Source organism: Phaseolus vulgaris, chromosome 11, assembly GCF_000499845.2.
Source record: "Phaseolus vulgaris cultivar G19833 chromosome 11, P. vulgaris v2.0, whole genome shotgun sequence".
NCBI lineage: Eukaryota > Viridiplantae > Streptophyta > Magnoliopsida > Fabales > Fabaceae > Phaseolus > Phaseolus vulgaris.
This window is the reverse complement of record NC_023749.2, coordinates 45,005,203-45,077,291: the sequence shown is the minus strand read 5'-3', so window position 1 is coordinate 45,077,291 and position 72,089 is coordinate 45,005,203. Positions and strand designations below refer to the sequence as shown.

At 33.2% G+C, this 72,089-nt stretch overlaps 2 protein-coding genes across 4 annotated transcripts; one reads left to right on the top strand and one right to left on the bottom strand.

Moving 5' to 3' along the window:
- Nucleotides 1–33,659: 33,659 nt before the first annotated feature.
- On the top strand, nt 33,660–55,495 carry LOC137820394 (protein SAWADEE HOMEODOMAIN HOMOLOG 2). Of its 3 annotated transcripts, none has more exons than XM_068624488.1 (10): nt 33,683–33,944; nt 35,101–35,186; nt 35,299–35,344; nt 35,422–35,587; nt 39,702–39,777; nt 42,307–42,358; nt 46,395–46,538; nt 46,665–46,784; nt 52,520–52,657; nt 54,855–55,495. In XM_068624488.1, the coding sequence occupies exons 1-9, from the start codon at nt 33,684–33,686 to the stop codon at nt 52,625–52,627; spliced, it is 1,059 nt and encodes a 352-aa protein (XP_068480589.1). In that variant the 5' UTR covers nt 33,683; the 3' UTR covers nt 52,628–52,657; nt 54,855–55,495. The 3 variants fall into 3 exon arrangements, with proteins under 3 accessions (XP_068480571.1, XP_068480589.1, XP_068480580.1); XM_068624479.1 differs by having other exon boundaries at nt 52,520–52,673; XM_068624470.1 differs by lacking the exon at nt 52,520–52,657 and having other exon boundaries at nt 33,660–33,944.
- Nucleotides 55,496–59,956: 4,461 nt separating this feature from the next.
- On the bottom strand, nt 59,957–61,031 carry LOC137808476 (RING-H2 finger protein ATL74-like). Its single transcript, XM_068609609.1, has 2 exons — nt 60,650–61,031; nt 59,957–60,162 (listed from the first exon to the last, which is right to left on the bottom strand). Exons 1-2 carry the CDS (start codon nt 61,029–61,031, stop codon nt 59,957–59,959), a joined length of 588 nt encoding a protein of 195 aa, XP_068465710.1.
- Between the last annotated feature and the right edge of the window lie 11,058 nt (nt 61,032–72,089).

Here is a 72,089-nt window from a genome sequence, read left to right as displayed (position 1 = left end):
CGATTAAACTAAATACAAACACATTTAAACGGTGGAAACACATTTAAAACAGATTCAAGACATTTTAAGAAGTGAGGAACAACACGGAAATGGAAGAACAAAAGTTAGAACAACTTATCTCTTAAATACCTAAGCTCTTGATACTAAATGATGCAAAACTAGCTTGTTTTGGCTTCTTCTTTGTTGTAGTTTTTATGTTGCGGAAGAATGGACTTGAAAATGACAACAATGGTTGAATGGAAGTGTGGAGAAGATGAAATGAAGAGGGGAAGTAAAGGCTTAGATTCTAAGAAGATTCAAGCAAAACACTAATAGAAATGCAAACTTGAGAGTGAGATTTTGAAGACAAATGATCTAACTACTTGGGCAACATTTCATTATCAATTCAAATCTAATTTACTAGGGGGCTAGCACTTGTATTTATAGTGCTATGGGAAGCCAAGGTGAAAGCTTTAATCCTGAAAACTATTCACTCATAGAAGGATAAGTGACTCTCTCTAATTGAAGCAAATCTTCTCAAATTAGAGGTTGACAAGTGTCCTCCTCTAATTGGAGAGAATCCTCTCCATTCTCATGAAGACAAATGTCCTTTTGGCATTGGTGGGAATCCTCTCCGTTAAGGAGATGACATGTGGACCTTCATGTCTTCCTTGCCACTCCATTCTTTCCATTTGTACTCTAGTAATTTATTTGTGCACCTCAGATTGTCTAGAGTTTCATTGGTTCCAAGGAGGCCCAATTGTAACTCTAGCTAGACTCTTTCTTTTTGTTACACCCTACTCTAATTGGCCCATAACATGGTCCAAGAAAATGACCCAAATACAAGCCCAAAATAAACCCTACACTACTTTGTACAATATTTATAAAAATAAATAAAATAATCGAGGAGCAGAGAACAATTAATTCTCCCTAAGATGAGAGTCTTTTGAGCTCCTTTTTTTTTCTTCCAATATTCTAAGTCAAATGTTTTGAGTTTGGATGGTTTTCATCACTTATTATCTCTTAGCTTAGACTACAACACATACTTGATGTTTTATTAATTTATTTTTTAAATAAATATTTTTAGTTGTGTGATGTCTCCTTATTTCCTTGTATTTACTTATCTTGTTACACCATTTATTACACAATATGGAAATTGTGTTTGAGGGACTACTCTAATTTTTAAAAATTTGTAAACTAAGGCAGAGATTTCTTCTATATATTTCAGAGGCTGAACTTCAGCTCTTAGCTAAGTGTATGGTGGCTTGGAAGTGAAGATGGTCCTCATTAGGGTCCCTCCCTTCAAAAGTGTCCTAAGATCCGCTTCAACTATCCACCTTATGTTGTGCTTTGTAATTATCCTCCTCCAGGATAAAAAAAAAAAGTTAACCTGTAGAAATAATGAAATAGTGTAACACATGATATTTGTTCAAAAAGAATAATAACAAGAGTAGAAGAAAGGATCATGCTTCCACGGTCATTGTATCCCTTACATGTTAGATAAACAAGATTGACCCAGGAGTATGATTACTCTTGTGTTTTTCAACCTTATGAAGTTGCTTAATCTTTTGGTTGGTTGTTTTATTTCAAGCAATCTTTCACATGGTTTTTCAGAGGAATTTATATTCTTGTTTGGTTAAGCTCCAAAAAAAGATTTTTCAAAATTCAATTGTGTTTGTAGTTGGTTTCCACTACTTGTGAAGGTATTGAAAAACTAACCACAAACTTATTTCCTCTTTAAGTGAAAATAATATTATTAAAAGAACCCGTGTAAACAAGGGTGCAATCATATTGCCCGTGTCATTTTAATAAAACATCACAAACTTCTAAAGGCACAAATTTGGCTCAACATTTTTAGCATAATGTTCTACAGAGTCCTTGTCTTTCACTTGTTGACTCACAACTAGATCCCTATCTTTTTGAATCCGAGAAAGTTTATTAGATGGAAAATGGGCATCTATGTTGTGTTTCAACATTTTAATAAACAAAGTGTTAAAGTTACAACTATCCATAAGAAAACCTTTTAAAAGTTTGATTTGTTTGAAAAATATTTTCTTTGCGGATAGTATCAGATTGATTAACATTCTTCAAAATATATCCTTAGTAATGAAAAAGTCAATGTAAACAACATGGAAAAAACTAGGACTAGACTTTTTTTTTTCTCTTTATCAATCAACCCTTTAAAAGAATTTCTATAGAGGAGGAATTTGACAAAGGTTTTTCTTCAATCCAGTCCTCACAAGGGTTTCTAGATAGGAGTTCTTGTTATTGTTTGGTTCAACTCTAGACAATAATTTTGTTTTCTTTTCTTTCTTTTCTATCTCTTCTCTTTCTATTATCTCCCTGTCTTTCTCTTATAGTTTTTTTTTTCTCTAATTTCTCCATCTCCCTCTTTTCCTCTTCAATAATTTTTTGTAAAGAAATTTGATCCTTTCTAATTTGTGCAGGTGTTAAAGGACAAATAATGATATTTTTTTCCTAAATATCAAAAAAAGATTTTATTGGATTGACCTCCATGAATAACATTATGATCAAATTGTCATGGGTAGCTAAGTAGAATATGTCCAACATCTATTGGAATAATATCACACAAAATGGTTTCTTTATAAGATGCAATGGTTATTGGAATATTTTCTTGGCTACTCACAACATACCACCATCCTCATTGATCCATTGTAACTTATAAGGTTTGGGATGGGGTGTGGTAGGAAGATTTAACTTAAGGACCATTTTTTTCACTGTAATAGTTAGGACTTGATCCATTATCCATAATTAAACAACACGTCTTATCCAAAACTTTACATCTTATATGGAATAGACTCTCATGCAGTGATTGTTCCAGATTACTAGAATGGTTACTAAGTAGTCTTTGAGCATCAAACATTTCTCTTGGCAAGAAATTTTTTTATCTATTATAGTGGAAGTAATAGAAGGAGTGTTAGGGCTTTTGTCTGGAGGTGGAGAAACAATATGATCAACAAAATAAATTTTCTTTTGAGGTTTATCTTTAGATTTTAAAATGTCATGACTTGTGTTATGTAGTATGCTATGATCCCCCATTTCTAAATTGAACATAAATTATTTTCAAAAAAAACATTTGAATTCAACTTGAGTGATAAAGATTTTCAAATATTTTTAATTTTTGTGAAGTAAATCAAGGAATCTAAAATGATTTTTCTCTAAGTTCACTCCTAGGAAAGTGAGGTGAGTCAAGTACCAAAACTTTCAATGATAGATCTTACCCCAGATAGTCCTCAGAAAAATACCCCCAAAGCACTTCAAAACATTTTTTTAAAAAAACCTAAAAGGTGATTATGTTATGCAATAAAATGAACCTAAGACCAAAAGAAGATCTACTAATAGCAAGCAAGATAAAATCCTATGTATCATAGAGAACTAAAAACAAAAAGACAAAGAAAGGAAAGTAATACAGAAAATAAAGCAAGAAATAGAATGCAAGTGAAAATAAAACTAGACGAGTCTGAAAGTGAGAGTGCTCTTGACACTAAGAGCCCACTGACTCATTTCCACACTAATGCACATTTTATTACTATTACAATGTTTATTGGGATTTTCTTTGGAGCATATTCCCAAACAACTCAAAAGTAAAAAAAAGTAAAAATTACACGAAAATCTGTTATACAAAAAATCAAGAAAAAATGGGGTAAATTTTTTGATGAATTGCTTTGGTGGAAAACTTTCTTTGTGTTGATTATCAATAAAGTACTTGCTGAATTCTCTTTGTCCTTTCCTCTTCTTTGATAGATTTTCTCTAAGAAAAGTGTTCTCACTCAAAGAAGTAACTCAAAAGTCCTTTTCCACAACACCACAAGTGATACACCAACACCTTTCACAAATATAGAGTCCAAGAAATAAATATAATAAAAGCTAAAATTTGAAAAGTTAAACCAAAAGAAATATGATGAGGAAAGAACAATGGAAAGCTAAAAAAATGACAAACAACAATTAAGGCTAAGAAGAAACAAATGGAAACTAAAAATGGCTCTAAAATAGAAGAACCTAGAATTTTGTCTAACAAGAACTCTAAAGAGAACTTTGAGAAGTAGAAGTGTATCAAAATTTGGACAACATTTCATTACTCAATTCAAAGTTAAATAATACAAGACAAAACACTCTTATTTATAGGAGGCTTGGTCATCAAAATAAGGAAGAGTATGAGGGAAGCTCCTAGTTGAAACTTGGAGCCCAAGCTTGAGTAAAACTTGGAAGACAAGCTTCTAAGCCTAGCTTGGAGCCCAAGCTTGAGTGAAACTCGGAAAACAAGCTTCTAACCATAGCTTGGTGTGCACACTTCCCATGCATGACCATCCTAAGGTCTCTCTTGGGCCATTAAAAGCCCAATTGAAACTCTAGTTAGGTTTAGAAAACCCTAATATAAATTTGACCCAATTACAAGGCCCAAAATGAAATCCTATGCCACTTGGCCTAAGATAAAATGCCCAAGATAAATTCTTAAACTACTCTCTACAATTTTTACAAAGCTAAGAAGAAGAAAAAGACAATTCAAGTGTGGGTGCTCCCCTCCAATAAGGCTCCATCTTTTTCTATCCTCTTAGCCAATTGTTTTGAAGCTGAATGGTTTTCATCAAGCCTCCAAGAAGAGAAATGAAGAAGATCAGGATCAGAAGTCTTAAAAAATGAGCAAGACGCACAAGTTGAGCAGGAGCAACCCATAAGCGTCGACTATTGATTGAGTATTGAAATAATATCGTTGTAGATGTTCATTAACAGAAATAAAAGACCAATAAGACCAATACTTCTTAACATGATCTGTTTATATGATGTTGTAATTTGCTCATTTTCATATGTATTGTTTTAAGCACCATAAAAAAGGAAGGAGATTATTATAGAAAAAGTACAATATCTTGAGTGTTTTGATTGTGTGCTTAAACACAACAAGTCAAGAGCTTGAGAGACATGAGGCAGTTGAGTTTGGCAACGCTGATCAAATCACAAATGGATATGCTTTATCTGACAGATGATAAAGTACTATGCCAAGTTCCACTTCATTTGATAAGTTAATTGAAGATCATTTACACGATAAGTATAGACCCAGACTTCAAGTTAACACACATGAGGAATATTCTAAAGCTTGAGTATGAAGATATAGAAAATGTCTTTTATGTTTATCCCAAGAAGATGTTGGGTATGAAGTCAAGACCAATTGGGTTGGGCTGACAAGACACCATGTACACAGTTGAAGCGCAGGTGAACATTGTTCCTGACTTCAAGTGGGAGATTGTTGGGTATGAAGCCAAGACCAATTGGGTTGGGCTGAGTAGACACCATGTTTTATTGAGTGGGCTTAATCATTGTGTCCCTTTATTATCTCTATTTATATCTATTTAAAGAGATCATTGTACTTGTAATTGGTGTGCAACAAGATATAATGAAAACCTAATAGTTGCCTGTGTGGATGTAGGTTGCAGTTGGCGACCAAACCACGTTAAATCATGTGTTGTTTATTTTCTGCAATTGATTTGTGATTATGTGTGTTGTTTTCGCGTGCGTTTTTCCCATCAAGTGGTATCAAGAGCCTTGGTTCTTTTACACACTAGAGATCCGATCAGCAGAAATTAATCGACGAGATGTGAAAATTGCGACTGCAGTAGCGTCCCAAAGTTAGGGTTTCGCATAGGCGGCAACAGTGTCCCAAAAGTTAGGGTTTTGCAGAGGCGACAACAACATCCCAAAGCTAGGGTTTTGCAGGGGCTGCAGCAACGTCCTAAGGCTTAGGGTTTCCCAAATCTGCTTCACAACAGCAGTGACCAGCGACGGTGGTGGTGCGGAGCGCCAGTGCAGTGGGGACTGCGACCAGGTCTGTTGGTGAGTGATTTTGGGTGGTGCAATTTTTTGTGATCTTGATTTAAAAAAAAGGATTGCTAAGATCTGAAATTAGTTGTACAGAGTATCTCGACTAGTCATTTGAGATGGCAGAAGACGGGAAGTTCCGAATTAAAAATTCGATGGTACAAATTTCAGTTGGTAGAAAATCCAAATTGAGGATTTGCGAGTTCAGTTACTAAGCACATCAATATGATTTTAGCCAGACTTATGTCAGTGGGCATTAAGTTCGATGATGAAGTTCAAACTTTACTATTGCTATTGTTTTTGCCTGAAAGTTGGTCAAGAACGGGTACAGCAGTTACCAGTTTAGCGGGATCCGGTGGATTCATTTTTTAGAAGATTCGTGATCTCATTCTTGGCGAGGATGTCCGAAGAAGGAATTCTGGGGAATTATCTAGTGAATCGCTATATGTCATCAGAGGTAAGAGAAATATCAGAGATAGTGGGAGCAAGAACCAAAGAAGGAGTCAGTCGAAGACTCGGGATTGCTCAAGTGTAACATGTTGGAACTGCAAGGAGGTGGGGCATTTCAGGAATCAATGCCCTAATGATAAATAAGTCAACATTGCAGAAGACTTCACGGACGAGGACTTTTTAGTCTGTTGCGTGGATAGTAGTGTGGATTCCTGGGTCATGGATTCTGAAGCATTGCAGAATCTAGTTATTGGGGACTTTGGAAAGGTAAGACTAGCAGACAACAAAACTCTTGATGTTATGGGCATGGGTGACATAGTGTTGAAGACACCAGTTGATTTCTGAACTTTGAAGGATGTCAGAGTTGTTCCAAGCTTGAGGAAAAGTTTGATTTCTGTTAGGCAGTTGGACGAACAAGGACATGAAGTGAAGTTCGGAAATCAACCGCGGAAGGTCTTCAAGGGAAATCTTGTCATGGCTTGCAGAAGAAAGAGAGGTTCGTTGTGTGAGGGAGTGACCATCCCAGTTCAGAAGATAAACAAAGTCCGGTTCACAGAATCTCGTGGGCAGAAGAGGGTTATCTTTACAAGAGAGAAACCCAGAGCCACAGGTCAGATTCAGGATGAACGAGCATGGAAAGGTTCAGGTAGACTAGTCAGAGGTACTTGTGGCAGTGGGAGCACAGGTTGTGCTTCAGCTAAGGTTCCTAGACGACAGTGGGTTGGGAGAACTAGTATTCCAGCGGTTGAAACTTCTCTAGAAAAATTCTTGTTGAATATGGAAAGTGTTTATTCTCAGGTTGTTCCAAGATCCGGCAGTTCCTGTAAGTGGGAGTCGGTAGGAACAGAGAACGGGTCAGTGACTGACGTGTTGAAACTCAGGGGAGTTTTAACGAAGTCTTCAAAATGATTAAGAAGACTGGTGGCAACTAGAGGTGGAACATTGAGTTCCGTCGACAGATTACAGAAGTACATGTACACAATTGAAGTGCATGTGAACATTGTTCCGTGACTTCAAGTGGGAGATTGTTGGGTATGAAGTCAAGACCAATTGGGTTGGGCTGACAAGACACCACGTACACAGTTGAAGTGCAGGTGAACATTGTTCCGTGACTTCAAGTGGGAGATTGTTGGGTATGAAGCCAGGACCAATTGGATTGGGTTGAGTAGACACCATGTTTTAGTGAGTGGGCTTAATCATTGTGTCCCTTTATTATCTCTATTTATCTCTATTTAAAGAGATCATTGTACTTGTAATTGGTGTGCAACAAGATATAATGAAAACCTAATAGTTGCCCGTGTGGATGTAGGTTGCAGTTGGCGACCGAACCACGTTAAATCATGTGTTGTTTATTTTCTGCAATTGATTTGTGATTATGTGTGTTGTTTCCACGTGCGTTTTTCCCATCAGAAGATTCGTGCCAAATAACAACGTTCAAATATCATTTGGGATGTGAGCTAAAGTTGTAATAACCGCTAACTATTCTAACACAACTATTTTGTCAATTCTAGCTCAGTTGTCTATTCTTTAGAGTGTGCACTTTTAACCACTGTTTAGTGTAAAAGGATCTAATACTATGAAAGACAAGTACTATCAGCTACTAGAGAGTTTGTGTGAAGAAAAAAAAATTTACATAACCATGAATTTAATGTTTCTCAACATAAAAGGCCATTATATGATAATTGAAGAAGAATCAATACAATGAAAAGAGTTCAAATCTAATCAAGAGCTATAAAAGGAAATGTAACAACTACTTTTTTTTCCAAAGCCAATAAGATGACATGTTTCGGAAAGAAGAATAACTAACTGAGCCATAATTTCACAAATTCCACCAAAATATTCAACAACCTAAAAGCTTTATTATGACTACATTTTATAATTATTGTTTTTTAGCGCTATTTTGATTCCTATTTATTCGAGCACTGTTTTCAATTCCTGTTCGTTTCTTTTCTAATTACTATTTTTCAATTTTAGTATTCAATTATTGTTGCTATATTCGATTTCCACTTTAGGTTTTAATTTCAATTTTGTTAGTTAATTAGGTTTTACAGTTTTTACTGTTAAGTTAGCTGAATCTAGTTTTCACCGTTTCTATTATTGATTTAAGTTGATGTTTCTGATTCTTAGTTTCTGAAATTTCTAATCCAACTTTAATTTCAATTTCATTTTCAATTTTGTTTCCACTTTTCACTTTATGGATTTTCTAGGTAAAATCGTTTAACATCTTCATGATTCTCACTGTTTTCTATTTTCATTCACTGTTCCAATATTAATTCCCACTGTTTTCAATTTCTACTTGTTAATTACTTTTTTTTTACAATTACTCTTGGTTCAATCACGTTACACTCAATTGCAATTTTTAATTCTCAATTTCTATTTTCAGTTTAGTTAGGTATTTTTGTTTATACAATGTTAGATTTTCTTAAATTTTGGTTTCCCTTGACTTTATTAAGTTCTACATAGTTCTGTCAATTTCAATTCCACATTATACTTTCATTTTTATTTGGTACTATTTTACAATTTCCATTTTATAGTTTATTTTTTTAATTCAGTTTGTAATTTCTTTGTCTGCCATTTTTACATTTAAATTGGTTACATTAGTTGATTTCATCCACTATTTAGATTTTGTTAGTTTTTGTTCAGTTATTACATGTTTCTATCTATTTTCATTCTACTCGATTGTTCTTAGTTCAGTTTCTTATCTATTTCAATTCCTAGACTTAGATTTCAATCATAGTTCTTGTTCTTTTATTGTTTTCATTTTTAAGTTCTGCTTTACAATTACTATTTCTATGATTCATTTACTATTTTCATTTTAGCATATCAGTCATATTCTTAGTTTCAATTACTACTTTCATTTCATAATTCTAAAACCCCAAAATCAATTTTGTTAAAGAAAGAATATTACAAAATGAACTCAATTAGCAAGTGTTCCTTGGACTAACCTAAGTCTGACCCTATATTGCACTTATATGGAAAACTTGATGAGACTAAAAAATTTGTCAAACCATCTTCATGATTCTAAGAGTTTTTTAAGTGTAAGAAACTGAACTCATTCCACTAGACAAAAAAATCTTGTCCAATTGATACCTAGCATGTTTAAGATTGTTGAAGTTGATGAACTATGTATTTAGAAACAACAACATTGCTTTAGTTGAGGAGGAAACGATAGAGTAGGTTGCGTAGCTTTCTTGGCATTGATCTTCATATAATGAAAGAAATAATTATTCTCAAATATTTGAGCTTTTCTTCAAAGGACAAAGTGTGAAGGAGAAAACTTGAGGAATACGAAAAAGGTTGTTTTGATGGGTAGAAGATGAAAATCTCAAATGTTGATTAGGTTTTTTCTTTTTGACAATGTGGACGCATTCATTGCAACATGCATCACTTAATATGTTATCAGATACTCCGATCTAAGATGTTTAGGCCTTTGTGCATTAAAAAACTTGTCGTTTACTCATTAATGCTCTTTAAAACATGTGAGAGGAACTAATTACTGTTCTTGGCGGTTGACCTAGGTTGGATTGAATGGGTGAGCTCCGCTTTTGATCTGCCTCCAATTAGCACTCTGAGATGTTGCTCCACTAGGATAAAGGAGACTCTACCTGTTAATCACATTCTGACGATCAAGTCAATGAGAGCATTCAAACTATAAGTACATTAGTGTAGGACTTCAAGAAAAGCATACCTTTACCCGGGGTCTTAAACCCCTTTTATAGACATCCTTTCAACAACTTTCATTAGTGAGAATATAATCTCAACATTCAAAATATAATCTTCAACACAATTCATCAGTAACAATATTCAATTAATGTGTACCTATTATTTTTTGGGTACAAACATTCCTAACCACTTTGATCTATATTTATTAATATGCTTCAACTAATTCAGATATTCCTCTTGTTGTTTTTAATTGTCTTTTCCACATATACTGAACAAAATATTTGGGCTACCCCTCCAATGAGTAATAGGGCCCATACCTAGTCCAGACCAAGCTAAGCGTGATTTATACCATCGAGTTGACCATACCTAAGTGCGTGGGTCGAGGTCCTGAACACTCCTTGCCAGTACAATTACTAAAAGAGATTTTCTGCACAAACTCATTAATCAGATTAGTACTATAAAGACAAAGCTATTATCTTAACTTGTGTTTAGTCTTGTTGTGTTGGGTATTTTCCTCTAGACACTATTAGGGGCTCAACCCTTTAGAGGCTGATTTTAATACCAACTGCGAAAAACAAGGACATCAAAAAAAGGAAGGGCTAAATTGACATTTAAATTAAATTTAAAAACTTTTCGCAAGTATCGTCTGAATTACAGTATTCAAACAATGGTTTAGATTATCAAGTAGTTAGAATGTCTAAAATGTCATGTCAGATGCATCTCACTAACTCCACTAAATTACTTATTTGTAATATTTACTAACTATTTATCATATCGTAATGCTAACATATGATAATTTAAAAGGATAAATATTTTCATAAATATTTTTCAACAAGTTTAATTTGATAAAAGACAATAGGTGTATCCTTTAACAATTATGGTTAGACATATTTGAAAGGTTGTTGTATCCTTAACTATTTTAGTCTAACTAGTCATATCAGACGTGGATTTTGTAACTCATTTGAATCACCTTATTTGATGTAATCTAATTAGCCAAGAAGATGACCAAGGACACAAGAGACACTTCCAACTTTGATCAGTCATCTTAGCGTACAAGACACGGCCCCACCAAATATCGGAAAGACCTCAGTAGAAGAGGAACTAGGCATAGACTAGAACATCAAATGTTCTTTCTTCTGGTCTTGTTTGTAAATAAATTTGGCTCACTTTAAGGGGTCCAAATAGAAGAATAAGCTAGAGTAGGTTTACATAGTATAAATAGGAGTGTACTTAGCAAAATGAGCTTGTTCCAAACCCATTTTTCATGACACATGCACCTAGAACTAAGGTTTTTAACCTAACTTATAGAAGTTACGCCTAAGGTGTGGTTTTGCCATGGTCAACACCCTAGGCAACCTCTCTCCCCTTCCTTTTCTACCTCTCTCTCATCTTGCTCTCCAAGTCAATCCTTCCTATATAAAGGGTGCCTCCCTCCATGTATTTACACATTGAATTTTGAATAGAAAATAAACTCTATCAGAGTGTTGAGTGAGTCTTGAGTGCTCTCTTTTTGTGGGTCTTATCTTGGGTGTTTGTGCACTTCAAGTGGCGGCTCTTCACCACTCATCTTGGAGTCTCCCATCACTCCAAGTGGCGTGACCACCACCATCATCCATAAGCATCCTCTATCTCTTCATCTCTTCCTTCCTTGCACCATTTCCATTCTTCTTTTCCTTTTTGATTTTTCCATTTTATTGCTTTCCATTATATGCTTTAATTATGCACATCTTCATCATCATCACCATATAATTGTGTTTTATTTTTGCCCTCTAGAAGTGAACCTTCACACTTACTTAACCACTTGGTTAAGTTCGTGTTCAGTGGGAATCTTCTTTGGGTTTCTCACCATATTTTGCTTAAACAAAAAATCATAAACAAAGTGAAACCCCTAACAATGTGCAATCCTAAAATCAACTCACATCATTATTATGATATTTGCATGTATGCACTTAAATGGGGACTTAGTTTTATTTGGAAAACTTTATGAGTACAAAATTTGTCAAACCCATCTTTAACTTCTTCTGCCTTAGATAAGCTTCATGACTCCAAGAGTTTCTTACATGTGTAAGAAACTGAACCCATCCCACTATACAAAAAGTCTTCTCTAATGGATACCTAGTATTTTTAAGATTGTTGAAGTTGATGAACTTTTCAGGTATTAACTATGTATTTGGAAACAACAATATTGCATTAGTCGAGGTGGAAACAAATATAGTAGCTTGTGTAGCTTTCTTGGCATTGATCTTCATATAATGAAAGAAACAATTATTCTCAAAGATTTGAGTTTTTCTTCAAAAGACAAAGTGCAAAGGAGAAAGCTTAAGGAATACGAAAAAGGTTGTTTTGATGGGTAGAAAATGAAAATCTCAAACGTTGATTAGGTTTTCTCATTTTAACAATGTGGAAGCATTTGTGGCAATATGCACCACTTAATATGTTTTCAGATACTTTGATATGAGATGTTGGGGTTTCGTCCATTAAGGAACTTGTTGTTTCCTCATTAATGCTCTTTAAAGCATGTGAGAGGAACTACTTACTAAAAGAGATTTTATGCACAAACTCATTAATCAGATTAGTACTACAAAGACGAAGCTATTATCTTAACTTGTTTTTAGTCTTGTTGTGTTGGGTATTTTCCTCTAGACACTATTAGGGGCTCAACCCTTTAGAGGTTGATTTTGATACCAACTGCGAAAAACAAGGACATCACAAAAAGGGAGGGCTGAATTGAGATTTAATTTAAATTTATTTTTTTTCACAAGTATCATTTGAATAACAGTATTCAAATAATGGTTTAGATTATCAAGCAGTTAGATTGCCTAAAATGTCATGTTAGATGCATCTTACTAACTCACTGAATTACTTATTTGTAATATTTACTTACTAATCATCAGATCGTAATGCTAGTGTATGATAATTTAAAAGCATAATATTTTCATAAATATTTTTCAACAAGTTTTATATGATAAAAGACTATAGGTGTATCCCTAACATCTCATAACAATTATGGTCAGACGTATTTGAAAGGTTGTTGTATCCTCAACTATTTTAGTCTAGCTAGTCACATCAGATGTGGATTTTGTAACTCATTTGAATCACCTTATTAGCATATTTGCATGTATGCTTTACCAAGTGATCAGATCATAGTTCTTGCGTTAGACAAATGCATATCAAATACTTAGTTTAAAACACACTTTGATAAAAAAAAAAAAAAGCACTTAAATTTGGGTTCTTACAATAACTCTCGTTGTTGGGTTAGTGCAAATAATAACATGCAAAATAAAGAAGATAAGTGATAGTAGCTAAAATATAGTAAAAATCATAGATAAATTAGCATGCATTTTGTATAGGAATTGTATAAAAAGGAATTAGAAAACATATTAATTCCCTCCAAAGATAGTTGCACACAAGGAAGAAGGAGAAAATAAGAAATATGTATAAATATTGTAGAAAAGGGAAGAAAAACAACAAACTTGGGTCATAGCAAAAATAGTCAATCCTCTCAACACATGAAGAAAGGCTCAATAGATTGTGTGCAAATAACAACCTTCAAGAAAACACTCAAAATGTTGAGTGCTTATACAATATGCTAAGCGGATTAAGGCCAAAACAAATGAAGAAGTCAAGAGCTTAAAGGGTTGAGCAAAACCAAAAGGGCTAAGTGGAGTGAGTCACTCACCATGAAGAAAACCCAATTTCATTCAAGAAAGGCTTAAAGCCCTCATGCACTAAAAGAAAAAGGAGGGAGATTTTGCTTGAAGCCAAAGCCAAGCCAAATTTACTTCATGGCCAATAAAAGCAAAGCGTTACGCTCATTTTGGAGCGAATATCTACCAAATTCCAAGTTTGAGAATCTTAAGTAGCCCAAGAAATGGGCTTCAAGCCCAAAGATTGATTTAACATGAAGAAAGTCAATTCGTTGAGCGGATTGGCCTACGCTGAGTGAACACGAAATCTCATGAATCCCTTGGAGCTCCATTATAAAGTTCTATAAATAGAAATCTTAGGGAAACATTCCAAACCATCATGAGGTCTTAAGAAATCGAGAGTTGGATCCATTAAAGAGAAAGAGAGGCACTAAGAGGCATGAAAGACCATAAGAAAGCCTCAAGACTGAAGTCTAGCCAAGACTCTACAGAAAAGGATCCATAGCCTTATCTGACCAACAAAATTCAGGGATCCATGTTTATTATTCTTTAGCTTCTCATACTTGATTACTCACTATAAGATTTTATTATGAGTTTCTAAATCTACCCTGCTGCGATTGAGAAGTCATGTGATATTCCTTAAGTTATTATTTATTATGAATGCTTGTTTTTATATAGAGATTTGAATTCTTTGGGCTTGGTGGTATGCTTAATGCTCAATGGTGAGGAACCACCATTGATTGTCCATGGAGCATGAATGAGTCCGAAAGATGATTTCATGTATTTGAACCCTATCCAACCAACCATAGGACTCAATGGTTGCAGAGCATGGAGCTGAACTATGGTGAACTATTTCATCCTAATGCATAAATAAGCTATAACAATGCAAGGAATCAATCATCATGTTAAATTTTCATGTATCATAATTTCAACTACATTTGAATAGGGATTCAATCATATTTTATTTTCTAACCTGTGTCTAATTCATCTCACTATCTAATATTTAAACACAAACTCTTTTTTCCACAATTCAAAATCAATATTCTAGTTCTTTTTTATTTGATAAAAATAAAACAAGAAAACAAATTAAATTAAAATTGAAATTTATTCAAGACATAAAACTAACTAAACCAAATTTATTCAAATTACCAAATAAACAACTAAGCAAATAAGCAAATAAACAGAAAACAAAATAACCGAAAAACTAAACAGAAAAATAAGACAAAATTCAAATAACTGAAAAAGAAAAGAGAATTAAAAAGATAAAACATATTTTTGTTTAATCCTCTCTTCTTAAGAAGTCATCCAACTTTTTGTTAAAATCTTTATCTATAGTTTTGCTTCATTTGTTGGATCTGCCCCCTAAATAATAGAACCTGTTCCCAGGTCAAAATACATAACCTGCAAAATGATTAAGAGGCATATAGGATTTTATTTTTGAAAAATAAAATCAACAAAGGTAACAAAACAACATAAAACTAAAATGTGGACTGGGTTGCCTCTCAGTAAGGGCTTGTTTAACGTCATCTAGCTTGACGCATGTTTATTTCAAGGTGGAAAATTCTCTTTGTTGCATCCTTTTGTACGCATTTCCCCTTGCATTAAAATTTTTTAGACCATAAAAAAAATTAAAAGTTACCTCTTCATATTGAGCTCTAAGTTGAAGTTCTCCTTTGTCAACATCAACTATGATTCTAGCCATCTTCATAAAGGGTCTGCCTAGTATCAAAGGAACCTCCTCATCTTCTTTCGTGTCCACTATAGCAAAATCCACAGGGAATATGAACTTATCCACCTTCACCAGAACGTCTTCAACCACACCATATGGATATTTGATGGATCCGTCTGCCAATTGTAACTGCATCTTGGTGGGTTGAACCTCTAAATTTCCTATCTTCCTTAGCATTGCCAAAGGCATTAAATTGATGTTTGCCCCTAAATCTAGTAAAACATTGTCCACCGATAAAGCAATTATAGACATAGGAAGATTAAAACTCCCTAGGTCCTTGAATTTTTTAGGCAAGCCTTTCTGAGCAATTGCTCTGTATCTAGCCTCCAACTCTATATTTCTTTCTTCAATATAGCTCCTATTCTTCCGAAATCTCTCAAGTGTTGAATCTTGCTTTAGATTCCTGCAAAATAATTTTTAGGGAGTAATTTGTCAAAGAATTTTCTTTCCTTCTCTTCTTTTGAATGAGGATGAGGATATGATAAATCTTTTTCAAGAACACCTCTCTCCTTATTTTTAATTTTTTCTTCCTCACTTCTTTTCTTTTCTCTCTCTGTCTCATCTCTCTTCCCCTTAGTCTCATCTTCTTTTTCAGTCACTACATTATTATAATGCTCTTTTGGATTGGGTTGGCTATTGACTGAAAATAGGCCACTTTTTATCTATGCAATGTGTTGGTCCACTTGTCTCATCTGGATCTCTATATTCTTAATTGTTGTCATGTTATTTTCTTCCATTATCACAAGCTTTGTCAGGGCGTCTTCAACTTTACTCATTCTTTCAAGCATGGATGGATCCTCAACTTCAGGTGAATTGTTCAGATAAGAACAATGACCATTAGGATGATCACCTCCACAAAAATCACACCTGATTGATTGACTCTAGCTTTGAGATGAATGCACAACATATAACTGATGGGGCAATTTAGCCATTTGTGCGGTTAATTGCTCAATTTGTTGTGTCAGAATTTTATTTTGAGCCAATAGTGCTTCTTCTAACAACCCTTCCTTCTGAATACCTTGTTTATCATGTTGAGCTTTATAATCAGTTGATGTCAATGCATCAATAATTCTTGTCGCTTGTTCTACATCAAGAGTCATCATTGTGCCGCCAGCTGCAACATCTAATAGCATCTTTGTGTCAGATTTAAGACCAGTGAGAAATATGCTCAGTTGAGCAATATCTTCAAATCCATGATTTGGCATTTTCTCAATATCATCTTAATTTTTTCCCATGTCTCACAGAAGACTTCATCTACTCATTGTCTGAACATAGAAATTTCAGACTTTGCTTTGATGTAGCGAGAAATTGGAAAAAATCTTTGCATAAATTTTTTCTCTACATTCTTCCAGCTAGTGAGACTCTGATTTGGAAGTAACTTAGTCATTCTTTAACCTTTTCTGCTAATGACAAAGAAAACAAGCGTATATAAACATTTTCAAGATCACCTGATTGAAAGCCCATTGTTCCTGAAAAATATTCTTAGTGGCAAAAGAAACAGAGTATTTATATCTAATATTTTATTTATATTATTTTATATTTTATAGAAGAAAAATAAATAAGCAAAATAAATAAATAAAAAATAAAAATTTATGTAAAATAAAAAAATTAAAGACAAAATAAAAGAAAACAATAAAAACAAAACCTAACCTACTTAAAAATAACAAATAAATACTAGGAATAAAATAAAAACAAAATAAAATAAAGCTAAAACAAAATAAAACTGAAAACCATAAATAAACAACTAACTAACTAGCTTACGTAAAAACAAGAATTAAAACTAGTAATGAAAAATAGTTAATTAAAACAAATAAATAACAACTACGTAAACCTAAATAAAACTACGTAAACTAAACCTAAAAACAAAAACAAAAATAAAATAAAAATAAAAACAAACTAACTTTTATAATTTTTGAAATAATTTTTATTTATTTTGTAGGTTGTTTTTTTTATATAGGTAGTTATTGTAGTTGAAAAAAAGGGTTATCTAAAGAGTGAAAATGGTAAGAAATTGTGTACATAAAAAAGAAGAATTCATTTTATTAATGTTATAGATTATTATTAGTATTAACATTACTATTATTATTAATACTAGTGGGCACACAGGTCTATCCGCATTTTTTTTATATAATTAAATATAAAATTTAATCAAATTAAATAATATATTATTATTTGTGTTCATTTTTTATTATTTATATTTATTTTTAATTAAATATGTTTAAAATAAGATAAATAAAAGAGATGAAATATAAAGAAAATTAGCAATACACAATTTCAGAATCTCAACATTAGGGTTTTTGAAACATTGAGGATGGTGAAGTGGCGGTGATGAAATATTGAGGAGACGGAAGAACAACAATACAGTTTCAGAATGTCAAAATTAGGATTTTGGAGACATTAACATGTTTTTATATTATTTCTCTCTCACAGTTCTTTTATATATCACTCCTTTAGAATCTCAAAATTAAGATTTTGGAGACATGTGTTTAGGGATGGCAAAGCGGGACGGGTCATGCGAGCTGGCCCGCGACCCACAGGTAAAAAACGCGGGGCGGTCTAACCTTTTCAACCCGCTAACCCGCATTAGCTCGCGGCCCGCGCGGGCCAGCAGCAGGGCGGGGCGGGCTGGCCCGCTAACCCGCAAGAAAAAAAAATGTCATTGTTTTAATGTGTGCAGATGACGGAGAAGATTATAATTATGAAAAAATGAATGAAAGTTCTTCTAAGGCAACATCAATGTTATTAAAATGGAAGAATGTCAATAATGTTTATGTTTAATGTTTTTTAATTAATGTTTATGTTTATGTTTAATGTTTTGGAATTAAGTATGTTTAATGTTTTGGAATTAAGTATGTTTAATGTTTTGGAAGTGGAAGAATAGTATATTTGATATTTATCTTAATGTTTAATTTTTGATGTTTGACTATGTTTGAAAAGGAAGAAAAAAAATTGGATTTGATAGTAACAAATATATAGGTTTAATTTGATAATTTTTTAAGAACAAAATGTAAAAAAAAAATATTTAATTTAAAAAAAAAACGCGGGCCAGCTCTTATGCGGGGCGGGTCGAGAATTCTAACCCGCAATAACTTTGTGGGGCGGGCCAAGTGCGAGGCGGGCCTATGCGGGGTGGGCTGGCCCGCTTTGCCACCCCTACATATGTTTTTATATTATTTCTCTTTCACATATTTTTTATATATCACTCGTTTGCCTAAAAAAGAGTAATCGTCCATAAATCCACATTTCACCCCTCTCTCTCCACTCTTTCCTAATAAAAGGCACCAATCTCTCCACTTTCCTGCCAGTTAAGTGAGAACAAATAAAATAAAATTTTAAAATTAAAAATATGCTTATTTAATAAAGAAGAATATCAGTTTAAAACATAAAAGTAACAAATCTCTCCACTCTCCTGTCAGTTAGGTGATAACAAAAAATAAAATTAATGTACCAATCTCTACATTAAGTGAGAACAAATAAAATATTTTACTTCCAAATGATACTTACAAAAAAAAGGATCTTTAACCGTAAAAGCTCATTTATGACATCAAAATATATTAATTTTTCAAAATAATATTAATTATTTATTTTAAAACATTAATAATCAACACCCTATTTAACACTACCTTAATAATCAACACCCTTTTTCTATAAAATCCCAAACTAACCGCTAATAAAAAAAATTAAAAAAACAAATAATAAACTTGTATCTATTGATTTTATTTTATTTACTAACCATTTATGTTATTACACAACAATTAAATATACACATTTTTATATTACAGAAATATTGAAAAAAACAATTTAAAAAATTAATGATTCCATTAGAACTCAAATCAACTCAAAGATAATGGTATTTTTAAAAAAGGTTGGTACAGTTACGGAAAAGGAGAGAGACATAAATAATAAATTATTATAAAGGAACCAACAAAAAAAGATAAAAAGGGAAGATGAGAGGGAGACTAAATAATAAATTATTATAGAAGAACCAATAGAAAGAAAAAAAAAGATAGAAAAGGAAAAGAAGGGAGAGACGCAAATAATAAATTATTATAGAAGAACGAAACGAAAAAAAAAAGATAGAAAGGGAAGAGGAGACAAAGATGTAAATAATAAATTATTATAAAAGAACGAACCGAAACAAAAAAAAAATAGAAAGGGGAGTTGTTTTGGCATTAGTAAGCGGCAGTAGCGTCCACCAATGATCGAGTCACGGAGTTGTGCCGGTCACCCTTTCAATTAGGTGTCTGAATCAGTGATGGTACCTCTGAATTGCATATGTTAAGCCTTCTTTCCAATAACTCCATCAGAACCATTCTTCGTCTTCGTCACTCTCCCTTAAGAGAAAACATATAGAAGAACACTTCTCTTTCTTTCGCCTTCTTCTTATTCTCCAAAAGTAAAAGTAATAATTTCTTCTGAGAAGGTTGAGTGTTAGTGACTTAAAATAAGGAGTTAAAAGGGGAACACTATTAAAGGACTTAAAATAAGGAGTTAACAGGTAAAGGGGGAATCGTGGAGGTTAACCCAAGAAGTGGGGAGTTAAAATATTTATGAAAGAAGTTAAAAAGAAGATGTTACATTTCAAAATTGTTGCCACTACTTTGGCCACTACTCACGTTTCCTAATATTTGTTTCTCTCTCATAATTTTAAAATAAATCATATCTTTCAATTCAAAACCAATAATCTATTTCAAATATTTTTAAAAAGTAGAAAATGACGCAATAACCAAAATAATGAAATAAAACCAAATATTAATCTAAGGATAAAATAGGAAAAAATTTGAGAGCAGTTAAAGAGAGAATAGATTAGTGGAAACACATACACTGTGCATCATTTTTTATTTTTATCATTTATATATAATTATGTTTAATATTAAGATTGAATAAATAATATTATTATTCACACACTTATATTATTAGTATAAATTTAAGTTTATTTTAATAAATACGAATATATGTAAGAAGACACATAAATTTTATCAAAACATAGCTAACATAGTAGTAATACATGATAAATTTACCGATTATTCAATTTAGTTTTATTTTGATTAAATATAAATTTTAATCAAATTAAATAATTTTTTACAATGCAGAGTATCACTGATAAAAATAAAATCATAATATGGAGCACTAATAACATTTTTGTTAACTACATTTTTTTTATTGAACCAAATGTCAAATAGATGTCAATCTCATTTCTGAAACAATATTTGTCATATGAATAGTGTTGTTTCTCCTTTCTCTATAAGTTCTTTTTCTTGTATTCATTTCTTCTTTCTATTTCCAACATTTAGTCTTTAAATTTGTGTTTATTATGTAATCTATTAAAATCTAGAAAAATAATAAATATTTTAAAAATATAAAAAATAAATATTTATATTTACTTTTAATTAGACAATTTTACAATTCTAAATAATTAATTTAAATAAGATTATATAATTTTTTAATACTATTTTTTTGATAAAACTAATTAATGTAAAGAAAACTAAGTTAATAAACAATAAGATAAACATAAAAGGGTATTGAAATATTAATTTTAAGTAAATTTCATATTTGTTAACAATATTAATTTATGTAAAGGAACTTATGTGATATTTCTTTATTATAAAATTTAAGAAAACAAAGAGAAAAAATTCAAAATATGAAATTGATCAATTTTATATGTAAATGATAACATTATAAAATACTTACTTTAACTGATTTCATAAGACTGTTTTTGATTGAAGAGGCCCCAACACCCAAAAGAGTGTTTAGGACCAACCTTGCATGAAAGGCAACCAAGAGAGCGTCTAGGACAAACCTTACATAGAGGGCACCCACAAGGAGCGTCTAGGCCACACGAGAAGCGTCTAAGAGACACAAGAAGTGTCTAGGCCACACAAGGAGCGTCTAAGAGAGTTGACATCCAAGAAGGGTGACGTTTAAGAAAGCCCAACAAAGTGTAGCTTAGTCTTAATTGTGGTGTAAATAGCATAGCCTTGTGAACCTTTGTTTAAATTTTGCAAATTAGGATTAAGGAGGAGTTAACCTAGATTAGCTACGGTTTCTAGAAGCTCTCCACTAATCTAGGACGTCCATGTGCAAGTTAGGAGGCCATGTGCACCCATGTGCCATGTGTTCCATGTGCCTCCATGTGCTACTCTTTTGCATTTCATTTGGCTTGCATTTGCTCATCATTTAGGTCATCATTTCAGGTCCTCCTTAGCCTATAAAAGGAGGAGCCAACCTCATGTATTTGAAGATTAAATTGAGTATTGTTATGCTGTCAAACTTGAGTCATACTTTACTCCCTTGCCTAAGATTTAGGTCTTAATCTTCAATCCTTCACCTACCAAAGGGGGCTGGCCGAACCTCCCTCAATTTCCCTACTCTCATGCACCTTCAAGGCACCCATACTTCCTAGGAAGGCCTTGCTTCATCTCCTCCACAAGCTTCCGCAAGTTCATCACCAAAACGCAAAGAAGAGCTCAAAGGAATGCCATCATTTGGTATCTAGAGCTATGGTTCTTCAAAGATGAGTATCTCTTTGCATTTTTCTTTTTGAGTTCTTCTTTCTCCAAGTTGTTCATCTTTATTCCAAGTTGTCTTGCTGTTTTTGTGTTTTAATATGATTTGAATGCTTGTTTATTCATTTCAATCGGTGGTTTTTGTTCAAAATTGTGCTTGAACATCTATTTTCAATTTTGTGTAGGATTCTTGATATCTTTGTGTTGCTGTTTTTTATTTTTAGGTATTTGAGTCTTGCTTGAAATTTCATTTGGGTCATATGATGTTCTTGAGTCTTTTCATTTTATGAATCCATATGTTTTGTCTAAGTCATGTGTTTCCATATTTGTCAACAAATCCTAATAGTACTCTTCTTGATTTATTTGTTTCTTGTTTTTTTTTTGTTTGAATGCTTGATCTGAAATCTGCTTTGTTTTGATCCTTTGGTGCTTTTTTAATTTTAGTTTGAGTTCTTATTTGTGTGCTAGATCCACACAAATTCCATCACATTATTTCCATTGTGTTTTTGTTGGTATATCATTATGTTTTTTATTCCAGATTTCAGAATCCCCTGTTTTCACAAATCTGTTTTGGCTGTTTTGCTTTATGAAAATTAAATACATCATAAGAAAATTCTAAGCCTCTGGATTTCATTAGATTGCGGTGTTAGCAAAAGAACAAAAAAAGAATCAGTTGAAAAAAAGAAATAAAAAAAGAAGATAAATCTTACAAAAAAAGTGTGCAATCCTGACGCTACATCTGGCGGTTTTGAGCACTGATTTTAAAAAAATTATTAAAATTAATTGGTGCATGCGTTTGGAGTGAAACCAACGCCAAAAGTTTGTTAAGATCTTGAATTGTTTGTGTCAATTTTCAGAAGCAAATACAAAAGAGCCAGCTCAGCATAAATCTTTAAAAGTCACTCATTCTGGACCACAACATTTTTCAGTGGTGCTGTTTTTGGTTTTTAAATCAAATCTAATGTTATTCCTTAGGTTCCTTTTGTGTGTCATCCATTATTTGAGTGCCTTTTTATTTGCTTGTCTAATTTCATTTGAACTCTTTCTAGTTGTGTCACATTTAATTCCATTTGTGTGGTACTGTGTTTTCAAATTAATTTGTTTCTTGCTTTCTTTCTTTGACCTCTAAGCTTTGTGGTGGATTAAATATCAATTGGTACTTGTTAAGTGGGAATTGACTTGAGGGGAGTCTAGCTTTGCTTAATAGGTGCTGGATTGAAGAATTTAATTACCTAATTCCAAGAGGATCAAAGGCAAGGGGCAGCAACAAACACATACTAAATACACCACACACCTTGGAAGATCCAACAAAGAAGAAACAATAAAGAGAGTGCAATTAGAAAACAACAAAGGGAGTGCCATTTAATTTCTTTGCAATTTATCTTGTTAATTACTTGTTAATCACGCAATTAGACGGTGAGTGTGTCTTCAAGGGCTCCAAGTGTCCAAGAAGCATCACCTAGGGCCGACTAGCTTAAACTTTCAAGCTTAGCATTTGTTAATTGCTTTAATTACGCCATTTGCTTTTGTTTAACTTTGCTTAATTGTTTTTGTTTGGTTTTGTTTAAAGCTTTGATAATTTGCTAGATAGCTTGCATTGTTTTTGTTGCATAAAAATTTGATTTCTACATCCTCATTGTGTTTTAAGTGATTTACCTAAAGAAAGATTTGTGTGAAGATCTTGAGGGATAGTTTTTGGCCAAGGCAAAGACTTGGTATTTAAGTAGTCCATTGTGACTCACCTCTCTTACCTGGAAAACTACCTTCATTAACTTTCCTCATCTTTCTTAAAGTAAAACATTTCTATACACAAAGCTTTAGTCATGTCTTCCCACTCCTCTAAATCTATTGGAAGTGATATGAAGTCCTTAAAATCTCTTTTAAAACAAATTTCCAAGGACGTTTAATTAATTTCAAATAGACAATTGGATAATGAGGCCAAAATTAACGAATTGACTAAAGCAAAGGAAGAGAAATCTCAAAAAAAAAAAAAAAAACATTCTCATGCATCTATCTCTAAAGATCATGATTCTTTTGGGGAGGGAAGCCTTAGGATAAATGATTATTATCAAACACCCCCTAGGAGACATAAAAGAGATAGAAGGGAACAAGAGAGCCCAAGAGAGGTTAGGGTAGACCTACCCCACTTCCATGGAAAAGAAAATATAGAAGCTTGCCTAGATTGGGAAATGAGGGTAGAACAATTGTTTGCTTCCCATAAAGTAAGAAAGGAAAGAAAGATGCAAGAGAAAACATCAAAAGAGGAAGAGAAAGAAAAGAGAGAAAAGGTGATGATAGAAATAGAAAAGCCAAGTGAGGGGTTGTGTGAATCTAGAAAGAATAAGGAATATCTTACAACCTCCCTTACAAGCATAGTCAAAAAAGAATCCTTAAAAGAGGCTTGCATAGATAAAGATGTAGTGGATTATTTCTCATATGTGCTAGGATATCACCAAGTGAATGTCAAGTTATCTATAAGCATCTACAAAGACAAATTTTTATGTGAGGTAGTGCCTAAAGAAACTTGTCATGTCTTATTGAGACAACCATTGCAAAGTGTACAAATTCTCGTAAACAATGGTTGTAACAACGAGACTTTCTTTACACATAAGAGAAAAAATCTTCATGAAGGAGAACTCATGGGCCAAATTAGAGTTGATAAAACTCTAGAGCTTTTAAAATGAAAACTTTTGTCCCCCATGAGAAAAGATGTTCAAAGACATTACCCTAGATACATATCTTGTTTTAAAACTACACCTAAGGCAATGTCTCATGAACTCTATACTCCTTCACCTTTTGCAAACGATCCTTAGGAAGACACAAATTTCATATTAGAGCTTCCTAGGACAACAAAAGGTTTTGATTCCATTTTCATGGATATGGATAAACTCTTCCTTAGAGAAGTGACAAATCTTCATGATTTATCTTCAAACATAGTGTTGGTAGAGCTCCAAAATTTGAAAACCATCATTTGAGTATTCTCTTGGAAAAACTTGAAACTAATTTGTTCTTTTCAAATGCTTATCATCCTCAAAACAATGGTCAACATAAAATTGAAAACCTAGCTCTTTCTACTATGCCTCGAGAAATCATGAGAGACAACCACAATTCTTGGGATGAGTATCCTTTTCCTATTGAGCATGCATACAATGGAGTAGTCCACAAGATTACTCATATTTCTACATTTGAAGTTGTATGTGAACATAGTCCTCTTTCCCTTTTAAAGTTGTTACCACCTCCTAAAGGAATTATGCCTAAGGGAAAAGTAACTACTATTGGAAATTTTACAAAACATAAGAGGATTAGAGGACACATACAACCATCAAAAGGGAAATATTGTGAGAAGTTGCCAAAAACAAAAGAAAAACAAAAATGGCAACTTCATACAATTAAGTTTTCTCCAATTGCTCACACTAACTCCTTTCCTTTGTTTCAAGATTCCCATAGATGGACATTTGATCCGGGAGGACACACCTTGACGAAACAAGAGGCTGCTATTCGAGATCAAGTCTGTAGATTTGAGGATAGATCTTCTCAAGAAGGAGGAGATGATGGAAACCATCCAGCCACATTCATCCCCCTAGTTGAAGAAAAAGCATTGGATTTGAGGACAAATCCTTTTCAAGAGGGAGGGGATGATGGAAGAGGCCCCAACACCCAAAAGAGCGTCTAGGACCAACCTTGCATAGAGGGCACCCACAAGGAGCGTCTAGGCCACACAAGAAGCGTCTAAGAGACACAAGAAGTGTCTAGGCCACACAAGGAGCGTCTAAGAGAGTTGACATCCAAGAAGGGTGACGTCCAAGAAGGCCCAACAAAGTGTAGCTTAGTCTTAATTGTGGTGTAAATAGCATAACCTTGTGAACCTTTGTTTAAATTCTGCAAATTAGGATTAAGGAGGAGTTAACCTAGATTAGCTACGGTTTTTAGAAGCTCTTCACTAATCTAGGACGTCCATGTGCAAGTTAGGAGGCCATGTGCACCCATGTTGATGTGAATGTAACTACAAGAACACATGATTCTTGACATTCTTAGGAACAACTTGAGCTGGATTTAAAAGGCACTCTACTTTAGAATTGGATCAATGTTCTAAATTCAAGAACTCACCAAAACTAAGCACCAACCAAGACTCATATTGAAGTCCATGTATTGTCAAATTGAATCAAAACAAAAGGAAAGAAGAACAAGAATTAAAACTGGACAGAATTTAAATGATAGCTACTGAACCAAAACAGAATTAAGAACACAATGCTGGAAACACAAAATAAACGGTAGAAAAAGAAGTAAACTCTAGGAATCAAAACTACCGAATGGAAAATTGAAGAAAAGGGAAGAAGAACACTTATAGAATAAGATGCTTGCTGGATTTTGAGAATTGGAAGAAGCCATTCACGCCACTTGGAACCTTGAACCAAGATAAGTGATGGAGTGCCACCACTTGAAGCTCACCATAGCTCACAAGATAAGGCAAAGAAGAGGAAGACTCAAAACTCACAAATTCTCTCCCAAATTGAGTATAGTCTCTCTACTATATAATTCCAATCTGCATTGTACAAGCTAAGCACATTTATTTATAGCCTAGAGGTGTTGAAAAATAGGTGGGAATTTTCAAATAAAACTCATTTGAAATTCCCACCAAAAACAAGTCACATGGGAGGTGTGACTTTTTTCTACTATGACACCTCCTAAAAACTACACCTACACCCCCCTACTAAGTCACATGGACAAAGTGACTCTCTCTAATACATTCACACCTATTTATTTAATATCCACACCTCCTACAAGAGTCATTCAAATGATGCTCTTTTATTTAATGCTTGGCCTTGCCCCTCATTGTTTGGACTTGGGCTTCTCCGGCTTGGGCCTTCTTGGGCTTGGGCTTGGGCTTTGGGCTTGGGCCTCATCTTTTGCAAAGACTAATAAGAAGAACTTTAAATGCTTTGGCCCTTGTCCATTTTGTCTATTGATAACATCTTTTTGATTCTCATCATACTCCCCAAGTTGGAGAGAATTCGTCCACGAATTCAGTACTCCTGCAGAAAATAAAGTAAGTTTGCAATTAGATAAGAGAATACAAGAAGAAATAGGCAAACATGACTTAGTACGTTGAAATGTTGGGAGTTCAGAAAAAGATGTCCTATACATAGCCCATGTTGGAAAAGATTGTTTAGAAATGATATTATTTGTAAAACTAGAAGGTATGAAAAAATCATCCTTAACATTCTTCATCCAATATGGTGTATAAGTAGGAACCTTGGGTAATGAACAAGACAAAGAAGAAGGATACCTTGTAGGCGTAGCACGAGTCAACAAAATGAAATTAGTTGAGAAGGTATTATGACTCGGTTTATCATGTACTTCATTTGTTTTTTCATTTTCTCTTTTAGTTTCTTTGGGATTGGTCCTATATGCAGGGCTATTTGGTAAAGAAACCCCGAGCATGAAGTCTATTTGGTGTTCAATCCCTCTTAGAGGTGGTAAGCCTTTAGGAGGATCTTGAAACATATCTTCATATTCTTTTACCAAATTGTCCAAACATGTGGGACTATCCTTAGCCAACTCACATCCAATAGTCCTAGGAATAGCTAAAAAAATAGGCTTTTGAGTAACTATTACCTTTGTAACTTGTTCTGTGGACATGAGAAGGCTTCTCTTGGAATTTTTTATATCATTTTCTTTCTCTCTCTTTTCTCTCATTTTAACTTGGTCCTCATGAACTTCCTTTGGAGAGAGAGACTTAAGAATGACTTTGTGCCCATGGAAGTTAAAAGACATTTTGTTGGTAAAGCCATCATGAAAAACTTTTCTATCAAATTGCCATGGCCTACCTAAAAGAATATGTGTGGCTTCCATTGGGACAACATCACACAAGACCTCATCTTTATATTTACCAATAGAAAATGTAATGAGGACTTGCTTGTTAACAACAATCTCACCTACCTCACTTAACCATTGTAATTTGTAGGGCTTGGCATGAGAGATGGTAGGTAATCCAAGTTTGTCTACCACTCTTGTGCTTGCCACATTCGCACAACTCCCCCCATCCACAATCAAAGAGCATACTCTATCATTAATAAGACACCTTGAATGAAAAATATTTTCTCTTTGAGTTTCATCAAAAGGTTTTAAAACTTGACCAAGCATGCGTCTTATTACTAATAGGTCACCCTCATGTGGATTTTCACTCTCACTCTCACTTGGGGATCTAGAAGGTGAGGAATGTCTAGAAGATTCGGACTCATGCTCACTACTATCTACCCCATCATGCATATACATAGTTCGTTTAGTAGGGCAATTAGAAGCAATATGTCCATAGCTTAAACATTTAAAACACTTCTTACTAGATGATTTAGGTGGTGATTTAGGCCTAGAATTAGAAGTGGAAGGCTTAGATTCTCTAAGTTTGAAAGTAGAGTCCTTAGAAGGGATATTTGAGAAAGAACTATTTTTATTTTTCCAAGAAGAGTGGTAGTAGTTATCCTTAGAAGAATTTTTGAAAGCATTTTTCCTTGCAAGTTGATTTTCAATTTTACTAGCAAGGTGAACCACATTTTCCAAAGAAGAATATTCTTGCAACTCTACCACGTCTTGAAGGTCCCTTCGAAGGCCACTTACAAACCTAGCTATCTTAACTTCCTCACTCTCATCCATATTAACTCGAATTAAAAGCGTGTCTAGTTGTTTAAAGTAATCATCCACACTTAGCGTGCCTTGATGAAACCGTTGGAGTTTCAACAATAGGTCTTTCCTAAAGTGTGGGGGTACGAATCTAGCGCGTAAACAAGCTTTCAAATCGTTCCAAGAGACCACGGGCGGCCTCTTGTGTAGGTCAATGTCCATGAGGTATTGATGCCACCATTGCATGGCATAGTCCAAAAATTCTAAAGAAGCTAACTTAACCCTATGCTCATCCCGAACCCCATTTACATCAAAAATTTGGTCAACCTTAGCCTCCCATCCTAAGTATACATTGGGATCACTTTCACCACTAAAACTAGGAAGTTTTACATTAGGAGAACAAGGGCCAGCCACATGTTGGCGCCTCTCTTCATGGTGATGATGTCTTGGCCTTGGATTATCTTCATAATAACCATGGGAGTGCCTTGAAGAATGCCGACTAGGAGGAGGAGTTTTTTGCTCACGGTTTTGATGCATTTCTTCTCGGTTTAACTCCAAACTTTGGAGCTGTGTTTCCATCTTCCTTATCACCTCAAGATAGTGAGCATTGGATTGCTTGGCATTCTTTAAGTCCTCATAAAGGGCTGCCTTTTGTGGTGAGCATGGTTTGGAGGACTCTCCACTAGAGAAATGAGCCATGAGCAGAAAATACACAAAAACAAAAAACAAAACAGTGAAAGAAACTTGTTAGACAATTAAAAAACAGTGAGATATAGGTTGCTGGAAAATGCCCAAGAAAGCACTCAAACCACTCCAAGAAAATATTCTGTCCTCAACCAAGCCTTTCTTGTGGAATGGAGTAGCTTCAAGTGAAATATGTCACAGCAAACCAACTTACTTAAGAACAAGTCTCCACACAACTTTTAAGAAGAACAAAAAGACAAGCAAGAAAAAGGTGTAAACAATAAAAGCTAAACCAAAAAACAGAGAGTAATGTTTGACAAACTAGAAAGAATATGAATGAAAGACAATCAAGAAAAATAAGGAACTCAATGAATAAAGAAGGCACACAAAAAGAGTCCTAAAGAAAAGTGCTAGAGTAGATTAAAGAAAACAGAAAACAGCTACTGGAATTTTTTTTATTTATTTTTTTTTTAAAGCAAACTGTGCTATGTTTACAGATTTAACTGTACCGATTGAAAGCGAACTGGAATGTGAAAAATTAACCACAGAAACTTCAATGTCTTAACTCAAAAATGGCACTGGAATGAGGTAAAAACAGTAAGCCAATTGAGAGAAATAAATTTTTCAAAATTGCTGCCCAATTACCGTATTCTTTTCGGCAGTATTGTACACTTTTCGTATTTTATTTATCATTTTTTGTGTACTTGGAATTTTTGAGTGATTCTTTTTTCTATGCTTTTGTAACACTTTGAAGTATGTAAATCCAAATTTTCACAATTTTCCTATGAGCCAATTAATTGCAGTAAATTGAAAACAGTAGCACGTTTGTAAGAAAACAGAGGAGCCTATTTAGGAATGAAAAACAGTATGATGAACTAACAAAGACATAATGGAATTTGTGTAAAGGAACTTGTATAGAATGAAGATACAAGCATGAACTCAAAGCTAAAAATGAAAATGCACAAAGGATCAAACAATAAACTCAAAAAACAGAAAGTAATACCAAAGCAAGAAACAATCAAAGCAATAAAAGTACTACAAGAAGTAATGACAATTATGGAATAACATGACTAAGACAAAACTTGACATGATTACAAAATTAAAAGACATATAACAAGATATAACCACAAGTGAAAGGAAGCTTAAGGTCAGCTCTAGGAAGGAGAATGCCATTCCACAAGAGCAGCCATACTCATATGAACAATGAGTGATAGAATCCTTTTCACAAACACATGGTGTTACAAAAGAAAACAGCAAGAAAAACTCAAAATAAATCCTAAAACAGAATGGTAAACAACTTGAATTTAAGAGCTCTTGAAATGTAAAGTGCAATACAACTCAAAATTTAAGCAAAAACAAGCCTAGACTCTAGATACCACATGATGTGAATGTAACTACAAGAACACATGATTCTTGACATTCTTAGGAACAACTTGAGCTGGATTTAAAAGGCACTCTACTTTAGAATTGGATCAATGTTCTAAATTCAAGAACTCACCAAAACTAAGCACCAACCAAGACTCATATTGAAGTCCATGTATTGTCAAATTGAATCAAAACAAAAGGAAAGAAGAACAAGAATTAAAACTGGACAGAATTTAAATGATAGCTACTGAACCAAAACAGAATTAAGAACACAATGCTGGAAACACAAAATAAACGGTAGAAAAAGAAGTAAACTCTAGGAATCAAAACTACCGAATGGAAAATTGAAGAAAAGGGAAGAAGAACACTTATAGAATAAGATGCTTGCTGGATTTTGAGAATTGGAAGAAGCCATTCACGCCACTTGGAACCTTGAACCAAGATAAGTGATGGAGTGCCACCACTTGAAGCTCACCATAGCTCACAAGATAAGGCAAAGAAGAGGAAGACTCAAAACTCACAAATTCTCTCCCAAATTGAGTATAGTCTCTCTACTATATAATTCCAATCTGCATTGTACAAGCTAAGCACATTTATTTATAGCCTAGAGGTGTTGAAAAATAGGTGGGAATTTTCAAATAAAACTCATTTGAAATTCCCACCAAAAACAAGTCACATGGGAGGTGTGACTTTTTTCTACTATGACACCTCCTAAAAACTACACCTACACCCCCCTACTAAGTCACATGGACAAAGTGACTCTCTCTAATACATTCACACCTATTTATTTAATATCCACACCTCCTACAAGAGTCATTCAAATGATGCTCTTTTATTTAATGCTTGGCCTTGCCCCTCATTGTTTGGACTTGGGCTTCTCCGGCTTGGGCCTTCTTGGGCTTGGGCTTGGGCTTTGGGCTTGGGCCTCATCTTTTGCAAAGACTAATAAGAAGAACTTTAAATGCTTTGGCCCTTGTCCATTTTGTCTATTGATAACATCTTTTTGATTCTCATCACATGTGCCATGTGTTCCATGTGCCTCCATGTGCTACTCTTTTGCATTTCATTTGGCTTGCATTTGCTCATCATTTAGGTCATCATTTCAGGTCCTCCTTAGCCTATAAAAGGAAAAGCCAACCTCATTTATTTGAAAATTAAATTGAGTATTGTTATGCTGCCAAACTTGAGCCATACTTTACTCCCTTGCCTAAGATTTAAGTCTTAATCTTCAATCCTTCACCTACCAAAGGGGGTTGGTCGAACCTCCCTCAATTTCCCTACTCTCATGCACCTTCAAGACACCCATACTTCCTAGGAAGGCCTTGCTTCATCTCCTCCACAAGCTTCCGCGAGTTCATCACCAAAACGCAAAGAAGAGCTCAAAGGAATGACATCAGTTTTTGTCTTTAAAAACTCATATTACAACACAATAAAAACTGAAAATTTATAACTATTAATAAAACATGAAAAAACATACTATCAATTTATTCCTCTCTCCAATTTTCTATTTTTTTCTTATTAATTTTATTATATATTTTTTATAATATATCAGTTTTTCACAAAATGTGGGAAGTATGTTAAAAAAATAATATGAAGAGTAGGTACGTGGGAAGGAAAGAGAGAGAAAGTGGGAAGTAGGGTAAGTGGTTTATGTGTAGTGGAGAATTATAAAAACTATTTTTTAAATAAATTTTAAAACTGCTACAATAGTGAAGAGTAATTATGAATAATAAATGTAGTGCATCTCTGGGACAGTTCTTTCAAATTTAATATTAACTATTTTTTTTAGTTTTAAATTTAAGTAATTATAAAATGACGAAATAACCAAAATGAAATATTGATATAAAGATAAAATAGGAAACAAATTATATACAATGAAAACCAGTTATAATATATATAGGTATAGAGGTATAGATAAATTAATAAAATAAAATATGAAGTAAGAATAAAATAGGAAAAGAATTTAGAGAAAATCTTGAATTTTGTATTTAATAGAAAATGAGATCACTTTAAAACATAAAAATATATCAATCTCTCATCTCTCCAGTTAAATGACAACTACTAAAATAAAATTTTAAAATTAAAAAACTATTTTATTAAGTTATAAAATTATAAAATGTCGAAATAATCAAAATAAATTAATAAAATAAAATATGAAGTAAGGATAAAATAGGAAAAGAATTTAGAGAATATCTTGAATTTTGTATTTAATAGAAAATGAGTTAACTTTTTAAAAAAAAAATAAACTAATCTCTCCACCCTTCTCCTAAATGACAACAAATGAAATAAAATTTTAAAATTGTTTTATTAACTTCTGAAATAATAAAATGTCCAAATAATCAAAATAAATTAATAAAATAAAATAAAATATGAAATAAGGATAAAATAAGAAAAGAATTTAGAGAATATCTTGAAATTTTTATTTAATAAAAAAGAAAATCACTTTAAAACATAAAACTAACATACCAATTTCTCAACTTTTTTGTCTTTGAGAACAAATAAAATAAAATTTTAAAATTAAAAAATTCTTTATTAACTTCTAAAATTATAAAATGTCAAAATAACCAAAATAAATTAATAAAATAAAATATTAAGTAAGAATAAAATAAAAAATAATTTAAAGGAGTTAAAGTAGAAAATTACATTTATATATAACTATATATTATTTTAATTGTATATAATAATATATAACATATATTCTCTTATTTATAATTTATATGATAAAATTTAAAGTTATAAAGAAAAAAAAAGGAAGGAATGAAACTTACTACTAATGGGAAGAGTTTACACAACCAACTTTTCTTTGTAATTCAGAATACAACTTCTTTTATGTGTTAGATTACTTACTGACATGAACATTTTTATAAAATCCTAAAATATAGGAAAGATGTAATTTGATGCTGTGGTTGTCAAATAATCAATACTGCACATAAAAAAAAAGAAGCTACCCATACTCTATATGCATACATGTAAGTTTAGAATATTTGATGGTATAAAATCAAATTTTTGTTATGACATAACTTCAATACAATCTATAATAAATAATATATTAATTACTTTATTTTTATATAAAAAAATAAATTATATTAAAATAAAAAAGTTAAATATATATATTATTTATTAATAAAATATTATAATATGAATTAATATAGAGACAGAGAGTGTGTGCTAGTTATTATTATTATTATAATACAATAAAATGCAGTGAGGATGAGAATCTCGCGGGACAGCTATATATATACATCACCAACATCGTACCTGTCACCTGCGTCTGCTCCTCTATTTCTCTTCTTCCTTCTGTTCGCAAACACAAATAAAGGTTTCAACTTTCAACATCCTCAAAATCCAAGTACCCTTTTTTCTCTTCCCAACACAAACTTTCTTTCTGTGTGCTTCGTTTTTGGGTTTTCTTTGATCATGGGTCGCCCACCCAGTAATGGAGGCCCAGCCTTTCGCTTCACTCCGGCTGAGGTATTCATCAAATTTTCAACTTCACAGAAGTTTTTCGTGTTTTATTCATGATTTTCTACATTGGGTTATCTGGGTGTTTGTTTATGCTCAAATTTTAATCGCGCTGTATTAAATTAACCAACTAGCTCTCCTTCACAACTGCCTCATCTTGGTGCTCTCGATTATGTCACTGGATTTGTCATTCAATATTGCTAAGCATGTGTGTGTGGCATTTGGTTCCTGAATGGTGGATGTTTCCTTTGTGTTGGTTGTGATAAAGCAGCCTGGGTACTGAAAATACATGCATAAAGTTAGGGCTCTGACATTTTGACAATGAATTAGGGTAAATGGTACTTGCGTAAGGTTTTTTGGCCTCCTGTAGGGTATCCACATCTTTTTGTGCAAGTGGTGGGAAATTGATGTTATGTGCATACCTCACTACCCTTGAATAAATTTTGTTCCCTACCTTAGGATTTGGATTAGACCACAAGTGTTGACTTTGTGCTTCCAAAACTTTTATCTTTGGTCTAATGCCATTTGGTTGTCTTGTGAAGTCTTTTCCTCTCAAATGTATGACGTGTCGTGTTCAATGTTATAATTTTAAACTAGAAAGTAGAAATTGACAAAACTGCAAGCTTGATGAAGCAAAATCACAAATCATTACCAAGTTTCTGAAGCCATTGTTCCAAAAGAATAAAAGGAGAGTAGGGGAGTTAAATAGTGTTTAATAGTGCTCCGTTAGTTCTTTCCATTTGACAAGTTGAGCTTATCTGACTCTTCAGTTTCTTTGTGTGAGAATAAGTGGAAGAAAATTAGAGAAGAAAAAAGAATAGCAAATGGTTCAATTGTATGTTTAGTATGAGTTGTACAGAATTTCACTGATGCATCAATGTATTGTGCATGAAAGTCATCTGTGATTTATCGCATGATATGAACCAACCGAGGGCATGCTTGCTTTTTAGTTGAAACAACCCAAACCCAAGTTGAACTCAGCTCACCAAGACATAATCTTTGAGTTCAATTAGAGTTTGAGCTGTTGCAATTGAAAAAAAAGTGCCACAACTAGTCCAATTATGTGGTGAAGTGAATCATGCTATTTGAATCACAAATTTCAAGATTCTATCAACTGAGATTTCCCATGGAGAGTGCTGTCAAAAACTATTGTTTCTTTGTATAGGTAGGAGAAATGGAAGTTATTCTTCAAGAACATGAGAATGCAATGCCAGCACGTGAAATTCTTACAGCTCTTGCAGAGAAGTTCAGGTGTGCCTCTGTGCCTGACTGCCTGTGCTATTATTGAATATTTTAATGAGCATCAAACTGAATAATATTTCGTATGCTCCCAAATAGTGACCAAAGTTATGCTTTCTTTCAGTGAATCACCAGATCGTAAAGGCAGGATTACAGTGCAAATGAAACAAGTATGACAGGACTACTATATTTTCTTTGAAATTGGAAATTTTCACCCTTGTTTTCTTAGTTTTCCACTTCAGTATAGGTTTGGAATTGGTTTCAAAATAAGCGGTATGCAATAAGAGCAAAATCAAGTAAGACTCCTGGAAAGTTAAATATTACACCTATGCCTCGGGATGATACAACCCCGGTAAGGACTGTGCCTCAGCAACCAGCAGCTGCTCCAATTCCTTCTGCTTCTGTTGCAGCAGGTAAAATGTTGCTTCTTTAGAGTGCTTAATTTTCTGTACATCACTTGAATCCATAGTCATGGTTATTTGTTACTCCTGCATAATTTATGTTGTGTTAATTTCTTTCTGAAATTCATATACCAAATAAGTGTTGTTTTCTTGGATCTCTAATTTATTTAAAGTTGTATGCTGATTTTCCTAATTTTTTAGTTTATATGATGTTCACTCAAAGGGCTATATTTATACATCTTTTGTTGCTTATGTTTCCTGTTCGACCTTTCTATCCCAACCCTTATGAAGTCATTGTTATGCACACTATTCTTTGTGTAGAGCATTTTGAGTATTTTATTAGATATTAGTAACCATTGAATATAGATAAGCCCTTAAAAATGTATTATAGTAGACGGGGAAAATATAGGGTTTATTTCAACCTATTCTATCTTATGGTATGTTAGTTAGGAATTTCTGTTTTGTGTTATGGTTTGTTTTAGGGGCTATGGGTGGATGTTAGTTTATCACAGAAGATGGTTCCCCAACCTTTTATAAGCTGGACTTCTGTTTTAGAATAGATGGGGATTTTTTTCTTTGTTAGTTACAAAAGAAACTAGACAGATTCTAGTGTGAAAGGAGGAATATCCTTTGTGTACTTGTTTTTGTTTTCGAAATCAAAGAAGAACAAGGGATGCACTAACTTTTTCTATCTCATTCCTCACAAAAAATCTAACAATTGGTTTGGCTTGCCGGATAATGAAAATATAATGAACATAACCAAACTGATATCATGGGACTAGGAGCTTGATATAATGAATATATCTGATGACGAGTAGAAAATAGATGTTTTCACTAAGGGTTATCATTTGTACCGTTGTTTGAGAAGAATTTGTGGGTTATTATTCTTTTGGTTGACAACAAAAAGTACTAGAGTAGAAGATGATGATACCTTTACTGTTGAGTGCAATTTTTTGGACTTTTCCATTTGTTTAGCAAGAGGACTAAGCACCCCACAAACATGAAACTCAAGGGTAAATAGCACTATCAAGATCTATTGATGTTAATTGATAGTGGGGCTAGCCCTAATTTCATCTCAAACAACTTGGCTGGCTAAGAGGTTAGGCTTTAAAATTTATCAAGGCAACCCATCTTATGTGAGATTAGGTGATGGGAACCACAAGCAAACTCATGGTAGTTCCAACAACGTACAAATCAAATTGGGTGATTACACCATGATAGAAGGATGTAAAACACCAATTTTAATCAATGTATGTGTGTGGTAGTTACACAATATAATTTGACCTATACCACCTACATGGGAAGAAACAACTAACATGCAAGCCTAATTTCTAGATTTTAACCTTGAAGACAAGGTTGTTTCAGAGGGGGGGCGGGGGGTTATTGTTAGATATTAGGAACCATTGAATACTATTAAACCTTTGAAAATGTATTATAGGAGAAAAGGAAAAATAGGATTTAAACCTATTCTATCTTTTGGCATGTTACACTCACAATTGGTTGAACTACAAGTCAAACTTGATACTCTAATAACAAACCTTTATAATTTTGAATGTTCAACACCATATGATTCCCACCATTGTGTTGGATTTTAAGTGTACGTTGAGCAATGTTATCGATTATTTTCCATGGTGGCGCCATTGTGAAAATCGGTGTCAACAACCACCATAGCAAGGCAGTTGCGAATTGTTTTCGTGTGGCGATCATATGGTGGAAATTATGTCTCACTAAGTTCCTAAAAGAAACTTAGTTTCATCCTCTTTCAAGGAAGGCTCCTTGAAGAAGAAAATAGGAGAAGATACTCCTTTAATGACCTTAAGAACAAGAAGAATGCTTTCTTAAGAGCAAATCACTTCTCATTTAATTGAGAAGTGTTACAAGAGACTAGAGGTTCTATGTATAGATGCATAGCTCCCCTTGCACCTAAGCTACAAAAGATGTGGGACTAAAAGTCTAAAAGTGAGACTAAAAGTCCAAAGTTGGGATGTCTGAGCCTAAGAAAGGAGCACCCAAATTTAGCCTATTTTTTGCTTATTCTTCTTGATGTGGGACTTCCTTCCATGCCTCTCTTCAAGGTTTTGGTTTCTTATTTCCATGAGTTGTTGGCTGACTTTCTAATCCCAAATTGAGGGTCGAGGCCCAAAGCTAGTCTATTTATGTCTCTACAAAATCCTACAATTATAAGAAAAAATGTATATCAATACAATTTGTACAAGACAAAGAAGAAAGAAGAAACATTCTTGTGTTCTACTCTCCAATGTAGTAGAGCCTTCTTCTTTGAGGCTTGAGCTTATTCTATTCTCTTAGCCATGAGTCTTGTGGCTAGATGATTTCCATCATACCCTCCCGCTTGAGAAGGATTTGTCCTTAGATCTAAATGATGTTCAGTGACAACATCCTCTGTTGGTTGACTTATTGTATTATATTCATCCATGATCAAATATCAACCTACCGTGAACAACAAACAAAATAAAAATAAATTTCTTTGTTGCAGGAAAACTAAGAAAATTGCTTATGAAAGCAAAGGTAAAGTAACAACGCCCTTTATTGTCCATATAAAATTTATCATATGAAGAATTAAGGGACATTGTATTGAAAACATATTTTTTTGTAAATTTTGTTTTTTCTATTTTGATATTTTTCTCCACTTTGTTTTTGCCATTGCTTTGTGCTATGCAATAACAAAACAAAATGATTTTTAATAGAATTTTCAAAAGAGAAGTTAGAGTCATTACCTAGAATAGAAAAAGAGTTTAAGGTTGTTCAATTCCTCTTAAAAGATTCTTTCTCATTTAGTTTACTAGAGGCTTTTCATAATTAACTCTCCTTTCCTAGCTTTTTCTAATTCTATCTTTTCTTTTTCTCTCTTTTCTTCTTTGAACTTTTTTTTTTCAATTTTGTTTGATCCTCTATTACTTGTTGAGGTGTGAAAGCACACAATTACTTTTCTTCCCTGATGTGTGGAACTTATTTTATTGGTGAAGCCATCATGAATAGATTTATGATCATATTACCATGGCCTACCAAGTAAGACATGCTCTGCCTCCATAGGATGTATGTCATATAAAATCTCATCTTGATATTTTCCTAAGGAGATAAATATACTTGTTGGTTAACTACTATACCACCATAATCTTTTGATCCATTGGAGTTTATAAGGTTTTAGGTGGGGTGGAGTAGTTTGGGCTAACTTTTCCACCAACCTTGAACTACAACAATTACAACAAAAGCCATTATTCACAATGAAGAACAAATATTTTCAAAACATTTGCATCTTGTGTGGAATAGAGTCTCTCTTTGTGATTGTTTTAACTCAGAAGATTGGCTTTCAAGAAGCCTTCTCACCAATAAGTCTCTTTCATGAGGAAGGACTTCCTCCTCAAAATGTAGAATTGCTTCACTGGGTGAAGAATGAGTCTCGTCCTGGATAATAAACTTTTGGTCTTTTAAAAATATTGATCTTCTATTGGAACAATTAGCAACATAGTGTCCTCTACCAAGATTTGAAGTACTGGGCATCTCTAGCTCTATTTAGTTTCTTTAGAGGGCTCTCTATTTTTATATTTATCCCTTTCCTTTTTCTCTATCCTTTTCCCGTGACCTATCATACCTATTTGTAGATTTTGAAGGGTAACCCTCCCTCTTATAATCTTTCTTAGGGGTGTTGTGGTGTAAGGTAAGTGCCTTGCCTTAATTTTGTAAGTTGTATATATGATAAATAAAAAGCACAACAATATAGGTTGAATACACTGTTTTTCCTCCATCTTATTTATTTATGTCTGTTATAGTAGTGTTTTACTTCGAACACTATGTGTGTTTTGCAAGATTCTTTTAGTATGATAGTTGTAGTTTTGCAATTGTTTCATCAGCCACTTTATTAGTTTGTTTGTCCACTTTTATACATATATATTTGGGTGAGTTATCTACTTTGTAAAGTTGATTTTTCCTTTTTTTCAAAAATCAAAGTTTTCATTCTCTATTTCTCTAAGGCTTAACATGTATTAATTATTAAGTAAATATAGTTATGGAATTTTAATGTTATACATTTTAGACTATGGTGTTTTTGTTGTATGCTTTTATGAGTTATTTTGTTTACTTACATTGCCTTCATTTTTGTTCTACTCAGTTTTGCCAGCAGTAAAAGCAACTCCAGATAATCCTGTTATGGAATTCGAAGCTAAATCTGGAAGGGATGGAGCATGGTCAATATTTCCTCTTTAGTAATCTTAAGAATCTTTATATTTTATTTTTCTTAATTACTTTTTGTTTTGAAATAGCATTATTAGGATAAAAAAATTATCCTTATTATCTTTATAAAATCTTCTTACTCAATTCAACGTATTTTTATTTCTTTAGTTTAGGGAGTTTGATTGTTAGAGATAGAGGTAATGAGAATGTAATTAGTGGAATTATTATCAATAAAATAATTCTTTATTTTCCTATGTAGTTCAAGGTGGTATCAGAGTTCCCAATCTTGGGATTGTTGTTTCTGTTGCCATGTAAACAACTAGAACCACTGCACCCTACTACCACTGCCGTTGATGGCAATGGTACGCCAAAAAGGTGTGCACCACACTGATGATCACAATGCTGACAATTGAGTGCTAATGGAGTTTCAACGTGCCTCACACTTATGGAATCCACTCATTGTTGCAATCACAGGCAGGATCATTGTAATCTTCTAAAAGTGAATATTGGACTTGAGCGATGAGAGAGGAAATGAATGTATTAGTGAAAAAACTCAACATGGGAGATTGTTGACAAGCGATGAGACAAAAGGGCTATAAGGTGGAGATGGATGTTTATAGTGAAATATAGGGCATATGGGACAATAGACCAATATAGAGCTTGGTTGGTGATAAAGGGATACATTCGAACTTATAAAATTAACTACAAGGAGATATTTGCTCTAGTGGCAAAGACAATTTGAGTTGTTCTTTCTTTTGCAACACATCTTGGTTGGGACTTACACCAACTAGATGTGATGAATGTCTTTCTTCACAGAGCTTTAGGAGAAGAAGTGTACATGGAGATTCCTCTAGGATTTGAAAGGTATGCCTCCTAAAGATGGCCTTAAATGGTCTTAAGCAAATTCCAAGAACATGGTTTGAGAGATTTACAATAATAATGGTTTAGTTAGGACACAAGCAAATTCCAAGAGATTGCACTTTATTCATATAAAGCACTCCCTTATATTTAGTCTTACTATATTGCTGGTCTATGTGAATGATATGATTATTGTATGCGAAGATGAAATAGAGAAATTGACTCTACCAAAAAAATTAACCGTCCAATTTGAAATGAAAGACTTGAGAAAACTCAAATGTTTCCTTGGAATAAAGGTTGCATATTCCAAAAAAGGATTTTCATTTCCCAATGAAAATATGCACTTGATCTCCTCAAAGAAAAGTGGTAAGTTGAGAGGTAGAACCTTAGGAATTCTTATTGAACAAACTCATAGAACCGGTAGTGAAAGCGTCCAATTATTGATAAGACCCAATATTAGAGATTGGTATGAAAACTTTCTATTACACACAAGGCTAGACATTGCTTATGTAGTTAGTGTGGTGAGCCAATTTATATATAAGAAAGATACATGCAACTAGTTGATAAAATTATTTATTACTTGAAGCCAATTCCATGAAAAGGGTTACTGTTTAGGATAAAATACACCCTTACCCTGAAAATATATAGTGATTCAACTATGCTAGTTCTATTGCCATTAAATGTAGCTCTAGTTACAATATTTTTTTGGAGAAACTCTTGTAACCTAAAGAAGCAAAAGATGGGATAATGTATCTCGTTCTAGTGCAAAAGCTTACTTTGGAGCCCTTGATCAAAGTATGTGTATAGGAGTTTGGTTGAAATCATACTAGATGACCTTAAAATAAAGGTACATATCCCTATGCAAAAACTAAATTTCTAGCCCTTGCACAAGGTGTGTGAAGAAGGACTTTGACAATCATACTCGATGACCTTGAAATTGGTACATATCCCTATACAATTGTGCCATGATAACAAGTCAGTCATGAACTTTGTTCATAATCCAGTACAACATGATAAGACAAAATTATATTGAAATTGACACACTCCATCAAAACCTTAAAATAAAGGTAGGTATCCCTATGCAAATCTGAATTTCTAGCTCTTGCACAAGGTGTGTGAAGGACGTTAGATGAAAATCATACTTGATGACCTTAAAATAGGTAGATATCCCTATACAATTGTGTCATGATAACAAGTCAGTCATGAACTTTGTTCATAATCCAGTACATGATAGGACAACATTATATTGAAATTGACACACTTCATCAAAGATAGTCTAGACATAGGTATTGTGGTTATAACCCATGTCCCTACAAGATTTCAGATAGTGGACATTTTCATTGATGGACTTCTGTAAGGAAGATTTCAGGATGTTGTAGACAAGTTGGGACTGATTGATATCCAATTATCAATTGGAGCAGGAGTGTTGTAAATAACAAATTATTAGGATAAAAATATCTTCAATATATCCATATTCATTAGGAGAAAATATTGTTCAACTCTTCCTAATCATTTCAGCATATTTTTATTTCCTTATTTTTATAGAATTTGATTGTTATAAATAGAGGTTATGAGAATGCAATTGTGTGATTGTTATTAATAAAATAATTCTTTATTTCTCAGCATAGTTAAAGGTTTTTTCATTTATGGGCCTGACTTATGGTCTTCTTGTTTCTTATTGTTAGGTATGATGTTTCTACCTTTCTATCACACAGATATTTGGAGACCAATGATCCGGTAATTTAAAGCTAAGATTCTTTCTGTTTTTTTTGTGTGAAGAAAGTAATTAAGCTTTTTGATATGGTTTTCAGTTGCCCTTTTCTCACAACAATATTTTATTGGGAATCTTTTGATTTTGCTACTTTGAATTCCTGCATAGCCATGCTAAGTGGTTGATCCCTGATGAAATTGCTAGAACATATTTGATGTTATTAGTCCTTATTGTTAGTGGGCTTGTGCTTGCATTAGTATTAATAGTTTTTAATACGATTATTAGTGTTAGATTTTATGTAAATGCCCTTTATTTCTATTCCCTACAATTTAGGGGCAATGTTTTATTGGGGATTGATTAGATTTGTCATCAAATTTGAATTCTCATACTTCATGATAAATTCAGAAGAGCTGAGAAGAATTCTCTCAAGTAATCACAAAAAGATTCTTGGGAGTTCAAGTTGGTATGCAGAGCCCCCTCTCTAGTTATGAATCACTTTGGTCATTACTTTGAACAAATCCACTAAAGTTCCCACGGTCACGAACAATTCTGGCAAAGTCTCCAATAACTGAACTTTGGCATTACCTTATCTATATCTAAAAGACCCTCTATCTTTCGTAAGATTTGCTGCTGCACCTCTTTGAATGTACAGCTCTGTGCAATTCTACATGCGTATTTTAAAGGAACCTGTTCCTGCTGTTTGGTCTGCCTCGTCAGCCTTCATTTTATCTATTATATATCTTGTAGACCGTTCACTCTCCTACGAATCTGATTCTTAAGCTTCTAGTTGATCAGGGGGGGCTTTATTGAGACTATTGAATAGTGGAGTTCCGCTCTACCTCAAGATGACCAGGTGAGATATTTCCTCTTTTGAGTGTTAGTGTGTCAATTCCTAAACAGTCAATGAGGTGGCTTGTAATTTGGATTATTGATGGATGCTAAGATGCAACAATTTGGATTTTGAGGTATATGAAAAGTTCTCTACCTGCTGTGTTGTCTTTGTTTCTTATTTTCCAGGTCACTCATCCATGGTGCGGTAACTATCTCAAGTTTAGCAGCCCTCTCATTTTCTAGGGAAATTTAAACAGTGGTTTTGTTGTTCAATTCAACTTATTTTGTTGAGGCTTTTGTTTTATATATCATGTGTTTAAAGAAAAAAAGTATTTGGGAAGAGAGACATAATGAATTTCTGGATATGCTTAAGTTTCCGCGGAGCGAATTGATCCATTTAAATAGGCAATAAATAGTTTTAGCTATTTTTCAAGAGCACAATTAAACTATTACAACAAAACTTACTAAGATACATTGGACCTAGTTAAATATTTAGAAAAATAACATACAGTCAGTTCCTCCTATTTCCAATACTCCCCCTCAAGCTGGGTGATAGAAGAGGGGTGAACTACAATAGCTATTGCAAATAACGAGTACTAGGGTAAAAATTCTCTCTGCCTTTATTTCCAAAATATATCACTTATATATGTGATGTTTTAGGTTAACAGAGATTGGGTTACTTTCACTAACTGCACTACCCCTATTACATTATGTAATCCTTCATCCATGTAGGCTGTTTCTGTTGTCTCTTGGGCCTCCCTGTAATGTTAGGCCCTTCTCTATCACTGGGAAATAGATGTTGTTCATTCCCAACTTGCATATTAATCTCTTAAAAACTGAACTGCTCAATCCTTTAGCAATAATATTTGCACTTTGACCTTATGATGGTACATATGGAGTACACATCAAACTACTGTTCAACTTTTCCTTGATAAAATGTCTATCCACTTCTATGTGTTTTGTTCAGTCGTGCTGAACACTATTATAGGCTATATTGATTGCTGATTTATTATCATAATAGACTTTCACAGGTTCATGTTCATCCCAATTATTTTTCAAATCTTGTAACATAATTTTCAACCAAAGCAATTCAAATATACCTTGTTCCTTAGCTCGAAATTCAGATTCAGCACGCAATTGAGCTATAACATTTTTCTCTCTACTTCGTCAAGTTACCAGGTTTCCTTCAAGATATGTACAATATCCGGAAGTGAATCTCCTATTAGATATTGACCTTGCATAGTCAGCGTAAGTTTAAGTATTGTATTCCCATTTCTTCTGTATAAAATTCCTCTACCTGATGTTCCTATGAGTTTGTTAGAATAATTTATCTTGGTTATATAACTTGTTTAGATAGGTGTTTAGTAGTCTTCCCTAAAAGGCTGTTTTGCTTATTAGCATTAATTACCTAGATAGCCTTTTCTTGTACCTCTTGGTATTCTGGATTGTACCTCTTGGTATTCCTGATGTAATTTTCTTCAATAAATTACAAGGAACAGCTAAGAGATAATCAATCTCTTAAGCTTTTTTTTATCATATTTTCTGTCTCAAGTTGGTATCAGAGAAACTTAAAAAGACAATGTAACGAAAAGTCGCAGTGAGGTAATTTAGCTTAGCAACTATCTATCTCGTCATAATACAAATCAACTTGGTGAGTTACAAGTTTGATATTGAATCCATTGGCGTGTCTACAAGCTTAGCATTACACATACTTGTTTCATCTAAAATGTCCAAAGCATTTTTTTAAATATGACCAAAACTGTGCAACTTTTATACCAAGGAAATATCTCAAGTGTTCAAAATCTTTTGCCTGGAATTGTTTGGCAAGATATTGTTTTAGTTGGTCTATACCCCTTCTTGTCACTCTATCAAGAGTGCTTGTCCACGTATATAATGAGGTAGATACTGAAAAGAAATTGGTTAGCTCTAGAAAGGAAGTTGAATAAAGCTTAAAATGCTTTTGAAGATTTTTGCAAGATGGTTGACACTAGACATTTTGGGGGTGATTGTTTGCTAGTTGAGGAAGGTTTCTAAAAAGATTTTTGTAAACAAGTTGTGAAAGATAGCCTAAGCTAGTGCAAGTGTAATATACGACGCACAGAAATACTTTAATTTTTATATTGGTTCATCCAAACACTGAGCTAGGTCTAATGCTCCTTTGCAAACCATGAAGGGTTACACTAATAAGATAATGATCGCTAATATTCTCAATGTCACTTCTGGTTTACAATAAGTAAACAAAGTCACTCCTGACTATGTCCTTTGTCTCTTCTTTAAGATAAAGAATAAAAGTATTCTTCACTAAACCAATTCTGGCTTTTTCAAGTATTCTTTAAGTGTCACTTCTACTACAACAAAAGAATTGTTTAAGATACAAGGATAACTCTTAAAAGAGAGGATATGCAAAATAAATGCTCCTTGCTGAGAGATAACTTCATATAGTGAAAGTTTTATAAACACAACACTTTCTCTATATTGTCTATCAGACTTTCGATGATCTAGCACTCAGAAGCAGTGGCACATGAGAAGTATTTTACATAAATTTTTTTATTACTTCCCTCCTATAATGGCAACAACTTCGTCAAAGCTTGGGACATTAATTTTACAAAGGACTTGGATTCTGATTTGATCAAATTCAGGATTTAATTCTACAATAAAATCATAGGCACTTTCTTGTTCAATAAATTCCTTCATAACAGTAGCATCATAGACCCTGTTTTGAGCTACTATTTTTACCTTTACAGTATACACTTGAGCAGCAGTTTTAGCCTCAGAATAAGTTTGCTCAATTGCATCCCAAATGTATTTTGTTAACCTGAGAAACATGATGGTATCACAAATTTCTGTATTCATAGAAATTTCGAATCCTAGCAACAATCAATTAATCTTCCTCATCCCATGCTGTAAAATTTGGGTCTCCCTCCTTTGGTTTAGCACCATTCAAGTGGGTGATGTTTCCTTTTCCCATTCATCCTATAACTAGGTTCTATGCCCTGCACATATCCATATTGATTATTCTGAGGAGGATGCACAACTCCCCTTTTTAATCAGAAAGTTGCTAGAAAGTTATTGGAGTTCTGACAGCTGTGGAAAAACTGATAATCTCCAGAACAGTCTACAGCTTCAAGAGCCTAGCAAATTTACTGAAAATTTTTGTTTGCAGAAGCAAAGCTACCTTACATCAGGAACTCTAATACCATGTTAATGATAATATATTTCTCCATGTTTCAGGAAGTGCTGGTACGATTTGCTGGTTTTGGGCCTGAGGAAGATGAGTGGATTAACATTCGAAGGCATGTCAGACCGCGCTCTTTGCCGTGTGAATCATCAGAATGTGTTGTAGTAATCCCGGGTGATCTCATACTTTGTTTTCAGGTAGGAATAGCTGTAGTCAGGTGTCATAAAAACTTACTCTTAGTTTTTTTTTTTCTGTTTTTCTCTAATATTTTACTTTGTGGATAATCTATTTAGTTTTTTTTTTCTCTACATTTGACATTACAGGAAGGTAAGGAGCAAGCCCTATATTTTGATGCCCATGTACTTGATGCTCAAAGACGGAGGCATGATGTAAGAGGCTGTCGTTGTAGATTTTTGGTCCGCTATGATCATGATCAATCAGAGGTATTAATTTTCTTAAAGATTCTGTTGTGGCATACTTTTTATGGTATAATTCTATCACTTGTTTTCTTTTGGTTTGCATTAGATTTCAGTCCCTATAGTTTTCAGTTTTGGTTCCTATAATTTTTACTTTTGATATCATTCAGCCATATAAATCAATGAGATTTGGTTACTTGGGATTTATTTTTATGAATTGATTCTCTAACATTTCTTTTGGGTTTACATAAATTTATTCGTGAAGGGTCCGTTTGGGGTGTTTAGTTATAAATTTTCAAATTTTTAGAAATTAAAACCAGTCTTCAATTTTTAGCTTTTATTTTCAATTTATGTTTGTGTTTTCAGTTTAAAAAATGGTTGCAACTTTATGTAATTTTATAAGAATTATTGATAACAATACTTTCTGAGATCTTATATATGTTAAGTTCTTCTTAAGTAAAAGTAACTAATAATGATGATGATAGTAATAATAAATAAATGGAGAGAGAGAAAGGCAAATTTTTACATAGAGGACCTATTAGGCAACCATAAGGGAGCAAGAAAAGTTATTGAATAGAGACATAGAGAAGGCTAGGGTAAACATAGACTCTTCTCAAAACTTAAATCTCAATAAACGTTTTTTCTTATGTTTTTTGGAAAAAATGTAAAATGATTTTGAAAATGAAATTTGAAAACCAAAAACGTGGCAACCACCCCAAACAAGGCCTACATTTTTCACTCTTTACTTATATGAGGTTTGGTTTATATGTTTTCACTCCATTATTCTTAATTGTAGTCTGTTGCCATCTATAGGCAAAGGATGGCTACTTTCTTTCTCTAGGTGAACCCATTGCTCCTTTTCTTATACATATATATATGTGTGTGTGTGTGTGTGTCATATAAAACTGAGTGCCAACTATGCAACTCAGACTTTTCTTCTCATTATCTCAAGTTTGCGTCTTTGTCTCTAAAACTTCTTCATGATTGTTTGGTTCGTCCAAATCTGTTAGAAATAAAGAAAATGGTTCCTGGTCTCACAGAAATGCGGGTGTTAGTGTGAATCATGTTAATTAGGGAAACATGTTAGGTCTTCTTTTCCTAAGCAAACTAAAACAATATGTAACTTAGCTTTTTTTCATCATTCCCTCAGATATTTGGGGTCCGAGCCACATCATATCGTTTGGGTTTAGATATTTTGTTACATTTATTGATGAATGACATGAACTTTTGTCCATTTTTATGTCTTTCTTCAATGAAATAAAAAATCAGTTTGGAAAAATGATTAAAAATATTTATCTTTGTATTATCTTTAGAAAAGGCATTCTATGTCAATCCATATGTCTCCATTCACCTCAACAAAACAAAATTGTGAAAAGAATGAGACAGACTTAGTTGAAACTGCACACACTTTATTGCCAAATACTAATATTTGTTTATTATTGTTGGGATGTTATTCTCACTACCAGCTTTCTCATGAATAAAATCCCTCATTTCTATAATTTGCCAAATGAACCTATATCTTGTTTCTCCTTGGGCTTTTGGTTGTACTTGTTTTTTTTCCAAATATATCTCATGACTTGTTAAACTTTTAGCTGGAGGCATCAAATGTATCTTAGATATTCTCATCTTTAGAAAGGTTGCCGATTTTATTCTCCAAACGCTAAACATGGTAGTTGAATAAGATACAAATTATGTATCAGAGAGCTTATATTTTGAATTGTGAATTCTTTTGTATCGTGAATTGTAAGATTCATAATCATTGAAAAATGTAATATATACTTAAATATATAAACAAAAAATGTATTTACAAAACAACCTCAATCAAAAAGAGTGGTTGTATCTATGTGTATTTACTACACAATTTCAGCAACAAAACCTCCAAATACAGTGTTTGTTGCTGCTGCTACTGCATGATTATTGCAGACTATGGTTGTTGCGTATACCTACTAAACAACCTCAAACAAAAAAGAATTTCTATCCTAATCATTCATATTTCTTTCTCTTCCTCTCCAAGATCTACTTCACTCAAGTCATCATCATCTTCTATTAAAAGTTCTTCCCCTTCTTCAATGTCTTCAACTTCTTCCTCATCTCCTACTATTGATTTTCCATTGATATTGGTCTTGGCACTGATCAATACAAGGATTTTGGATGAAATGACCTACAACAATCACAAAAGATTAATTTGGTCTAATAATGGTAAGATAAATAAGTTTTCCAACCAGTTTTGTATTTCTTTCGGTATCAAAGAAAACTTCTCCCTAATTTGTCGTTAATTTCTGATTTGGAGCCGTAGGACAATCCACTAGTTTACAATCAATCATACATGTTTCTTTTAGGATGTCTATAGCATATTTCCTTTGAGAAATTACAATACCTTTTGACTGGGCTACTCCAATGCCCAAAAAATATTTAAGACTTCTAAGATTCTTGGTTTGAAAATGATTGCATAGGTGTTCCTTTAATTGAGATATTCTAGCAACATTATATCATCAATATACACTATTTAGTATACAATTTCTAGGGAGGTATGATGATATAAAACCACACTGTGTTTCAGCCCAAAGGTTTAAACAATGTGGCTGAACTTTACCAACCACACACATGGAGATTTCTTGAGACCATAGGGAGAGAGACACATTTTATAAATCAAACTAGAATCCCCCTGAGCAACAAACTCAAGAGGTTGCTCCATGTGTAGACGTCTTCGAGATTTCCATCTAGAAAAACATTCTTAATATCTAATTGATGAAGAGGCCAATGATGAATGGCTGCCATGGCAAGGAAAAGTATAACAATAGTCATCTTGGATCACTGTAGTCAAGCCCATAGATCTAAATATATCTTTTTTGCTACCAATCGAGCTTTGTAGCAATCAACTTCACCATTAGGTCCAACCTTAATGAAATAGACCCAACAACAACCAATTGTCTTCTTTCTGGGTGGAAGAGGAACTAACTTCCAAGTACCATTATGTTTAAGGGCTTGCATTACAACAATCATGGCTTGTCACCATCCAGGTTGATCAAACGCCCCTTTCACATTTTTAGGAATGGTAATAGCAGATAGGAAGAGAAAAAATAACAACAGGAAGGAGACAAACGACAATAGCTTAGAAAATTGTAAATAGGATGCAAATTGCGTGTAGAGCGAGTATATTTGGGAATGACAATAGGCCAACTAGAATCCTCATCATCAAGAGTCGTAGAATGGAATGATAATGGTGAAGGACGTGATGAAGAGGGTGCATCATGTAGTATTGGACTAGTCATTTAAAGATAGGGTGATAGCCTAGGTGAATCGGGCTGATGAGAGGACATTGGATTTTTGGGAGAAGTTGGAACAATGTTTGGAATTGGTTGCACAAAGGGCTCAACTAAAGACAAGGCAAGACCTGGTTGACAAAGTTAACATCTTGTGTGTAGGAAGAGAAGAAAAGTTTCTTAAAGAAAGGTGAGACTTGTAGACATCTAATGTTTTTTAATGCTACGGGAATAACATTGATGCCGTTTTTGAAGACTTTGTAATATCCTAATAACATTGATACATTTTTTATAGTGCGAGCTAAAAGTTTGTCCAAACTGGTAGACATATGTGCAAAACACAATCAAAGACTCCAGTAGAAACAGAAAAAAAGGTTCATTTGGAAACACAATGGACTATGGAGCTTTATTGTCCAAAGAAGGCATTGGTCTAGTACCAAGATAGTGGAGTCCTTCAGATTCATCTCTTTCACCAATTAGTCGACCTATACCATGGTCTTCTATAACAAGAATTGGCATTAAAGGTTATGGAACAATTTAAAGATTCTGTTAATTGACTTAAGGAAATTAGGTTTAAAGGAGAATTAGGGACAAGAAACACATGTTTTAGGTTCAAAGAGGGAGAAAGGGAGATTTAACAACTCCCTCGAAGTAACATTGGATCCATCGACTAAAGGAATAGCATGAGAAAATTTATGATGAGAAATAGAAGGAGAAAGGGAGATTTGACCAACTCCCTCGGAAGTAACTACAGATCCATCTGCCAAAGTAATAACAGAGGAATTTTATGATGAGAAATAGAAGAAAACAAGGAAGCATGTTAATCAATTATCCATGACCTTTGACACTGTTTTGAGAAATGCAAGCTTGTGGCAAAATTGAATGGGTGGAAGATTGAGTTTGAATGCTAGATTTTAACTTGAGATATTCCTAATATTCTTCATTAGTAAGTTGTGGTTCAACCTTGTTAGATTGAAAGATGTTTGTTTCTTGTTAAGAAAACTATGTAAGGCAAAGCAAATTTTTTTAGTGTGGCCAATTCTCCTACAAAAGGAGGAGCATTGTGGAGGTTTGCATCCACTTTGGGTAACAAAAGCCCATTGAAAAAGGAATTCATCAATAATTAGAATTACAACAACCTAACAAAGGGTCTAAATTAACACCCAAATCAATAATCCAACACACTGATAACAATCAAATATCCAACACCAACATTCAATAGCAAACTCATAGCTACTAGCAACCAACAACTTTAATCTCTCTCAAAATACGATGAGTACTAGCAATTAAAAACAACACTTCTACATACAACAAGGGCCAACTGTAAATAAATAAACAGTTGTGGATAAAGAGTATGAAAGAAAGGATGAAGCCCCAAAGACAATGGAGAGAGATACCGTAAGGAACCCTTAAGGTCGCACAAAACAATACTGGAGCAAAGAACCAAAAGAGAAAATGTGTTAAGGCAACTCTGACGAGTTGAATGGTGGTTGTCCGACCATGGGAAGGTGGTGTGTGAGACACACGCGCCTAGGTCATTTGAGAACAAGGCGGCGCGTGGTGGTGTGTCAGATTGAGTTGGGACACGAAACCACTAGGGTTGGATTGTGCTCCTCGAGGTGCACCGAACCTTGCCTTATTTTCATTGCCTGATGAAATTGTGGTGGTGGACAACATTTTCATTGCCAAACAAATGGAGACAATACAAAAGAATAGAGAATAAATTAGAGAGTTTGATTCCCTTCTCTTGGGTTTCTTATATTTATAATGAAATTAGTAGTTCAAATACAATGACTGAGAGGAGAGACAAAATAATAAGAAAGGTCATATCTAGAAGCTAGGTACAACACAAAGCATATAGCGACTTTTCAATAAAGTCTATCTAAGATGACCTATATTAACACTCATGATAAGAAGTAGACTTTAAACCTTTTCTGTACTCTCCAATTTGGATAAAAAGAGGACTCCTTACAGATTAAATCGCAATGCATTACCATAAATGCAGTTGCAAACTTTTTGTATTACATCTTTATTTTTGTAAGATGCATTGATTGTCCTTTATTGGAGATCAGTTTTTTATTTCACTAGTGTTGTAACTTTTGCACAATCAAAGTTGTTATCCTCTTTCCTTTTTTCTTTACATTTTAGCGACTTCACAAATATTTCCTTCACTTCATTTGGAACACCACAACAAGGAATAACATCTTTGTTTGCTCTAGCAAGATGATTCTTCATTCTTGCCAGGCCACCCTACTTGTTGGAAGATTTTCACAATAGTTTTAATTAATATCAAGACTCCCTTTTTGATGTACCCATTTTTAAAAATCAAGAGTCCAATAGAATACTCACTCAGTAGCAATAGCAGATGTAAAGCAAGGGAAGGGACTAGCTGTAAAGGAGCAACATCATTGCACCAACATGTGTTGTTGAAGAGTCGAAAGGGCTAATCACTCACTATTCTGCTACTCATTTATGTCATTACCATATCTGTCATTGTAGGATGCCCAAGATCTAATTAATGGAGCCACCACAAATGGGATTGAACGAATTGATAGTAAGAAAGAAGACAAATTCTTTGGCAGAAAATATAAAAGCAACCCACTTTGACTTTGGAGCAAGAAGAGTTTTGTGACTCAGGTGAGGAGCCTTGAAGGTAATAATGACGATGTAGAGAGAAATGGGATATATTTGTGTGATATAATCCTTTTGTTTTTCTATTTTATTAGCATAGCTGAGGAGTACATACATACAAGAGTATTACATAGGGATGGGCCCAAATGCGTAAACAAAATATATCTAAAACAACATCTTAAGAAGTGGACTTTAGGCCTAACTGAACCTTACAAAACTGGAAGTTTGTACCCACTCATATACTATGAAATGTCTTTATCTGTAGTCGATTTGGGATCTCCAACACACCCCTCACGTTGAGACCTACCAACTTGTGCGTGAGACTATATATTATGTGTGGTCTGATAAGTCCAACAAGCTCTCGCTAGGATAGACTCTAAATTACTCTGATACCATCTTAAGAAGTGGACTTTAAGCTTAATTCAACATTACCAAACCGGCTCATAAAGTGAAGTTTGCATCTACTTATATATTAAGAAATGTTCTTATCTCTATTTGATGTGAGATCTCCAACACACCCACATCAAGCTAGAACATATAAATCATATGCACCAAGCTAGTTACATATATAATCAATTTTAGGGCCTACAATTGTTTATTGAAAATATATGCTAACTAATAATTGAAATTAACAAACTATGACAGTCTATCTCGATATATGTGGTCTTCTTGTATAATATTAGGTTTGAGGCAATATGAAGAGTAATTTGGTTATCTCAAAACCATTTGTGTAACTTCCCAAAATCTAAGTTCTGTTTGAGCCAATAAGTTCACAAGATGTAGAAGTCATGATCTATATTCTGTTTTTGCACTAGATCTTGACACTACATTCTTTTTATTGTTTTTTTAAGAGATCAACTTGTTTCCAATAAAAACACAATATCTAGAAGTCATTGATGTCACAAACATTCCTATCTTAGTTTAAGAAGCCATGCAAAGTGAACATTGAACCCAATCCGTGAGAGAGGATATAAATGCATTAGAAAGAAACTCAACACGGGGGACTGTTGACAAACTAGGAGACAAACGAGCTACACTAATGGAATTGACTATGTTCTTGCTCGAGGATTTGAAACTTAATGAAAGGAATAAGGTATGACTTCTAAAGAAGGCCTTACATGGTTTTCAGCAATCTCCAAGAGAATGGTTTTGGATATTTATACTGATGTAGACTATGCAGGTTTTGTTATTGATAAAAAAAAAAAATCTTTGGATACAGTATGTTTTTTGGGAGAAAGCCTAGTGACATGGAGAAGCAAGTATCTCGTTTAAGTTCAAAAATATGAATTTTGAACCCTTGCTTAGAGTGTAAAGAACTTTGGATGGAGATCATAATAGATGACTTTCAAATAAAGGTTGACATTGCTATGCAAATTTACTTTGACAACAAGTCAAACAATGAACATGGTTCATAATCTAGTATATTGGCAAACACTTCATCAAAGATAATATTGAGGACAGAGGTTAGTGGTTACAACCCATATCATATCCCTACATGACTCCAGTTAGCATACATTTTGTAGGTAAGTTAGGAATGATGGATATTCATTGACCAACTTGAGAAAGAATGTTGTAAATAGGAAATTATTAGAATAAAAATATCTTAATATCTCCATAATAATTAGAAAAAAATATCCTTGGTATCTTCACATTCACTCCATTAGACTTTATTTCCTTTTAAGAGAATGCAATTGTTACTAACAGAGAAATTAAAAATGTAATTAGCATGATTACTTACTGTTATATATTTCTTTATTCACTTTCATTATTCAAGTCTACCCAAGATTTTATCGGAAAAAGGGTAGTTGGCTTCCAATACGCAGTTAGGAGCAAAAGTTAAAGGGTTCTGGAACGTTTTAGTGTGATGTTCAGAAAACACCAGGAACTACCACCCAAGAGACGTAGGGAGCATGTTATCAAACCTATTAGAGGGCACGGGGCAGGGAATACTTGAAACATTTTATTTCCAGCAAAACATTGGCTGTGGATCCAAACATAGTTAATAATGTGAGGGAGTGACCTATAGTGACTGCTTGTTCAGTCCTATTGCTTCACAATGGTGTGATTTGAAAACAGCAGAATCATGCATTTTACAAAGCTTTAAAAGTTTGTTTTGACTTGTATAATTGATAAATGTTCTGTTGAAGGTCACTACTCGTTTGATGCATTTTGTTGATTCACCTCCATCTCGTGTTCTTGCCAGGAAATCGTGCCGCTTAGGAAGATTTGCCGCAGGCCCGAAACTGATTACCGGTTACAGCAACTTCATGCTGTGAATGAGGCAGCACCTGTGGATCAGCAGAAAATTGGGATGGATCCATCAGTACCAAAGCAGCTGATTGCAGCAAGCATTCATATGGAGATTCCTGTTATGCAAACAAATGTTCCTCAAACTCCACAAGGTATGGATATGGATGTAGATCAAAAGAAAGCTGAAACAAATACTGATGTTCCAGCAGGAAACTCTACCACCACCCCAGGGAATACCCCATTCACTAGTATCATTACTACAAGCAATGTTCCTCAAGTCACTAGTCAGACTCAGGACATGGTTGAATGAAAATAGCTGTTTCATTTTTTCAGACAAGATGAGACTTGAGTACACTATTTAGTTTCTTAGAACTTTTAACCATCTGGGTAGTTTATCTTCAGCAAACAATGCTCACAAGTAACTTTCTCTTGCTGTTGTATTCGAACCATAGAAATTCAAAGAAAAAAATGACGTTATACATTTGTTGAGCATATAGGAGGGCATTCTCTTTTCTTGCATGAAGAGAAAGAATATATGTCATTATTACTAATTTTGATCACACTACCAGTTTGCATGCTATTTTGGTTCTTAAATGCGTGTTTTTAGTTATATGTAACCAACATTGAATTGTTCCAGATTATAATTTTTAAAAGTAGAAGGAAAAATAATCTTTACTGAAATGTGGGTAAATATGTGTTGATGGATTTTTTTTATAAGTTGTAAAGTAGTGTCTTTGACTGTACAATTGTCAAATAACACTTTTCTGTTTTATATGTAAGCAAACTTATTTTCCTTTTCACTTGTTTTGTTTTTATTTTAAAATTTGTCTTCTAAAATAATTCCACATTACTCATCAATCTCTCATCAAATTTATGTTAAGTTTTTAAAATTAATTTCGAAGTGGAAAAAAAATGAAAGAAATTTATTGTTTTTCATTCTGTTTCTCTTTTCTATTTTTCTTCTAGGTTTTTTTTTTAGAATCCAGATGATAGACATTTATAAAATATATTTTGGGTTAATTTTTGCTTTTTTAAAAACAGTAAGAAAATACGCTCTTAATCTCTTCAACAATTTTATTTACTTCAAATTTATAAATTCTTGTTTTCTATTTAAATCAATTTATAACTCCAAAAGTTAGCTTCTTTCCATCCAAAGATAAAATTCAAGATTTTTCCACTTCTCATTTCTTCCCTTCTAAATATAAGAAAAAATTAACTCATGAATTAAAAAATGTAATTACAATATTTAATTGTACTATCTTTCATTAAAATAAGTACACACGTTAAAAGATTTTTTTTGTCAGAACTTGGTATAAAAGTGAAAGAGGGTAATTGAAAATAAAACTGTAATTAAATAAAAGGTATTTTAGAGAATATCATCATTAAGTCAGGTCAAATATTTCAAAATTTCTTTATATTTATAGTGAACACCTATAACAATTTTTTTCACTACAAACTATTTTGTAAATTCTTACAATTTTTTGTTAAACACAAAATTAAAAAATAGGGTTGCATGTTAAACTAACCCTTCATTTTCTAGATTGTTTCTTCCTGCACCTCCATAGGTTCTTTTGCCACCCTATACAAAACGTGAAAATACTTTTTTGTTCTTCATGTGTCACTTTCATATAATAGCTTCCGAATTATGTAATCCAGACATACATTTGAAAAAAAACTTTCAGATTATGTAATCCGAAAGTTAAAAAAGACTTCTGGATTACATAATCTAGAAACTAATCATGTATATGAAAAAAGACTTATGAATCATGTAATTCAAAAGCTAATTACGATTTGAAAAAAGACTTTCAGCTTATGTAATTTAAAAGTTAATTACGAATTTAAAAAAAGACTTTTAGATTACGTAATCCAAAATATTTCAGAGAGATATTTTTGGAAATATGAAAATTTATGGAGATTTGAGAAGAATACATCTAAACGGCCATTTTCTAAATGGGCAATTGTTCGAGGATGATTGCACAGCATAGCATTTCATCTTGTTTCTTTTCTTGTTTGGGAAATATACTCAACCCCTATTTGAAGATAGTGACAGTGCACTGAAACTTTCAATTCTCAATTTTATGGGATATAATCCATTGAGATGAAAACGAATATTCACTGCTAATGTATTTTTTTTTTGTTTTAATTACTCATTTAGTTGCTGTAATTATACAATTTTATCTTTTAGTTCCTATATTTAAAAATCATTCATTTAATTTTTCATACCAATTAATTTTTCTAGTCATTATATACTCTTTTTAATCCTTACCATATAAGTAATAAGAATAAATTAAATTAAAAATAATTTATATAAGAACTAAAAATATGATATTTTAATTAAAACACAGTTTATTTAACTATAAAATCAAACGAATAATTAATGTTTTAGTCTTTTTAATAACAGTTTCGTGTTACACAAAAGAGGGCAATAACTATACCATATCCTCTTCATTTAAGGTTTAGGGTTGAATTCTTTAAGAAAGACAAAAGAGGACACATTTCTCTCTAATCCAAGAGCCTACTTCAAGGGTAATCTTTGACACATATCAACACAGGAAAAACAAAGCACAAAAATTCAAAAACAAAATTTATTAAAAGTAGAAAAATTGTACGACTTAACTCACTTTATGATTGACACGTGAAATATTGTGAATCACATTCTCGAGTTTTTTTCTTTTCTTTTTTCTTTCTCCCACATCGTGTTTGCACTACACCAAAAAGTAAAATTAGTTGTAAAAGAAAGTGAAGATAATGCTAGGAATCCTAAATAGTGTCCATTAAGTCTTCATTATTAAAAAAAATAAAAATAAAGTGTGGATTATATGGACATAAACTAAAAAAAAGAAAAAAAAATTGTGTGGGTCAAACGGTGACAACTGGAACTATAAATAATAAATAATAATAAAATTTTAAAATTTTGTAGGTTAAGCCCACGCAAACATAATATATATATTTTTAAATTAAATTTAAATATGTAATAAAATTATGAAGGTTAAGTCCACACTTGTTTAAAAATTGTGTGGCCAATCCGTTGACTAAGTCCACGCTTATCTGAATAAACAATATAAAATATAATTTTGTGTGGACAACATGTAGGTTAAGTCCACGCTTGTTTAAAAATTATGTGGCCAACATGTAGGCTAAACCCACACTTCTTTAAATAAAAAATATAAAAAATAATTTTGTGTGGGGAGCATGTAGGTTAGGTCTACGCAAAAAACACACCACTTGTGTCTCACACACCCACCACTATTTTTATGTCGAACATATTAGCTTTCAAATTTTAATGATAATTACACTTTTGCGTCCATTTATTCTAGCTAATGTCACTTTTTGACCCATGCTAATAAACATATTTTTTGTAGTGTTGTTTCTTACTCATGTTTTTTTTCTCATTTCAAAGTCACGATTCCTTAGGTTTTCTCCTTTGCTTCTACAGGTACTCCATATTTATGTTATGGTTTTTTGCTAGAAATAATTTCACCGTATATTCAAGTATGTCGAGAAAAGATCTTTTGCCTTATGTTTGTAAGCCTTGCAAAACAACATTATATCGTCCACCACATCTTTTACCAAAAGTGTGTTACAGAGTATCTTTGGTAAATGTTTCTCTATTTTTCCTCCATATTGGCGGTAAGATCTTTCCTTATTGGTGTATGGACATGTTTTGGTCGCAACAGAGTTTTTTAGGATTTTTAACCCCTTTTCGGTTTGATTAACTTTACTTTTCCTATGTTTTGGTTTCATCATATGTTTATTATGGTTTTTACCCAATTTTGGTATGAATAAATTTTGTTTTGATGACATGAGATTTTTATTAGGATTTTTAACCCCATTTCAGTATGATTAAGAGATCTTTCACCCTTAACCTAATGTTTGATATCTTCATCGTATTTGGAAGTTAACATTTTTTCTCCTAAAGATTACATTTTTCATAGATCTTTAACGTTTTATTAAATTTTATTATTATTTCATGGTGTAGGTTGACGAAAATATTGTGGTTGTGAGAGAAACCCTAAAAGTGTAATGCAACATTTCACAAATTTATGAACTTTTTCAGATGCCATATGGTTTACTATAGTATTTGCCTAATCCTTGCTTTAAAACTTTCTCAGACTAATTTCAGTACACATATTTATCATTTTAAAAGTAATATTCTTTTACCATTTGTTTTTAGATCGTGGTTATATTGGCAGGTACACATTTGAGTAATAGTTGGAAATTTTGAATTTTTATTTCAAATTGTAAACTGATATGTTTTGATGTCAACAGAGGTTCTATAAGGCCTATAGATGGATTCAATTGCAGTCAGGAATAAAACGAGAAATAGAGAAATTTCAGCAATAGAAAATTTCAAGAGATAAAGAGTTAAGTATGACAAGGTTTTTTTTTTCTTCAATTAAATGCAACGCAAATTGTTGTTCTAAATAAGAAATAATTGATGTCTTAATACTTATTATAAGACATAAGAAACCTTACTAAACAGAAAATGATTTTTTTATTATATGATTATACATGAAATTTTAATTGTAATCTTAACACAAAATTTCTTTTGTTTTTATTGTTGAACCTAATATTAGTTAAATTAAATGAATGCAAATTATACTTTCTTCCAGTAAATTTGAATACAAATTTACAATTCGAATCGAACAATTCGAAATACAATATTTCATTTCAAATCGTACAATGTGAAATATATTTTTTTTTATATTTTATAATTGAAAATACAAGTTTGTATTCTAAATTTTACGATACGAAAACTATAATTTGAAAAAAAAATTCAGAGTATAGTTCAGCCAACAAACATTCAGCAAGCTTGTAGCACTTAATCAAGTTAAGCATTGTTCCGTAATAATATATCTAGTAAATAAAAGTTGAATAACTTTTTCTGTTTATTAGCGTTAAGTTAGTTCCAAAAGAAGAAGCCATATTAATAAGCAGAGAGAAAAAGAAAGAACTTCTGTCATTGAATCCATTTCCTAGTTTCTAACTGTGCTATAAACATAAATGTTATATTTTACAAAGATTCCTCACAACAAATGCTCTAAAAAACTCTGCCTAAACTAAATTCTCCAAGAACTCCTCCATGCTTCTTGATCTCTTTAACATGGTGGCTGATGGCACATAACGGCAATTTGGGCAAGTGGGTTTTTCCTCAAACCAGGTGTTGATACAGTCACAGTGGAAGGTGTGGCCACAAAATGAGAACACAAGGCACTTTTCTCCCTTCTTGAACTCTTCCAAGCAAATAGCACATTCACTCCCTACAACAAAAATTAAGATCAATAACAAAATATTATATACAAGTTTTTTTGTTTTTCTTAATATTTTCTTCTATACAAACAAGTAAATGTCTCAAATTTCTATTATATATACATCTAACCAATCTTTCCCCTATTGATAATGGGTCGATTTTAAAATAAAGTGTGATCTTTGTTACAATTTCATATAAAGATTACTAGCACCCTTCTTCCCACTCTATCAGTTCAAAGCTTCCTTTGCAAGAACTCAATGGCTTGCTGCAGAATAATAAGGAACTCATTTCCATATCAGAAAAGTATCAATAGAAACAGTGGTTTTGGTTAGAAGCTATGGAACATAAACACAGGTTTGAAAACCCAAAATGTAAGAATAATACAAGCTTTTGCACAGCTTTATACAGATTTATTTGCTTTGTATCAGTAATTTTTCTTTGTGATAAAAAAAAAAAAAATTTGTCAGGAATTGAGATTTGTTCGTAGGGAGTGTCACCTGATACCAATGCTTGGTTTTCAAAGCACACAATTGATCCAAGCAGCTTCTTGACTTGTTGCCTTTGGCCACCCCTTTTGTACTCAACAACCCAGAAAAGCTTATTGAGAATTTTCACCACCCTGTGGTTATTCTGTGGAGTTTGTGCATGAAAAGAGGCTGCTTCTCTCAATTCGCGATCATGCGTAAACCTGCAAAGGAAGAGGGTGGTGATGCAAAGGGCTAGAAGAATGGCTGCTGAAGCAATGCCTGAGAAAACGTGGAAGCACATGAAAATTAGTGCTGCGATGGAAAGAGCAATGATGAAGGAAAACATGGGAGGGGAAGGTGGTGCTGCTGCTGAGAATGCATGAATTCTTGGAACAGTGTTGTTCTGGTCCATGATGAGTTGTTTGATCACAGGTCGAATGATTTTGTTTTTATTAGGATGCAATGGGAACATTGGCTTAGGAAAATTAAAGACAATGTTATGCAGAAAAATAAAATTAATTAGTGACAACCAAGAATTGTCCCCACAAGTTTTGTTGTTTTTATGTAACAGGTAATGAAGTAAAAAGGGTGGGCATTGAGTATAATCAAGAGATACACACTAGGTTTGTAGAAGGGATGGTTAAAAGAAAATTAGTTTTGGTATTTAGAAAAAATTATCATTTTGATAAAAGAAATTATTTCTATTATGTTATAAAATCAAAATTTACAATTATATAAGTTAAACTCAATTTTGCACTCATTTATATTTTTATTCTAATTATAACATGTCCAACAGCATCTATAAAAAAAAATACATTAATTTTTTAAAAATTTAAATTTATTGTATACATTTTTATTATAATTATAAAAATAAAAAAAATTATTTTGAATAACCATTAAAACAATTTTTTTTTAAAATCTGAACATATATGTATATATATCAATTTATATAATTTATGATTTATAATATATATATATATATATATATATATTTTACATTTTAAAAATTATACTTATTTTCGTGTTTTAGTTCTACAAACTTTCAACCTTCAATTTGTCTAAAAATTTGATGTGGTTAAACAGAATGAGTGATACACACAGGTGCAAGATGAATGTAAAAATTAAAATATAAAAAAAACAGATTTATAAATAGTTTATTTTGATGTATATTTCTGTAACGGTTAAGTTTTTGTTTTGACTAATTATATATACCAATTAGAAATAAATTAAGTTATGACTTTTTTTCTTCGGTCATAACAGTTAAAATAACTAGCATTAATTAAAATAATAAATTTTATGACATGAGTTCAATAATATGTTTTACAACTGTTAGATTTTCAAATTTTTTCATTTATCTATTTTTTTGTAATAGTTATATCTTTCTTTTCTACTTAATCCTTATTTAATTTATATACGAATGAGAAAAATAAAATAACATTGTTTCTATATAAACTTAAATAACAATAAAAACTAACAAGTGACTGATTATTATACTTTATATTCTTTTAAAGTAATTATTATAAAATCAACACACTTTCGTATCTTAATATTAAATAGAATTAATTTTAAAGATAACAAATAATTAATTATTATATAAATAAATTAAATATTATTTTTTAAATTAGAAATTTATTTATATTTAAAATATTTTTTTTATAATTAAATATCAATTAATTAATTAAATATTAATTTATAAATTTTATTAATAAAAAAAGAATTTAAAATATTAATAATTTTTAAACTATAAAAAGTATCTAATTTAATAATATATAATTAATTATTTTTTATTTTTAAAATTAATTTTTATTTAATGATGTTGTAGTAGTGTTTAACATGCTTTCAGAAAATCATTATTTGTCAACAAAAGATAATTATTATAATTAAAATATTTCCATACAGATAGTTTGCCTTAAGATATATAACATTGTAGAATTTTTTTATTGTAATGCATAACATTAATTATTATTAAATCAACACACATGCATATTTAGTATGTTTGAAGAAACCATTATAATAGTCAAACAAAAATAATTGTTAAAAATACTAATTTTGATATAAGATAGTTTGTGATGAAATAATTAAGCTTATATAGAATAATGATATGTTGAATTTTAACATGATCAAGTTTTTTGGTATTAATACTTGTATTGGTAAAGTTTTTCGTCCTCTTCCTATGAGATGAGAGTTTCCTTCACCAGGATTAAAATTATCATTGGTGGGGTTGCTAGGGGATATCCTGGTCTTGATATTGTGGAGATATTTTTCGTGGGACTATGGAAGAATTTATTAGAGCTTTCTCTGCTTTTCTTGAAGTTCAGAATGCTTTGGTTGATGAGTATGAGATTATACATGCTATGGAGGAAGCTCAAAAGATGGGACTTACTAATGTCTGGTTGGAATACTTGTCTTAATTACTTCAGAATCGATGAAATACTTGTCTTACTTACTATGGAAAAATCAGGTTTAGGGTTACTTTTCGCAAAGAAAATGCGTGAGCTGATAAGTTCTAATTTAGGATTTCTTCATAGAGAATTTTTTCATTAGTATAATAGGCTTTCATCTAGTCTATTCTTATAATTCTTTATGAATAAGTATAATCTACCTATGTATCGGTTTTGTTAGCATATGGGTTTTTGTCTAGTCCTCCCATATTTTTGTATTTTTTTTAATAATATTCTTTTCATGTGATTACAAATGATGGTTGTTGTTTGAGGTGTCGCCCTAACTAAAATACAACTGAAATGTCAGGTTGCATAGTGATCTTTAACAGTAAAACTTATATAAAAATTAAAAAAAAAACATTATATAATTTCTTTTAATTGTAAATAAATACATAACGTACTTTTCTAATATGTATTTTAATAAGAAGATTTTATTTTGTTTAATTCGTAACTGGGTAAATAATGTTTTTTTTACTATTTTATCTTAATGCTTCCGTTCTGGCAAGCTTCAAAACCCATCTTCTTTTTGTTTGTATTGCATTAATGCAAACACATATGAATGAAACTTTTTTTTATGTATTTTTATCTAAAAATAAGGGCCTAACTCCCGAATGGCAGAGGAAACTGTTGAGCTAGTTCAGGATAAACGCATGCACTCACTCTCACCACCAAAATCAGGAAGATCAATACGTTATCTAATTAACTGCTTAACTATTTTATTAAAGAATAGTGTACGCATTAATTAGGGTCTTAATAAAGTCACTAACTTTGAAATCAAAGTAAATTTTTATTTAACTTATTACTAATGGAGAATGCTAATGACTGCACTTATCCCATTGTTTAAGGAAAATTGAATTACTACACCTTCCATAAATTTCCTTTGTTAATTTTTTTTGAGATTACTGTACCCTTACGCATTTTATCCAATACTATAAATGGTCACGGATTAATGGTGTACTACCCGACCCTAAATAACTTGTCATAGGTAATTTCTATTAACAATATGGATACTAATGACATGCAGTTAATTATATATCTGGTTGGTAATCCTCTAAAACAATTATAACTACACTAATGTGTACAGATGGCAAAGTGAGGTAAGTCATGCGGGCTGGTCTGTGGCCCGCTAGTAAAAAATGCGGGACGGGTTCAGTTTTTCAACCCGCTGATCCGCTTTAGTCCGTCCCGCATAATTCGCAATCCGTGCGGATCAACGGCGAGACGGGCTGGCTCGCTGACCTGCAAAAAAAAAAAAATATTTGTGTGTTAATTTGGCAGTGGCAAGTTGGACTGACAAAAAAAAAGGTTTTCCTTTTCCATTCACATTCATTCATTCTAACGCTGCACACTTTGGTTTCCTTTTAATTGATCTTATTTTTATTGCATTATTTTTATGAAAAATTAATTAATTAATTGTCATTGTTTTAATGTATGCAGATGACGGAAAAGATTATAATTATGAAAAATTTGATGAAAGTTCTTCTAAGGCTGCATCTAATGTTATTGAAATGGAAGAATTTTAGTGTTTTTGAATTAACTATGTTTATTGTAGTGGTGTTTATGTTTAATGTTTTTGAATTAACTATTTTTAATGTTTTTGAAATGAAAGAATATTGATATTTGATTTTCATCTTAATTGAATTATTGATGTTTGACTATGTTTAAAATGGAAGAAAAAAATATTAATGTTTGATAGTAGCAAATATATGTTCAATTTGACAAATTTCAAGAGCAAAAAGTAAAAAACATTTTCATTGAATTTCTTAAAAAAAAACGAATGCCGATTGGCCCTTATGCGCCGTGTTCATTACGCGGGCGCGGGCCAACTAGGCCCGCATTTTGCTGGCCAAGTGCGGGACGGGCCGACCCACTTTGTCATCCCTACTAATGTGAGAAGTTCGACACCACTCCTTGTAACTGAAGTGGTTAGTAGTATATTTTATGGCTATCTCAAGTCTATAAATACAATTACAAGAAATATTTCTCACTAACTCAATACTTGATACTTATTTACTAATCAAATATTATTATTCTCTTATAGACTTGAGTGTCAGAGAGTCTTCTATAGGTGGACTTCCGCTTGGCTTTATCAGTAAAGTTCAGTAACCGTTCAAGACAAACATCGATTAATATAGATAACATAGATTCACCACATCGGTGGACCTAGACGCCAAACCCGGTAAAAGCAACTAGCATCACCTAGGTGCAAAACTACTTTTTTAGCATTCAACATAAATACAAGACCAACCCCCATCCTAGCCTACATTTTGTAAGGTAAGTACGAGATATTCTTGGCAATTCAGTAAGTCGAGACACTTTCGGCTTGATGAAAGTAAGATATCACTAACATTTGGAGCAACTAATGAAATACATAATTAGCAATGACATTACGACTAACCAACGATGAAATCATAATTAGAGAAGACTTGGACCTCCTCCAAAGGTCCATACAGGTAAAAAACTCACTAATAATTGTATAAATATATGAGCATATCAAGGTAAACAACTTACTTTTATCTTTACGAAAGTCGTTATATGGTTGTCGTAGCATACTTTGGGTTTCCGAGACCAACACTAAGAGAATCTGAGACCTAGATTAAGAGAGATTGAGATTGAGATTAAAAGTGATATAGACCGAGAACTTAAGAGCCAAAGACTTCAAGACAAATTGATTTACAAAGGACGTGGTTTTCTAAGGTTATCTCAACCTTGTAAGAGCACTTTAGCGCCCATTGTGGGGTCGAGAAAGACCTCATCCTAAAGTCACATGTTTACCACGCACAATATGGCAAGTATTGAGAGACATCACCTAGAATAAATGCAAGATAATCATGCTTAGCAGATGTAGTTGATGTTGGAACTTCAAATAGAACCGGAGACACCAAAGAGGAAGAACAGTGAGGAAATGGATGTGCTAAGAGCCAAAAATGCTCGAATGCAGCAAAAACTAAAGGGTAATGGAACAATATCATTACCCTGAACATCAGCATAGGGATCCCGCGGGGTCCAACCTTCACCCATTTTCCAAGCACAAGAATTCGATATCATCCAAAATGCACAATCTTAACTTCCTGCCTCCACACACACCATGGGGGCACATCATCTTGCCATTATCCCTTTGTAGAGGGTATCATTGAAACATCCATCTTAAAAAAACTAGAAAAATTCTACCATCTGCACACATAATGGCGTCCTAGGCCTAGATGGGTTGATATATATATATATCATGCAAATAAACATGTATACCTTCGATGAAGCAATTCTCTATAGAGTGTTTCTAACTTCCTTGAAAGGATTTACATTGAGTTTGTTCACTCACCTCCCCCACAAATCAATTAACTACTTCGACACCCTTGTCACAAAGTTTAAGACACAATTCGCAACAAGCTAACAACACCACCTCAGGTCAATAACCCTTGTCAATATTAGACAAGAAAAGGTGGAATCACTTTTCACATTTGTGTAACGATTTAGAAATGTGTCCCTCAACATCAGGAATCTCAACCTTGAGGTAGTCGTGCATCACATGGTCACTACCCTAAAGTCGGGACCTTTTGCGAATAGTCTGTGCAAAAAGCCAATGTCAAGCTTTGATGAGTGGAGAAAAAAAAAGTCGCTAAGTTCATGCAACTTGAAGAACTCAAAGAATTTTACTATTAGGTACAGATCGACACATCCATGAAGGGAAAGTCCCCAGACCATTTTTGACAATCCATGCCACCATGATAGCCTAAATAGCCAATATGGGAACCTCACTTTGCAATATATACCCCGTTGAATACAAACAAGGCCTGAACACTCAAGGAAGCACTAAACATCGGGCTACCAACACCAGGAAAATCCTAACACCCCCAATGTCGAGAAAAGAAAAAAATGGCATTACCATTAGACTTACGGAGACAACACCAAAGAATGTATGGCTTGAAAGACAAGACTGAAGGGCTAGTGAAAACCGACCACTTGCACTACTTTGTCCAGAAAGAACACAGAGATAAGAAATTACCATGAAACAATAATACAACAAACATTGTCCACACCTATAGTTAACACAAGTGAATGCATGAGTACAACTACTAAAGATGCGAACTAGATGAAATCGATGAAGAAGTATCTTGGCAACCAAGGAACTGAAAGAAACCAAGATAAGGCAATGGCGAAAAAAAATAACTTGGTTTATAATTATTAGCCAAGACCTATATAGAAAAGGATACTTGATGTCGTTGCTTATGTGTGTAACAAAAGAGGGGGATGATTACATCATGAACAAACTGCACAATGACATATGCATATTACATTCAAAACCAAAGAACTATGGGCTTACAAGTGCTAAGGGCATGTGAAGAAATACAAAAGTTGTCAAGAGAATGACCATTTGACACATCTCACCCCTAGAGAAATGCAAGGGACAAACTCACCTTGGCCTTTCGCTCTTTGAGAGATGGACATAGTCAAGCCACTTACCTTGTCGTGTGAATAACAAAAATTCCTATTAGTGGTAGCAGATTATTTCACAAAGTGGATTGAAGTCGAACTTCTAGCTTAAATAATAGCCTGACAAGTCCAGGGCTTTGTTTGGAAGAACATCATGTATTGCTTCAGAATCCCGCATACCATAATCACTAACAAAAAAAAGCAATTCATTGATCGGAAGCTAGACGAGTTTTATGAGAACCTCGGTATAAAGCACGTAACTAGCTAATTCAAACATCCTCAGACCAATGGGAAAGCAGAGGTGACCAACAAGGTCATTCTCGCAAAGCTAAAATGAAGATTGTCCCCTGCAAAGGGAAAGTGGATAGAAGTGCTTACCGAGGTATTATGGGCCCACAATTGCCACTAGGGAGTTCATCTCCAGTGTTCTTTCCAATTTGTGGTTATAAACACCTTACTTGATCTTTTCTTTTGTTCCTCCACCTTGGGAACATATGCTTTCTTGTTTAAGCCAAAAATGGTTGGGAAAGAATACTTGTGTGCACTTAAATGTAAGTTTGTTTAGTGGAACTTGACTAGTTGATCAAGAATTAGATGTAGTTTGTGTGATTAAATGAACTAGTACAAAAATACCAAGTATCTTTTCTTTCCTTGATATTTTATATTGCATGTTATATATTTGTTTAACTAATTAAAGAAGGGAGGAAATTTTAAAGTTAACCTTGTGAAGATTTATTTCTATTATTGTTGGTGTATTCATCTTTGTATCAATGATAGTACTTGTTCTAATGATACTAGTGAAAAGATGAGAATTTTTTAAAACACAATTCAACCCTCTATTTTTATATTATTTTTTGTTTTTTACATAGTAAGATTCTAATTCTAAGCATGAAGGACTTATGTACCTACCCAAATTTAATATACTCAATTTAAATAAGATGTCTTTTGAATAAATTGTTATTAACACATTAGTTGGTAACCACTTAAAAATAAAACTTAACAATTTAACTATCTTTTGTTATTGTTACAAGACTTAATATGAATATATTATTAATATAAGAGATAAGGTCATTAAAGCCTGAACCTTTCTATCTACAATACAAAAGTTTAATTCAACTTATATTCAAACTTATAATTCATTTACATTAGTCTTTTATTTCTTTATTTAGTTATTAACTTTAGCTTTAAGACATGCTTGCATATGAAACTGTTTTAGTTCAAAGTAGTAACTTTAAGTCAACGAGTTCAAGTATGTCTCTCAACTTAGGACATGTCATATTTAAAGGGGTTCCTCCTTCTAAGTGTGTCATTAGATAACTTTAAGTACTAGGAAACAAATTCGAGAGGCAAGGGGTGTAGAGCACCTAAAAAACGAGTATCGAAATCCATGGATTTAGTTGTTTCTTGAGTTCTTGAATTTTCGGTAACAAAACATCATCCCCGTTAATCTTGCTAAACTTGTTAAAGAGGTTGCCCTATGATTGACATATTCACTGTTTAAAGAGCAACTTATTCCTACCTAGCACTTAGACATTAAATTTATCTAACTATTAGCTTACTTTAATGGGATGTCTCCCTTCATCATGTACTTAACCGAACAAAGACTAATCCATGTATACAAAATAATACAAAAGCAACACTTTGTTAATATCTCACAGTGTCAAGATTATTTCTTATGATTGAAAATATATAAAATTGAAAATCCTCCTGATTTACAACTCACCTAAAAATGTTCTATATCTAATAAGAACAAGATGGAAAAAATGAGGTATAATTACCTTTTTGTCCCTACATTAAGGGTCAATGGTCAATTTGATCCAATGATTTAAAAAAAAATCAATTTCATTCTAAGTTCTGCTAAAAAGTATGCAATTTGATCCTTTATATTAAATTCGCATGAACAATATTAAGTGGTGGTGATGTGAGAGACAGAGTGACACACATCATAACTAGGGATGGCAAAGCGGAGCAGGTCATGCGGGCCGACCCGCAGTCCGCTAGTAAAAAATGCAGAGCAGGCTTAGTTTTTCAACCCGCTGACCCGCTTTAGCCCACCCCGCATAACCCGCAGCCCGCGCGGGCCAACGATGGGGCAGGGCGGGCTGGCCCGCTGGCCTGCAAAAAAAAAATTATGTGATGATTTGGCAATGCCACACACACTTTAGGTTTTCTTCTTTCACTCTCCAATGTCGTTGCAACACAAACGCTACTTAAGTTTTCTTCCTTTATCCCATTCCACCGGTGGCAGCCCCACACACGCACATTCGTCGATGCCGCTGCCTGCCACGTCGCGCCGCTCTGCCTGCAATGCAACACACACGCGCACGACCACAAGCCTCCTCCACTGCGCCACTCCGCCGCTGCCTCACCACATTGCCACTGTCCCGCTACTACGCCGTTGTCGTGCCAGTCTACCTCTTCTGCTTCGCTTCATGTAGGTTGTTAAAACAAATGCGGACTGACCCTTATGCGGGGTAGGACAAAGAATTCAACCCGCATTCATTACGCGAGGTGTACCAACTCGACCCGCATTTTTTGGGCCTATGCGGGGCATGTTGACCCACTTTGCCATCCCTAATCATAACAATGTTGAACATATAAATAACACTGGATACCCACTAAGTCTTAGGTCCACCACCAACACCAACATTGCATCTCGACGGAAAGATCTAGAATCTGATTTTGTTCATCCATCCTACGATATCCAGTCCATCTCCAAACTCCCCAAATGACTTCCTCTCTATTATTAGCTCCAACAATACCACCCACTGACGTGTTGTTATGTTTCTGTACCTTATCTTTCCCAACGTTTCTATCTCATCTTTGAACCCGTAATCGTTCCTCCAACTCCCCGCCCCAACCAACCACGTCCTCTGCTTTCCAATTCAGCCGCCGGAATGTCGTCAGCTTCCTCGTCATTTCCCGATGTAGCTTCCTCCTTCACATCATGTACACTGTCACTTGAATATTGTTGTGCCCATTCTGCTATTCCATTAACTCTCCACAATGTTGTTTATGCTTTCAACATGTTAACAAGAGAGAGAATGAGTGGGGGTATAGAGAGATAAAAGAGTAAAATATTCATATATTCACTTATGTGTAAACTGATACAGAGGTATGAAATATATAGGCAAAGATACACTTGGAGACTAACTGAAACTAACTTAAGTAATCTGCTTAACATCCCCCCATAAACTTATAATGGGTTTTTCCAAAACCATAAGTTTAGGATGTACTGAAGTAAAACTGGGACCAGAAATAGGCTTTGTAAACACATCAACAAGTTGAAAACGAGCAGGTATATGAATGAGAGAGATATGCTTCTATTGTACATGGTCACAAACAAAGTGAATGTCTATTTCAAAGTGCTTGGACCTCGAGTGCATGATAGGGTTTGCTGAAAGTAGAACTGCTCCAAGGTTATCAGAGTAAATTTTGGGCATGGTACAGGAGATATGGAGTTTAGTTAATAAAGATTGAAGTCATATAATATCATCCAGGACAACAACAATTTCACGATACGCTGCTTGAGTGCTGCTTCGGGAAAGAAATTTTTGTTTATGAGAAGACCATGAGACAAGATTAGATCCGAAATACACGCAATATCCTGTTGTAGACTTTCTGTCATCTATATCACTAGCCCAGTCTGAGTCACAGAAGCCCTGGATTGTATTATTGGTGTTGTGTTTGATAAGAAGCCCATGATCTAATGTGCCTTTGAGATACCGTAGGATCCGTTTAACTGCCTTCCAATGATGCTCTTGAGGACTGGCCATGAACTGAGAGACTTTATTCACATACAAGGTGAGTTTTGGACGAGTGATGAGCACATATTGAAGAGCACCCAGTGTGGATCTGAATAAAGAGGGTTCAGAAAAGGATGCATAAGCATTTTGTGGAAGCTTTAAGTTGGTAATCATAGATGTAGGTTGTGGATGGGACTTAAGCATTTGCGTTCGTTGAAGAAGGCTTTGAACATAGTGACGCTGTGATAAATGCAAAAATCCATCTTGGAGAGTGGAGATATCAATACCAAGGAAGTGATGTAGAGGGCCCAAGTCCTTTAGAGTAGAAACATAACTAAGAGTGGAAATAAGAGCAATAATATCAGTAGGTAGATATCCAGTAATAACTATATCATCTACATAGATGAGAACAAACAAAGAAGAAGAATGAGTAAACCTAACAAACAATGATGGATCACTAGTAGTGGAATTAAAGCCAAGACTTTGGAGAGTGATACTTAGCTTTTTATACCATGAACGAGGTGTTTGTTTGAGACCGTAAATAGCTTTGTTAAGCTTACACACTAGCTATGGATTGGTAGAGATAAAGCTTGGTGGTTGTTGCATGTAGACATCCTCATGCAGATCACCATTTAAAAAGGCATTATTGATGTCGATTTGATGAATGTTCCATTGAGCAGACACTGCATAAGCAAGCACCACTCTGATAGTAGTATGTTTGATTACAGGACTAAATGTCTCTGAATAGTCAAGACGTTCAGTTTGACTATATCCCTTGGCCATAAGCCGTGCTTTGTGTTGCTGAAACGTGCCATTTGCATTATACTTATTCTTGAAGATCCATTTACAGCC

Bases quoted from the DNA above. Each gene is read 5' to 3' on its own strand.
- LOC137820394 (XM_068624470.1), top strand. From the start codon at position 33,684: ATGAGAATCTCGCGGGACAGCTATATATATACATCACCAACATCGTAC. The intron at 35,187-35,298 runs GTGTGCCTCTGT...GCTTTCTTTCAG, and splicing joins GCTCTTGCAGAGAAGTTCAG to TGAATCACCAGATCGTAAAG. The intron at 46,539-46,664 runs GTAGGAATAGCT...TTGACATTACAG, and splicing joins ATCTCATACTTTGTTTTCAG to GAAGGTAAGGAGCAAGCCCT.
- LOC137808476 (XM_068609609.1), bottom strand. From the start codon at position 61,031: ATGGACCAGAACAACACTGTTCCAAGAATTCATGCATTCTCAGCAGCA. The intron at 60,163-60,649 runs GTGACACTCCCT...TTTTTGTTGTAG, and splicing joins AAACCAAGCATTGGTATCAG to GGAGTGAATGTGCTATTTGC.